Consider the following 72,089-nt stretch of genomic DNA (forward strand, 5'->3'; position numbering starts at 1 on the left):
GAATCACCAACCAGACATGACAGAACTCCCTTCTGGACTGGCTGGAACCACCTGACTGACACCCTGGAACCACCGGAACCACCTTCTGGACATGCAGGAAGCACCCCCGGATATGCTGCAACCAACCACCAGAAACGACTGATCCACCTGCTGGACAGCACAGATCCACCTGACAAACACAGCTGAACCATCAGCTAGACACACCAGAACCACCAGCCTGATACCACGGAACCTCCTGACAGACACGCTGTAACCACCTGTCGGATACGGCGGAACCATTTGCCGGACATTGTGTAATCCCCTGATGGATACGCCAGAACCAAGTGCCGGACATGCCAGAATCACCTGGTGGACAAGCCAGAAACACCTGTCAGACATGCTGGAACAACCTGCCGGACATGCCAAAATCACCTGCCATATACACCGGAACCAGGTCCTGAATATGCCAGAACCAACTTCTGGACAGGCTTGAAAAACCTGCCATACAGGCTGAAATCACCTGCCGGACGTGCCGGAACAACCACCCAGAAATGCTGAAACCGCCGCCCGACAAGACAGAATCAGGTCCCAGACATGCCGTAGCCACTTGCCAGACATGTGGGAACAACCTGCTGGACACACCAAAATGACCTGTTGGATACGCCAGAATGAGGTCCTGGATATGCCAGAACCAACTGCCAGACAGACCGGAAAAACCTACCAGACATGCTGGAAACACCTCTCGGACACACAGAAACCACCAGCCCAACATGATGGAATCAGGTCTGGGACAGGACCAAATCATCCTCTGGACATGCAGGAACCAACTGTCGGACACCCCGGAAGCACCCACGACAGGTCGGAACCATATTCCAGACATACCGGAAACTCATGCCAGACACATAGGAAACCCCTGCCAGACACACTGGAACCACCTGAATGACACACTGGTACCACTGGCAGGACATGCCAGAACCACCTGCCAGACAAAGCTGAACCACCTGCCAGACAAGACTTAACCACCTGCTGGGTACACCTGAACCACTTGACGGGCAATCTGGAACCACATGCCAGGCACGACGGAACATGTCAGATATGCCAGAATGAAGTGCCCGACGCTCTGAAACCTCCTTCAAGAAAGGCCTGAACCGCCTCCTGGACATACCTGAACAACCTGCCAGACACTCCGCAACCACCTGCTTGACTCGCCAGAACCACCTGCCAGACACGCCAAAATCACCTGCCAGATATGCTAGAATCAGGCCCCTTATATGCCACAACAGCCCAACAGACATGCTGGAAGCACCTGCTGGACACACTGGAACCACCACTCAGACATGCCAGAACCACCCGCCAAACACGCCAGAGCCAACTGCCAGACACTCTGGAAACACCTCCCAAAGTGGCAGAATCACATGCCAGACACGCCTGAACCACCTACCAGACGCACTGGAACCACCTTTTGGATATGCCAAACCAGGTGCCACATACACTGAAAAAACCTGCCGAATACACCAGTACCAGGTGCTGGACATGGCAGAAACACCTGCTGGACACATCCAAGTCACCTGTTGGATATGCAAAAACCATGCGCCAGACACACCAGAACCAACTGCTGGATACGCCAGAAACAAGTCCAGCACAGGCCAGAATCAGGTGGCAGACAAGCCTGCAGCTGCTACAGGACTAGCCTGAACCATCGGCTTGATGAGCCTGAACCACTTTATGAACATTCTGGAACCACCGGCTGGACATGCCTGAACCACCTGCCAGACTTGCATGAACCAACTGCTGGATACGCAGGAACCACCTGCCAGATACACGAGAAAAATGTGTCACACACGCCGGAACCAGGTGTTGGACACAACTGAACCAACTGACAGACAAGCCTGAACCACTTGGTGGACACAACTGAACTACTTACAGGAAATGCCAGAACCACCTTCAGGACGTGCCAGAACCATCTGGGGGACATGCCTGAACCACCAGCAGAACATGCCAGAGCCATGTGCTGGACACACCGGAATTGACTGCTGGACATCCTGGGACCAAAGTCCAGACAATCTGTAAGGAGAAGCCGGAGAAGCCAAACATGCTGGAACCACTTACCGGACACAATCGGACCACCTGTAAGACACCCCCAAAGCAACTCCCGGAGAGGCCTGAATCAGATGCCGTACACATCCAAACCACCTTTGGAGACTTCAGAATCACGTTTCAGAAGTGCCTGGACCACAGGACGGCCATGCCAAGGTCATGTCCTGGATGCAAATGGACCAGCTGACAGACATGCCTGAACAACCTACCAGAAACACCGGAACTAACTGCTGGACCTACTGGAACCATCCACCGCAAAGGCCTGAACGAACTGCCTGATAGGCTGGAACCAACTGCTGGGCATGTCGGAACAACCGCCCGGACACTCTGGAACCACACACTGGAGATGCAAAAATCAGGTCCCGGACAAGCCAGAATCACCTGCCACACACACTGGGACCACCTTCCGGACATGCCAGAACCACCTGCCAGACACAACAGAACGACCTTCTGGACACGCTGGAACCAACCCCAGATATGCTGCAACCAACTGCCACACATCACTGATCCAGCTGCTGGACAGCACTGATTCACCTGACAAACATGGCTGAACCACTGGCCAGACACTGGAACCACCTGCCGGACACCCCAGAAACACTTGCCAGACATGCTGGGACCACCTGTTGGATACGGTGGAACCAGGTGCTGGACACCATGAAACCACCTGCCAGATATGCCAGAACCAGGTGCCAGACATGCCAAAACCACCTGCTGGACAAGCCAGAACCATCTGCAAGACAGGTCAGAACAACCTGCCATAAAGGCCGAAATCACCTGCCAGATATGCCAGAACCAGGTCCTGAATATGCCAGAAACAACTTTTGGAGAGCCTGGAACAAACTGCCATACACGTCAAAATCACCTGCCGGACATGCTAGGACCACCACCCAGACATGCCGAAACCACCACCCAACATGACTGAATCACGTCCCGGACACACTGTAACCACCTGCTGGACATGCCAGAATCACCCGCAGGACATGCAGAAACCAACTGCTGGACATCCCGGAAGCACCCACTGGACACTTTGGAACCACCTTCCAGACATACTGGAAACTCATGCCAGACACAGAGCAACCCCCTGCCTGACACGCTGGAACCACCTGAATGACACGCCGGTACGACTGGCAAGACATGCCGGAACCAGCTGCCAGACAAAGCTGAACCATCTGTTAGACAAGACTGAACCACCTGCCAGCTATGCCAGAACCACTTGACGGACAATCTGGACACCATGCTGGGTACGCCAGAAGCACATGTCAGAAATACCAGAACCAGGTGCCGGATGCGCCAAAACCACATTCCAGACAGTTCTGAACCTCCTGCTGGACATGCCTGAATCACCTGCCAGGCACACCCAAATCACCTGCCAGATACACCACAACCAGGCCACTTATACACTGGAACAACACAACAGACATGCTGGAAACCCCCACATGACACACTGGAAACACCACTCAGACATGCCAGAACCACCCAGCAGACATGCCAGAACGAACTGCCAGACATGCCAGAAGCACCCACCGGACACGCCTGAACCACATTCCGAACATACAAGAATCACATGCCAGACACACCTGAACCACCTGCCAGACACACCAGAATCACCTGTTGGATATGCCAGAACCAGGTGCCAGATACACTGAAACAAGCTGCTGAATAAGCCAGAACCAGGTGCCGGACATGGCAGAAACACGTGCTGGACACGTCCAAATCACCTGTCAGATACGCCAAAACCATGTGCCAGACACACCAGAACCATCTGCCGGATATGCCAGAAACAGGTCCAGCACAGGCTGGAACTAGGTGCCGGACGAGCCTGCAGTTGCTGCAGAACTAACCTGAACCAAATGCCGGACCAGCCTGAACCACTTTACGAACATTCCGGAACCACATGCCAGGCATGCCGGAACCAGGAGCCTGACAAGCCGGAACCACTAGCTGCACATGCCTGAACCACCTGCCAGAGTTGCTTGAACCAACTTTTGGACACGCTGGAACCACCTGCCAGATATGCCCAAAACAGGTGTTGCACACACTGAAGCCATGTGCTGGACACGACTGAACCAGCTGCCGGACAAGCTTGAACAACCTGCTGAACAAGAGTGAACTACCTACTGGACAAGCTAGGACCTCCGGCCGAACACGCCGGAGCCAGGTGCCAGACAATCTGGAACCTCCTGCTGGAAATCCTGGAACCAAAGTCCAGGCATTCTGGAAGGAGATGCCAGACATGCTGGAACAACTTGCCCGACACACCCGAACCACCTTCCAGACACCCCCAAAGCATCTTGCAGAGAGGCCTGAATCAGATGCCGGACACGTCCAAACCACCTTTTGGACATGTCAGAAACACGTTTCAGAAATGCCTGGACCTCGGGACATCCATGTCTGGACCATGTGCCGGATGCAACTGAACTAGCTGATAGACATACCTGAACAACATGCCACACACACCAGAAAAACCCGCTGGACATACTGGAACCATCCACCGGCAACACCTGAACCACCTACCTGACACGCTGTAACCAACTGCCAGACATGTTGGAACCACCACCTGGACATTCTGGAACCATGCACTGGAGACACCAGAATTAGGTCCTGGAGATGCTGGAAGCATCTGCCAGATACATAGGAATCACCTGCAGGAACCAATGAAATCAACCACTGGACATGATGGAGCCACCTTCTGTACATGCTGGAACCACCTTCTGACATGCCAGAACCAGCTGCCAGACACAAAAGAACCACCAGGCCAGAACCACCCCCAGATATGCTGCAAGCAACAGCCGGACGTGTCTGATCCACCTGCTGCACAGTACTCATCCACCTGAAAAACACGGCTGAACCACCGGCCAGACACACTGGAACTACAGGCCTGAGAGCCCAGAAACACCTGCCAGATATGCCAGAACTAGGTGCCAGACACCATGAAACCACCTACCAGATACACCAGAACCAGGTCATGAATACTCCAGAACCATCTTCCACACAGGCCAGAAAAATGTGCTGTACATGCTGAAATCACCTGCGGGACATGCCAGAACAACCACCCAGACATGCCGAAACCACCACCCAACATGATGGAATCAGGTCCCGGACACACCGTAGCCACCTGCTGGGCATGCTGGAATCACTCGCTGGACATGCGTGAACCAACTGCCGGACACACCGTAACACCCACCTGACACGTCTGAACCACCACACAGACACGCTGGAACCACCAGCCATATATGCCGGAACCAGCTGCCGGACACGACGGAAGCACCCACCGGACATGCCAGAACCACCTTCCAAACGTAACAGAACCACATGCCAGACCCACCTGAACAACCTGCCAGACACACCGGAACCACCTCTTGGATCTGCCAGAACCAGGTGCCGGATAAACCTAGACCAGCTGCCAAATATCCCAGAACCTGGTGCTGGAAATGGCAGAACCTGGTGCCCGAAGTCCAGAACCACCTGCTAGACATGCCTGAATCACCTGCCAGACTTGCATGAACCACCTGATGGACACACTGGAATCACCTGCCGGATATGCTAGAAAAAGGTGTCGCACACTCCAACACTAGGAGCAGGACACGACTGAACCACCTGCCAGACACGCTGGAGTCACCTGCTGGATACGCCTGAAACAGGTGTGGCACACTCCAGAACCAGGTGCTGGACATGACTAAACCAAGTGATGAACAAGCATGAACCACGTGCTGGACACGTAACCACCTTCAGGATGCACCAGAACCATCTGATGGACATGCCGGAACCATCTGCCAAACATGCCGGAACCAGGTCCTGGACACGCTAGAACCGCCTGCTGAACAGGCCAGAACCCCAGGCCAGTCATACTCAAAGGACATGCTGGACATGCTGAACCACTTGCCAGAAACAACTGGACCACCTGCCAGACATCCCCAAAGCACCTCCCAGAGAGTACTGAATCAGATTCTGGACACTCCCAAACCATCTTTCAGACACATCAGAACCATGTTTCAGAAATGTTGGACCACAGGACATACATGTCTAGACCATGTGCCGAATGCACCTGGACCAGCTGACAGGCCTGAACAACCTGCTGGAAATGCTGGAAGTACCTGCTGGACATACCGGAACCATCCACTGGAAATGCCTGAACCACCTGCCTGACATGCTGGAACCAACTACAGGGCACATTGGAACCACCACCCGGAAACTCTGGAGCCACCCTCAGAGAAGGCAGAATCGGGTCACGGACATGCCGGAAGCAACTGCCGGACACGCTGGAACCACCTGAGGGAACCGCCGGAATCACTCACTGGACACAATGGAACCACCTGCTGGACATGCCAGACCCACCCCCAGACATGCTGCAACAAACTGCCAGAAAAGACTGATCCACCTGCTGGACAACACTGATCCTCCCAACAAACACGGCTGAACAACCAGACAGACACACTGGAAACACATGCCTGACAGCCAGGACCACCTGCCTAACAAGCTGGAACCACAAGATGGATACAGTGGAACCAGGTGCCAGACAACATGAAACCACCTGCCGGATATGCCAGAACCAGGTGCAGGACATGCCAGAACCACCTGCCGGACAAGCTGGAACAAACTTCCAGACATGCCAGAACAACCTGCTGGACACACTGAAATCACCTGCCGGATACACCAGTATCAGGTCACACATACACCAGAAACTACTTCCGGTCTGGCCAGAAAACCCTGCCGGACACATCAGAACCACCACCCAGACACGCAGAAACAACCAACCCAACACGACGGAATCAGGTCCCAGACACACCGGAATCACCCTCCAGACATGCAGGAACCAACTTCCGGACATCTCAGAAGCACCCACCAGACACACCGGAACCACCTTCTGGACATACTGAAAACTCGTGCCAGACACACAGGAACACCATGCCTGACATGCTGGAACCACCTGAACGACACGCCAGTACCACTGGTGAGACATGCTGGAATCACCTGGCAGACAAAGCTGAACCACCAGCCAGACAAGACTGAACAACCTGCCGGAAATGCCTGAACCACATAATGGACAAGCTGGAACCACATGCCGGGCACACCAGAAGCACATGTCAGATATGCCAAAACCAGGTGCTGGATGTGCCGAAACCACCTTACGAACAGGCCTGAACCACCTGCCGGACATGCTGCAACCACCTGCTTCACTTGCCAGAACCACCTTCCAGATATGCCGAAATCACCAGCTGGATACGCTGGAACCAGGCTACTTATACACCAGAACAACCTGACAGACATGCCGGAACCACCCACCAGACACACAGGAACCACCATTCAGACACTCCAGAACCACCCACCAGTCATGGCAGAACCAACAGCCAGACATGCCGGAAGCACCCACTGGACACGCCAGAACCACCTTCCGAATGTACCAAAATCACATGCCAGACACACCTGAACCACCTGCCAGACACGCCGGAACCACCTATTGGATATGCCGGAACCAAATGCCAAATACACTGAAATCACCTGCCAAATATGCCAGAATGAGGTGCCAGCCTTGACAGAAACACCTGCCAGACACATCCAAATCACCTGTCAGATACACCAAAACCATGTGCCGGACATGCCAGAACCATCTGCCAGATATGCCAGAAACAGGTCCAGCACAGTGCAGAACCAGATGCTGGACCAGCCTGCAGCTGCTGCCACACTAGGCTAAACCACCTGCTGGATCAGCCTGAACCACTTTACAGACATCCTAGAACAGCATGCTGGGCACGCTGGAACTAGGTGCCAAATGCACCAGAACCACCATCTGGACATGCCAGAACCACCTGTCAGATACGCCAGAAACAGCTGTCGCACGTCAGAACCAGGTGCTGGACATGACTGAACCAACTGCCGGACAAGCCTGAGCCACCTGCTGGACATGACTGAACTATGTACCGGACACGCTGGAACCACATTCTGGACACTCTGGAAAAATGTGGCGGACATGCCTGAACCACCTGCCAAACACACCAGACCCAGGTGCTGGACACACTGGAACCCCCTGCTGGACATCCCAGAACCAAAGTCCAGAAATTCTGGAAGGACATGCCAGATGTGCTGGAACCACTTGCTGGAAACACCAGGACAACCTGCAAGACACCTCCAAAGCACCTCACAGAGTGGCATGAATAAGATGCCGGACATGCCCAAGCCACTTTTCAGACACATCAGAACCACGTTTCAGAAATGCCTGGACCATGGGATGACCATGCAAGGACCATGTGCCAGATGCAAATGGACCAGCTGGCAGACATGCTGCACAACCTGCTGGACACACCAGAACTACCCACCGGACATACCGGAACAAACCACCAGAAATGCCTGAACCACCGGTCTTACACGCTGAAACCAACTGCCAGACGTGTCAGAACCACCACCCGGACACTTGGGAACCACGCACTGGTTTTGCCAGAATCAGGTCCCAGACATGTTGGAAGCACCTGCTGGATACGCTGGAACCACCTGCAGGAACCTGTGGAATCACCTGCCGAACACCACGTATCCACTCTCCAGACATGCCAGAACCACCCAACTGACAAGCTGGAACCACCTGCCAGACATGATGGAACCACCTTCTGGACACGCCATAACCACCACTGGATATGATGCAACCAACCACCAAACGTGACTGATCCACCCGATGGACAGTACTGATCCATCTGCCAAACCTGGGTGAACCACCAGCTGGACACACTGGAACCACCTGCTAGACATGCCAGAACCAGCTGTCACATATGGCAGAACCAGGTGCCGGAGACCATGAAACCACCTGCCAGATACGCCAGTGCTAGTTGCAGGACACGCCAGAACACCTGCTGGACAAGCCAGAACCACCTGCCAGACACACAGGGACAACCTGCCATACACTCCAAAATCACTTGCCAAACATGATGGAACATGGTACTGAATTCACCAGAATCAACTTCGGCATAGGCCAGAAAAACCTGACGTACACACCAAAATAACCTGCCGGATATGCTGAAACCACTACCCAGACATGCCAAAACCACCACCAGACATGACAGATTTAGGTCCCACACAGGCTGTAGCCACCTGCCAGACATGCCAGAATCACCTGCCGGGCATGTAGGAACCAACTTCTGGACACCCCGGAAGCACCGGACATGTCAGAACCACCACACAAACATGCCAGAACCACCAGTCACACACGCCAGAAGCACCCACCAGACACGCCAAAAACACTTTCCTAATGTAACAGAACCACATGCCACACACACCTGAAACTCCCTTCAGACACGCTGAAACCACCTGCCGAATATGCCAGAACCAGGTGCCAGACACAGCAGAACCGGGTGCCCTAACGCCAGAACCACCTGCTGGACATGGCTGAACCTCTGCCAGACTTGCGTGAACCACTTGCCAGACATGCCAGAATTGCCTGCCAGATACACTAGAAAAAGGTGTCACATATGCAGAAACCAGGTGTGGGACACGACTGAATCACCTTCTGGACACGCTGGAGCCACCTGCCGGATACTCCAGAAACAGGTGTCACACATGCCTGAACCAGGTGCTGCACACGACTGAATGAAGTGATGGACAAGCCTGAACCAACTTCTGGACACGCCATAACCACCTTCAGGACATGCTGGAACCATCCGGTGGACATGCTGGAACCATCTGCCGAACATGCTGGAGCCAGGTGCCACACATGCTGGAACTGCCTGCTGGACATGCCGGAACCCCAGGCCAGACATACTCGAAGGAAACACCGGACATGCCAAACCACTTGTCAGAAACACCAGGACCACCTGCCAGACACCCCCAAAGCACCTCCTGGAGTGGACTGAATGACATGCCAGACATGCACTAACAACCTTTCAGACACGTCAGAACCATGTTTCAGAAATGACTGGACCACAGGACGGTCATGCCTGGACCATGTGCTGGATGCAACTGGTCCAGCTGACACACATGCCTGATCAACCTGCTGGACACAATGGAACTACCCGCTGGAGATACCGGTACCATCCATCAGAAACGCCTGAAACATCTGCCTGACACGCTGTAACCAACTGCCAGACACATTGGAACCACCACCCGGACACTCTGGAACCATGCACTGGAGATGCCAGAATCAGATCCCGGACATGCTGGAAGCACCTGCAGGACACGCTGGAACCCCCTGCGGGAACCAGCTGAACCACCTTCTGGAAACGCTGAAACCACCCCCAGATATTCTGCAACCAACCCCCGGACACGACTGATCCACCTGCTGGACAGCACTGATCCACTCACCAAACACAGCTTAACCACCAGCCGGAAACACTGGAACCACCTGCCTGACACCACGGAAACACATGCCAGACACACTGGAACCACATGTCAGATATGGCGGAACCAGCTGCTGGACACCTTGAAACCACCTGCCAGATACGCCAGAACCAGGTGCCAAACACGCCAGAACAACCTACCAAACAAGCCAGAAATTCCTGCCATACATGCCAGAACCACCACCAGGACATGCAGAAACCACCAACCCGAAATGACGGAATCAGGTCCCGGACAAGCCAGAATCACCCTCCAGACATGTGGGAACAAATGGCCAGACACCCCAGAAACACCCAACAGACATGTCGCAACCACCTTCCTCACATACCAGAAACTCATGCCAGACACACAGGAAGCCCCTGCCTGACACACTGGAACCACCTGAGTGACACGCTGGTATCACTGGCAGGACATGCCCGAACCACCTGCCAGGCAAAGCTGAAACACCTGCAAGACAAGACTGATCCAACCCCTGGATACACCTCAACCACTTGACAGACAATCAGGAACCACATGCCAGGCACGCCAGACCACATGTCAGATATTCCAGAACCAGTTGCCGGACGTGCGAAAACCACCTTCCGGACAGGCCTGAACCACCTGCTGGACACGGCTGAACCACCTGCCGGACACGCCACAACCACCAGCTTGACTCACCGGAATCACCTGGACACGCCAAAATCACATGCCAGATACACCAGAACCAGGCCCCTTATATGCCGGAACAACCCAACAGACATGCTGGAAACGTCTGCCGGACACACTGGAACGACCAATCAGACAAGCCAGAACCACCCACCAGACATGCCGCAACCAACTGCCGGAAATGCCGGCAGCACCCACTGAACACGCCAGAACCACCTTCTGAATGCACCAGAATCACATGCCAGACACAACTGAACCACCTGCCAGACACACCAGAACCACCTTTTGGATGTGCCAGAACCAGGTGCCAAATACACTGAAACCACCTGCCAAATACACCAGAACCAGGTGCAGGACATGGCAGAAACACCTGCCAGACACATCCAAATCACCTGTCAGATACGCTGAAACCATGTGCCCGACACGCCAGAACCAACAGCCAGATATGCCAGAAACCAGTCCAGCACAGTCCGGAACCAGCTGCCGGACAAGCCTGCAGCTGCTGCAGGACTAGGCTGAACCATGTGCTGGACCAGCCTGAACCACTTTACAGACATTACAGAAACATGCCGGGCACGCTGGAACCAGGTGCCCGACATGCCAGAAACACTGACTAGACACTCCTGAACCCCCTTCCAGACTTTCATGAACCAACTGCTTGACACACCGGAATCACCTGCCAGATATGCCAGAAACAGGTGTCGCACATGCCAGAATCAGGTGCTGGACACAACTGAACCAACTGCCGGACAAGCCTGAACCACCTGCTGGACACAGCTGAACTACCTACCAGACACTCCATAACCACCTTCAGGACACGCCAGAACCATCTGGTGGACATGCCAGAACCACCTGCCGAACATGCTGGAGCCAGGTGCCTGACACACTGGAAATGCCTGCTAGACATGCTGGAACCCCAGCCCAGACATACTTGAAGGACACGCCAGACATGCCAAATCACTTGCCAGGAAACACCCTGACCACCTGCCAGACACTCACAAATCACCTCCCAGAGAGGACTGAATGACGTGCTTGACATGCCCAAACCACCTTTCAGAGACGTCAGAACCGCTTTTAAGAAATGACTGGACCACAGGATGACCATGCCTGGACCATGTGCTGGATGCAACTGAACCAGCTGACAACATGCCTGCACAACCTGCTGGACACACTGGAACTACCCGCTGGAAATACCAGAACGATCGACCAGAAATGCCTGAACCACCTTTCTGACATGCTGGAACCAACTGCTGGACATGTCAGAACCACCACACAGACACTCTGGAACCATGCAATGGAGACACCAGAATCAGGTCCCAGACATGCCAGAAGCACCAACTCGGCACACCAGAATCACCTTCCAGACACGCCGAAATCACCAGCCAGATACACCAGAACCAGGTCCCTTATACGCCGGAACAACATGCCAGACATTCTGGAACCACCAACCGGACACACTGGAACCAACTGCCAGACACGCTGGAAGCACCCACCCAACACACTGGAAGCACCTTCCGAACATAGCAGAATTACATGCCAGAGAAGTCAGAATGACCTGTTGGATATGCTGGAACCAGGTGCCGGGTACACTGAAACCAGCTGCCCAATACGACAGAACCAGTTGCCGGACACAGCGGAAACCCCGGCAGGACACTTCCAAATCACCTGCTGGATATGCCGAAACCATCTGCTGGACACAGTGGAACCACCTCTTGGACACGCCAGAACCATCTGCTCAATACACCAGAAACAGGTCCAGCACAGGCCTGAAGCAGTTGCCGAATAATCCTGAAGCAGCTGCCAGACAAGCCGGAACCACCTGCTGGACCAGCCTGAATCACTTTATGGACATTCTGGAACGACATGCCAGGCAGGGAGGAACCAGGTGCCCGACACGCCAGAACCACCTGCTGGACATGCCTGAACCACAGGCCAGACATAATGGAAGGACACGCCAGACATGCTGGAACCACTTGCCTGACACACCCGGACCACCTGCTGGACACCCCTAAAGCCCGGAGAGGCCTGAATCAGATGCCGGACATGCCAAAATCAACTTTCAGACACATCAAAAAATGTTTCAGAAATGCCTAGACCATGCGACGACCATGCCAGGACCATGTGCCGGATGCACCTGGATCAGACGACAGACACGCCTAAACAACCTGCCAGACACGCTGTAAATATCCACCAGACATACTGGAACCATGCACCGCAAACGCCTGTACCACCTGCCAGACATGTCAGAACCACCACCCAGACACTCTGGAACTACCTGCCAGATACGCAAGAAACAGGTGTTGCACATGCCAGAAACATGTGCTGCACACTACTGAAGCACCTGCCGGACACGCTGGAGACACCTGCCGGATATGCCAGAAACAGGTGTCCTACATGCCGAACAAGGGGCTGGGCACGACTGGACCACCTGCCAGACAAGCCTCAACCACCTGCCGAACACACTGGAACCACCTGCCAGTCATGCCAGAACCACCTGTCAGATACTGCAGAGCCAGGTGCTGGACACCATGAAACCACCTGCCACATATGCCAGAACCAGTTGCCAGACATGCCAGAAACACCTGCCGGGCACACCAGAACCACATGCCAGACACGCCAAAATCACCTGATGGATATGCCAGAACCAGGTCCTGGATATGCCAGAATCAACTTCTGGACAGGCCAGAAAAAGCTGCCGGACACGCCAGAACCACCAATCGGACATGCCGAACCTACCAACCCAACATGATGGAATCAGGTCCCTGACATGCCGTAGCCTCCTGCCGGACATGCCAGAGTCACCCACTGGACATGTGGGAACCAACAGCCAGACGCCCTGTAAGCACCCACCGGACAAGTTGGAACAACCTTCCAGACATACCGGAAACTCATGCCAGACTTTCAGGAACCGCCTGCCTGACATGCTGGAACCACCTGATTGACAGGCCAGGACCACTGGCCAGACATGCTGGAACCACCTGCTAGACAAAAATGAACCAGCTGCCAGATAAGACTGAAGCACCTACTGGATAAGCCTGAACCACTTGATGGACACTCCAGAACCACATGCCGGGCACGCCGGAACCACCTGTCAAATATTCCAGAACCAGATGCAGGACACACAAGAAACAGGTCCAGCACAGGCCATAACAAGGTGCCAGACAAGTCAGAAGCAGCTAGTGGACTAGCCAGAAAAACCTGCTCTACAAGCATGAACCACGTTACGGATTTTCCAGAACTACATCATGGTCACACCAGAACCAGGTGCCGGACACGCCAGAACCACATTACAGACTGTCCTGACCACCTGCAGGACACGCCAAAAGCACCTGCCAGACATGCCAGATTCACCTACCGTATATGCTGGAATCAGGCCCCTTATATTCCGGGACAACCTGCCAGACATTCCAGAACCACCCACCGGACACACTGGAACCACCAGACACGAAATACCCACCCACAAGACATGCCAGAACCAACTGCCAGACACGCCGGATGCACCCACCTGACACGCCCAACCACCTTCCAAACGTACCAGAACCACATGCCAGACACTCCAGAACTACCTGTTGGATATGCCAGAACCAGATGCCGGGTACACTGAAACTACCTGCAGAATATGCCAGAACCAGTTGCCGGACATGGTGGAAACACCTGCCGGCCACGTCCAAATCCCCTGCTCGATACGCTGAAACCATCTACTGGACACACCAGAACCACCTCTTGGACCCGCCGGAACCATCTGCTGGATACGCCAGTAACAGGTCCAGGACAGGCCAGACCAGGTGCCAGACAAGCCTGAAGCAGCTCCCGTACTAGCCTGAACCACCTGCTGGACCAGCCAGGACCACTTGATGGACATTCTGGAACCACATGCTGGACACGCCTAAAACACCAGCCAGACTTGCATGAAACACTTGCCAGACACACCAGAACCACCTGCTGGATATGCCAGAAACGGGTTTTGCACACGCCGAAACCCCGTGCTGCACACAACTGAACCACTTTCCGGACACACCAGAAACAGGTGTTGCACGTGCCAGAAGCAGGCGCTGGACATGATTGAACCACCTGCTGGATATGCTATAGCCACCTTCATGACGCACCAGAACCATCTGGTGGATATTCCAGAACGACATGCCGAACACTCTGGAGCCAGGTGCCAGACATGCTGGAACCGCCTGCTGGACATGCCAGAAGCACAGGCCAGACATACTGGAAGATCACACCGGACATGCAGGAACCACTTGCTGGGCACACCCAGACCACCCACCTGACAACCCCAAAGCACCTCCCAGAAATGCCTGAACCACCTGACTGACACGGTGGAACCAACTGCCGGACACGTTGGAACACCCACAAGGACACTCTGGAACCACCAACCGGAGACAGGAGAATCAGTTCCCAGCATGCTGGAAGCACCTGCCGGACACACTGTAACCACCTGCGGGAACCACCACAATCAGGTTGGTGGTTTCGGCATGTCCAGGTGGTGGTTCCAGTGTGTCCGGCAGGTTTTTCCGGGACCTGCTTCCAGAGTATGTGGCAGGTGATTTTGGCGAGTCCAGCAGGTTGTTCCAGTGTGTCAGGGAGGTGGTTCTGGCTTGTCTGGCAGGTGATTCTGTCATGTCCGGCACCTGGTTCTGGCATATCCGACAGGTGGTTTCACACTGTCTGGCACCTGGTTCTGCCAAATCTGACAGGTGGTTCCAGTGTGTCCACAAGGTGGTTCCATCGTATCCAGCACATGATTCTGGTGGTTCCTGAAGGTGGTCCCAGCATGTCCGGCATGTGGTTCTGGAGTGTCCGTCAATTGGTTCAGGCCTGTCTGGCAGATGGTTCATGCAAGTCTGGCAGATTGTTCAGGCATGTCCAGCAGGTGGTCCTGGCATGTCCACCACCTGGGTGCAGCATATCCAACAGGTGGTTCTGACGTGGTCTGGCTGGTGGTACCAGCGTGTCCGTCAGGTGGCTATGGCGTGTCCAGGACCTGATTCCATCATGTTGGGCTGGTGGTTTAGGCATGTCAGGGTGGTGGTTCTGGCGTGTCTGGCAGGTTTTTCCAGTCTGTCTGGAAGTTGGTTCTGGCGTATCCAGGACCTGATTCCGGCATATCTGGTAGGTGATTTCAGTGTGTCTGGCAGGTTGTTCCAGTGTGTCTGGCAAGTGTTTCTGTCTTTTCCAGCAGGTCGTTCTGGTGTGTCTGGAACCTGGTTCTGCATATCCAGCAGGTGGTTTCATGATATCTAGCACCTGGTTCCCCTGTATCTGACAGGTGGTTCCGGTGTGTCTGCAGGTGATTCCAGGGTGTCAGGCAGGTGGTTTCGGTGTGTCCGGCTGGTAGTTCAGCTGTGTTTGGCAGGTGAATCATTGCAGTCCAGCAGGTGGATCAGTCATCTCCAGTAGTTGGTTGCAGCACATCTGGGGGTGGTTCCAGCCTGTCGTGAAGGTGGTACCGTCATATCTGGCAGTTGGTTCTGGCGTGTCTGTCACATGGTTCTGGCGTGTCTAGAAGGTGGTTCCATCGTGTCTGTAAAGTGGTTCATGCTTGTCCAGAAAGTTGTTCCGGCTTCTCTGGAACCTGGTTCTTGCATGTCTGGCACCTGGTTCTGGCGTATCTGCCTCGTGGTTTCACGGTCCAGGTACCTGTTTCAGCCGTATTCAACAGGTGGTTCTGGCATTTCTGGCAGGTGGATCTGGGGTGTCAGGCAGGTGGTTCCGGCATGTCCAGCTGGTAGTTCAGCCGTGTTTGGTGGGTGGATCAGTGCTGTTCAGCAGGTGTATCAGTCGTGTCCGGTGGTTGGTTGCAGCATATCTGTGGGTGGTTCTGGCTTATCAAGAAGGTGGCTCCATCGTGTCCAGCAGGTGTTTCTGGCATGTCAGTCAGGTGGTTCTGGCGTGTCCAGAAGTTGGTCCCATCATGTCCAGTGGGTGGTTCCAGTGAGTCCGGTACCTGGTTCTGGCATATCTGACAGGTGGATCCTGCGGGCCAGGCAGGTGGTTCTGGATTGTCATCCAGTGGTTAAGGCGATCCGGCAGGAGGTTCCATATTGTATGGCAGGTGGTTCCAGCATGTCCTGCAAGTTGTTGGGGTGAGACCGGAAGGTGGTTCTGTCATGTCTGCTAGGTGGTTCTGGCGTTTCCAGTGGATCATTTTGTTACACCCAGCGGATAATTCTGGTGTGTCCAGCAGGTTGTTGAGGCATGTCCGTCAGGTAGGCCAGGTGCACCTGGCACATGTTCCAGGCATGGCCAACCCGTGGTCCAGGCGTTTCTGAAACGTGGTTCTGACATGTGCAAAAGGTGGTTTGGGTGTGTCTGGCAGGTGGTTCAGGAGTGTCCAGCACCTTGTTCCAGCATCTCCTACAGGTGGTTCTGTCGTCCAGCACCTGGTTCTGGCCTATCCAGCACGTGGTTTCAGAGTATCGGGCACCAGGTTCTGGCGTATCTGGCAGGTGGTTCTGGCATTTGCGACAGGTGATTCCAGCTTATTTGGCACATGGTTCGGGCCTATCTGGCAGATAATTTTGAAGTGTCCGCCAGGTGATTCCAGTGTTTCCGGCACCTGGTTCCGGTGTTTCCAGCATGTAGTTTCAGTGAATCAGGCACCTGGTTCCAGCATATCTGACAGGTGGTTCCAACATGACTGGAATGTGGTTCCAGCGTGTCCGGTAGGTAGTTCTGGTGTGTCATTCAGGTGGTTCTGGCATGTTTGGCAGGTGGTTCTGGTGGGTGCTGCAGGTGGTTATGGCATGTCTAGCGGGTGGATGAAGCCTGTCTGCCTGGTGATTCAGGTGTGTCCAGCGGGTGGTTCAGGCTCGTCTGGCAGCTTTTTCAGGCTTGTGCAGAAGCTGGTTCCAGCATTCCTGCCACTTGATTCTGGTGTAACTGGCAGGTGGTGTCAGCGTGTCCCACAGGTGGTTCTGGCGTGTCCAGTGTGTGATTCCTGCGTGTCATTCAGGTGGTTCTGGCGTGTCATTCAGGTGGTTCCGGAGTGTCTGGAAGGTGCTTCTGTCGTGTCCGGTGGGTGGTTCCGGCATGTCTGAGGAGTGGTTCCGGTGTGTACAGAATGTGGTTCCATCATGTCCGGCAGGTGATTCCAGCATGTCAGTCATGTGGTTCCAGTGAGTCCAGAGGGTGATTCTCCCATGTCTGGCCTGTGGTTCTGGCATGTTTGTTGGGTGGATCAGGGTTATCTGGCGGCTTTTTCTTTCCTGTTCTGCAGGTGGTTCCGGTGTGCCCGGCTTCTGGTTCCGGTGTGTCTGGCAGGTGGTTCCAGTATGTCCACCACATTGTTCCACTACATTTGGATGGTGGCTGTGGGGTGTCTGGCAGGTGGTTCAGGCCTCTTCAGCAGGTGGTTCAGCTTGTCTGGCAGGTGGTTGAGTCGTGTCTGGCACCTGGTGCTGGCTTATCTGGCAGGTGGTGCTGGAGTCCAGGGCAGGTGGTTCCAGACAGTCTGCCTACTGATTCAGTCATATCAGGAAGGTGGTTCAGTCTTCTCTGGCAGGTGGTTCAGGCGTGTCAAGCAAGTGGTTCAGGCCAGTCTGGAAGGTGGTTTCGGCGTGCCCGTCACCTGGTTCTGGCATATCTGACAGTTGGTTCTGGTGTTCCCCGCACATGGTTCCAGAGTGTCTGTCAAGTGGTGCAGGCATATCTGGCAGGTGGTTCTGTCTTGTCTGGCAGGTGGTTCAGTTTTGTCTGGCAGGTTGTTCTGGCATGTCCGGCCACTGGTACTGGTGTGTCATTCAGGTGGTTCCAGCATGTCAGGTAGGGTTTCCTGTGTGTTTGGCATGAGTTTCCAGTATGTCCAGCAGTTGGTTCCCACATGTCTGGTGGGTGGCTACGGCATGTCTGGGGCCTGATTTCATCATGTCAGCTTGATGGTTTCGGCGTGTCCAGCTTGTGGTTCCGGCATGTCTGGCAGGAACTTCCGGCCTGTCCGGAATTTGGTTCTGGTGTATCTGAGACCTGGTTCCAGCATATCTGACAGGTGATTTCAGCCTGTCCAGCAGGTAGTACTGACATGTCTGGCAGGTGGTTCCATTTTGTCTGGCAGGTGTTTCTGGCGTGTCTGCCACCTGGTTCTGGCATATCTGGTAGGTGGTTTCACTGTGTCCTGCACCTGGTTCCACCAGATCTGACAAGGTGCTTCTGATACTTCTGGGACCTGGTCCTGGCATCTCCAGCATGTGGTTCCAGAATGTCTGGGTGGTGGTTCTGAAGTGTCCAGCAGTTGGTTCCAGCGTGTCAGGCAGGTGGTTCAGGCATTTCCAATGGATGGGTCCAGTATGTCTGGTGGGTAGTTTCGGCAAGTCCTGCAGGTTGTTCAGGCGTGCCTGTCAGCTGGTCCAGGTGCATCCGGCACATGGTCCAGGCATGGCCATCCCATGGTCCAGGTATTTATAACTGTGGTTCTGACGTGTCCGAAATGTGGTTTGGGCATGTCCAGCATCTGATTCAGGCCTCTCCAGGAGGTGATTTGGGGGTGTCCAGCAGGTTGTCTGGGTGTGTCCGGCAAGTGGTTCCAGTGTGTCTGGCGTGTTCTTCCAGTATTTCTGGCCTGTGGTTCTGGTGTGTCCAGAAGGCGGTTCTGACATGTCCAACACCTGGCTCCAGTGTGTTTGGCTGGTGCTTCCAGCATGTCCAATAAATGGTTCTGGTGTGTCCTAAAGGTGGCGACAGCATGTCTGGAAGGGGGTTCAGGCTTTTGCGGCAGGTGGTTCAGTCATTTCCAGCATGTGCAACACATGTTTTTGGTATATCTGACAGGTGGCTCCAGCATGTCCAGCAGGTGGTTCATTGTTGTCCAGCACCTGGTTTTGGCATGTGTAGCATCTGTCTCTGGCGTATCCAGAATGTGGTTCTGGCATTCCTGGTAGGTGGTTCACACAAGTCTGGCGGGTGGTTCAGACGTGTTCAGCTGGTGCTTCTGGCATATCAGTCTCCCGGTTCTGGCATGCTGGGCATGTGGTTCCAGAATGTCCGTAAAGTGGTTCAGGGTGGTCCATCAGGTAGTACAGGCCAGTCTGGAAGAGGCTTCATGCTTGCCCAGCACCTGGTTCCGGCCTGTGTTGTTCCTGTTTCTGGAGTATCTGGCAGATGGTTCTGGCGTGTCCAGGAGGTGGTTCTGGATGTCCGGCACATGGTTTCAACATATCCGACAGGTGAATTCAATGTGTCTGGCAGGTGTTTCCACAGTGTCCGGGACCTGGTTCTGGCATATACGGCAGGTGGTTTCAGTGTATCTGCCAGATGGTTCTGGCATATCCAACAGATGGTTCTGGCGTGTTTGGCAGGTGGTTCCTGTGTGTCTGGCATGTGGTTCTGGTATGTTTGGAAGGTGGTTCCGGTGAGTCCGGTGTGTGCTTCCGGGCAGTCCGGCATTTGCTTCCTGCATGTCTGGTGGGTGATTCTGGCATGTCCTGCAGGTGGCTCCAATGTGTCTGGGACCTGATTCTGTCATTTCGTGTTGCTGGATTTGGCATGTCTGGGTGATGGTTCCGGCGTGTCTGCAGGTGTTTCCTGCTTGTCCGGAAGCTCATTCTGGCATGTCTGGCAGGTGGTTTCATGGTGTCCAGGAGGTTGTTCCTGCGTGTCTGGCATGTGGTTCCAGCTTGTCCAACAGGTGGTTCTGGCATGTCCAGCACCTGGTTCTGGCATATCCGACAGGTGATTTGGATGTGTCCAGCGGGTATTTCCAGCATGTCCAGCACCTGGCTCTGGCATTTTCAGCAGGTGGTTTCAGTGTACCTGGTACCTGGTTCCAGAGTATCCAACATCTGGTTCTGGCATGTCTGGCAGGTCATTCCTATTGCCTGGCATGTGGTTCAGGTAAGTTCAGAAGGTGGTTCCGGTGTGTGCAGTGGGTGCTTCCAGCATGTGGGGCAGTTGGTTCGGGCTTGTCTGGTGGTTGATTCCAGTGTGGCCGGCATGTGGTCCTGGAGCATCTGGCAGGTGGTTGGGCCATGTCCCAGACCTGATCCAGCATTTGTGGAGCGTGGTTATGACGTGTCTGAGTAGTGGTTCCAGGGTGTCCGACAGGTGGTTCTGGCATGTCTGGTGGGTGGTTCCAAAGTATAAGGAACCTAGTTCCAGCATATCTGGCAGGCTATTTTGGCATGTCTGGCAAGTGGTTCCAGCGAGTCAAGCAGGTGGTTCCAGCATGTCCAGCAGGTGTTTCAGGCCTGTCCAGAAGGTGGTTGTGGTGTGTCCAGCAGTTGGTTCCAGCGTGTCAGTCAGGTTGTTCAGGTGTTTCCAGTGGATGGTTCTGGTACCAGCAGGTAGTCCCAGCATGTCCGGCAGGTTGTTCAGATGTGTCTGTCAGCTGGACCAGTAGCATCCAGCACATGGTTCTGGCATGGCTGTCCTGTGGTCCAGACATTTCTGAAACGTGGTTCAGGAGTGTCCAAAAGGTGGTTTCAGAGTATCTAGCACCTGATTAATACCTCTCTGGGAGGTGCATTGGGGGTGTCAGCAGGTGGTCCGAGTGTTTTTGGCAATAGGTTCTGGTGTGTCTGGTTTGTCCTGCCAGTATGTCTGGCCTGTGGTTCTGGTATGTCTAGTAGGTGGTTCTGGGTGTCTGGCACCTGGCTCCAGCATGTTTGGTAGGTCGTTGTGGTATATCCAAGAGAGGGTTCCAGCGAGTCCTGAATGTGGTTACAGTGTGTCCAGCTGGTGGTGTAGTCATGTCCAGCTGGTGGTTCAGGCTTGTCCGGCAGGTGTTTCAGTCATGCTCAGCACCTGGTTCCGGCATGTGCAACACCTCTTTATGGTGTATCAGGCAGGTGGCTCCATAGTGTCCAGCAGGTCTTCAGTCATCTCCGGCAACTGGTTTTGGGGTGTGCGACAACTGTTTCTGGCATATCTGGCAGGTGGGTCCAGCTTGTCTGGCAGGTGGTTCACACAAGTCTGAAAGGTGGTTCAGGCGTGTCCAACAAGGGGCACTGGTAAATTGGACACCTGGTTCCAGTGTGCCCAGCATGTGGCTCCAGAATTTTGGACTACATGCCAGACATGCCAGAACCACCTTCTGGAAATGCCTGAACCACCTGCCAGACATGCCACAGCCACATGCTTGACTGGCCAGTTCCCCCTGGCAGAAACACAGGAACCACCTGTCGGATACAGTGGAACCAGCTACCAGACACCGTGAAACCACCCACCAAATATGCAAGAACCAGGCGCCAGACATGCCAGAACCACATGCTGGAAAAGCTGTAACCACCTGCCTGACACACCAGAACAACCTGCCGGACTCACCAAAACCACCTCCTGGATATGCCGGAACCAGGTCCTGAATACACCAGTACCAACTTCCTCACAGGCCAGAAAAACCTGCCATACATGCCAAAATCACCTGCTGGACATGCTGGAGCCACCACCCAGACATGCTGAAACCAGCACCCAGCATGATGGAATCAGGTCCAGGATATGCCATAGCCACATGTTGCACACACCAGAATCACCTGCTGGACATGTGGGAACCAACTGCCAGACACCCCAGAAGCACCCACTGGACAGGTCAGAACCACCACACAGACACACCAGAACCACCAGCCACACACACCAGAACCAGCTGCCAGACATGCCGGAACCACCTTCTGAACATAACAGAACCACATGACAGACACCTGAAATGCCTGCCAGAAATGCCGGAACCACCTGTTGGATATGCTGGGAACAAGTACCAGATACACTGAAACCACCTGCCGAACATTCCAGAACCAGGTGCCGGAAATGGCAGAACCTGGTGTCCTAAGGCCAGAACCACCTGATGGACACATCTGAACCAACTTCAGGATGTGCTGGAACCATCTGGTGGACATGCTGGAATCACCTGCCATACACGCCAGAGCCAGGTACCGGACACACTGGAACTGCCTGCTGGACATGCCGGAACCCCAGGCCAGACGTACTCCAGGACACTCCAGACATGCCAAACCACTTGCCAGAAACACCTGGGCCACCTGCCAGACACCCCCAAAGCACAGCCTGGAGAGGACTGAATTACATGCTGGACACACCCAAACCATCTCTCAGACATGTCAGAACCACATTTCAGAAATGCCTGGACCACGGGACGGCCATGCCTGGACCATGTGCTGGATGCACATGAAACAGCTGACAGACATGCCTGAACAACCTCCCAGACACACTGGAACTACCCACCAGACATACCAGAACCATCCACCAGAGATGCCTGAACCACTTGCCTGACATGCTGAAACCAGCTGCTGGACACATCAGAACCACCACCCCAAAACTCTGGAACCACCACTGGAGACAACAGAATCGGGTCCCGGACACACTGGAAGCATCTGCTGGACACACTGGGACCACATGCAGGAAAGGCAGGAACCAGCAGAATCACTTGCTGGACACAATGGAACCACCTTCCAGAAAAGCCAGAACCACCTGACTGACATGCTGGAACCACCTACTGGGCACGATGGAATCACCTTCTGGACACCCCATAACCACCCCTGGACAGGCTGCAACCAACTCCCAGACACGAATGATCCACCTGCTGGACAGCACTGATCCACCACCAAACAAGGCAGAACAATGAGCCAGACACCCCAGAACCACCTGCCTGACACCCCAAAACCACATGCCAGAGATGCCGGAACCATCTTCCAGATACAGCCGAGCCAGGTGCCAGACACAGGAAAACCACTTGCTGGATATGGCAGAACCAGGTGCTGGACACGCCAGAAACACCCAACAGACAAGCTGGAACCACCTGCCAGACACACAGGAACAACTTGCTGGACACATCAAAATCACCTGCCGGATATGCCAGAACCAGGTCCCAGATAGGTCAGAAGCAACTTCTGGACAGGCCGCAATAACCTGCTGGACACGCTGGAACCACCACCCAGACATGCAGAAAGCAGCCAACTCAACACGACAGAATCAGGCCCTGGACTCCCCAGAAGCACCCACTGGACATGTTGGAAACACCTTCTGGACATACCAGAAACTCATGCCAGACACAGAGGAACCCCCTGCCTGACATGCTGGAACCACCTGAATGACACACTGGTACCACTGGCAGGACATGCTGGAACCACCTGCCAGACAAAGCTGAACCACCTGCTGGATATGCCTGAAACACTTGACAGAAAACCTTGAACCACATGCCAGGCACGCTGGAACCACATGTCAGATATGCCAGAACCAGGGGCCTGACGTGCTGAAACCACATTCCGGACAGGCCTGAACCACCTGCCAGACACGCCAAAACCACCTGCTTGACTCACAAGAACCACCTGCTGGACATGCAGGAATCACCTGTCAGACACACCGGAACTAGGCCATTTATACACCAGAACAACCCAACAGACATGCCGGAAGAACTCGCTGGACACAGTGGAACCACCACTCAGACACACCAGAACCACCCTCCAGACACATTGGAACCACCACCTGGAAACTCTGGGATCACCCCTGGAGATGCCAGAATCGGGTCCCAGTTATGCCAGAAGCACCTGCCAGACACGGTGGGACCACCAACAGGAACCACCAGAATCACCCACTGGACACACCAGAACCACTTGCTGGACATCATGGAACCGAAGTCCAGACATTCTGGAAGGACATGCCAGACATGCCGGAACCACTCACCAAACACACTAGGACCACTAGCCAGACACCCCCAAAGCACCTCCCGGATTGCCTGAATAAGATGCTGGTCAAACCCAAACCGCATTTCAGACACGTCAGAACAATGTTTCAGAAATACCTGGACCATGGGACAGCCATGCCAGGACCATGTTCCAAATGCAACTGGACCAGATGACAGACATGCCTGAACAACCTGCAGGACACACCAGAACTACCTGAAGTACATACCAGAACCATCCACCAGAAACGCCTGAAACACCTATGTGACATGCTGGAACCAACTGCCAGACACGTCGGAATCACAACCCAGACATTCTGGAACCACTCATTGGAGATGCCAGAATCAAGCCTTGGACAGGCTGGAAGCACCTGCCAGACACACTGGAACCACCCGCAGGAACTGGTGGAATCAACCACTGGACACGAGAGAATCACCTTTCAGACACGCCGGAACCACCTGACTGACATGCCGGAACCACCTGCTGGATGAGTTGGAACCACATTTTAGACACACCAGAACCACACCCGGATATACTGCCTCCAACCGCTGGACATGACTGATCCACCTGCTGGACAGCACTGATCCACCTGCCAAACATGGCTGAACCACTAGCCGGACACACCAGAAGCAGCTGCCTGACACTCCAGAAACACCTGCCAGACATACCAGAACCACCTGTTGGATACGATGGAACCAGAGGCTGCACACCGTGAAACCACTTCCTGGATAGTTCAGAACCAGGTGCCAGACATGCCAGAACCACCTGCCAGTCATGCAGGAATAACCTGCCAGACACACTGAAATCACCTGCTGGGTACACCAGAACCAGGTCCTGAATACGCCAGAACCAACTTCTGCACAGGCCAGTAAAACCTTCCGTACACACCAAAATCACCTGCTGGACACACCAGAGCCACTCCCAGACATGCTGAAACCACCACCTGACATGAGGGAATCAGGTCCCAGACATGCCTTAGCCACCTGCCAGACATGCCAGAATCAGCCGATGGACATGTGGGAACCAAATGTCGGACACCCCGGAAGCACCCGCCGTATGCATTGGAACCACATTCCGGTCATATTGGCAACTCATGCCAGACACACAGAAACCCCTTTCTGTCACATCAGAACCACCTGAATGACACGCCAGTACCATTGGCTGGATATGCTGTAACCACCTGCCAGAGAAAACTGAACCACCTGCCAGACAAGACTGAACCACCTACTGGAGATGCCTGAAATACTTGACAGACAATCTGGAACCACATTCTGGGCACGCCGGAACCACATATCAGAGATGCCAGAACCAGGTGCTGGACTCACAGAAACCACCCTGTGGACAGGCCTGAACCACTGGCTGGACATGCCTGAACCACCTGACGTGCACGCCGAAAACACCTGCTTGACTCGCTGGAACCACCTACCAGACATGCCAAAATCACCTGCAGGATATGCTGGAACCAGGCCTCGTATATGCCAGAGCAACCTGCCAGAAATACCAGAACCACCCACCAGACATGCCAGAACCAACTGCTGGACACGCCAGAAGCACCAACTGGACATATCAGAAGCACCTTCTTGACACACCAAAAATACCCCCGGATATACTGCAACCAACCGAAGGACATGAATGATCCACCTACTGGGCAGCAGTTATCCACGTGACAAACATGGCAGAACCTCCAGCCAGACAAGCCAGAACCACCTGCCTGACACCCCAGAACCACCTGCCACACGTGCTGGAACCACCTGTCACATATGCCAGAACCAGGTGCCGGACATGCTGGAACCACCTGCCAGACACGCAGGAACAACCTGCCGGACATGCTGAAATCACCTGCTGGATACACAAGAACCTGACTTCCGGACAGGCCAGAAATCCTGCTGGACATGCTGGAACCACCACCCAGGAACGGTGAAACCACCAACATGACATGACGGAATCAGGTCCCGGACACTCCATAACCACTAGCTGGACAACCTGGAACCACCTGCCAGACACGCCAGAACAACCTTCCGGACACCCCAAAATCACCTGCCGGATAGGCTGGAACCAGGTCCTGAATATGCCAGAAACAACTTCCGCACAAGCCTGAAAAACCTTCTGTACTCGCCAAAATCACCTGCTGGACCCACCAGAACCACCACCCAGACATGCTGAAACTATCACCCAACATGACAGAACCATCTGCCGGATATGCCAGAAACAGGACCAGGACAGGCCAGAACCAGGTGCCGGACAAGACTGAAGCAGCTGCCGTACTAGCCTGAAACACCTGCTGGAACAGCCAGGACCACTTTACAGCAATTCTGGAACAACATGCCAGGTAAGCTGGGACCAGGTGCCTGACATGCCAGAAACACCTGATGGAAATGACCAAACCACCAGCCAGACTTGGGTGAAACACCTGCCGGACACGCTGGAACCACCTGCTGGATACGCCAGAAACAGGTGTCACACATGCTGGAAGCAGGTGCTGGACACGACTGAACCACCTGCCAAACAAGGCTGAACTACCTGCTGGACATGATTGAACCACCTGCTGGACATGCTGTAACCACCTTCAGGACACGCCAGAACCATCTGGTGGACATGCCGGAACCACCTGCTGAACACCCCACAGCCAGGTGCCGGACACGCCAGAACTGCCTCCTGGATACGCTGGAACCACAGGCCAGACACTCTGGAAGGACACACCGGACATACTGGAACCACTTCCTGGACACACCCAGACCACACTCCGGACACCCCCAAATCACCTGCCAGAAACGCCTGAACCACGTACATGACACGCTGGAAACAACTGCCGGACACGTCAGAACCACCACAAGGACACTCTGGAACCACCCACCGGAGATGGCAGAATCATATCTCTGCATGCCAGAAGCACTTGCCAGACACACTGGAACCCACTGCGGGAACTGCCAGAATCGGGTTGGTGGTTTTGGCATGTCCGGGTGGTGGTTCCAGCGTGTCTGGCAGGTTTTTCCAGGACCTGGTTCTGGCGTATGGAGCAGGTGATTTTGGCGTGTCCAGCAGGTTGTTCCAGCGTGTCAGGCAGGTGATTTCGGCTTGTCTGGCAGGTAGTTCTGTCATGTCCGGCACCTGGTTCTGGTGTATCCGACAGGTGGTTTCATGGTGTCCGGCACCTGGTTCCACCGAATCTGACAGGTGGTTCCAGAGTGTCCAGAAGCTGGTTCCATCATATCCAGCATATTCCAGTGGTTCCCAAAGGTGGCTCCAGAGTGTCTGGCGGGTGCTTCTGGCGTGTCCAGGACCTGATTCTGGTGTCTGCTGCGGGTGCTTCCAGATTGTCAGGGTGGTGGTTCTGACGTTTCCAGCAGATGGTTCCAGTGTGTCAGGCAGTTGGTTCAGGAGTTTCTGGCGGATGGTTCTGCTATATCCGGAGGGTAGTTCCTGCGTGTCGGGCTTGCTGTTCAGGCGTGTCTGTCAGCTGGTCCAGGTGCATCCAGCACATGGTCCAGGCATGGCTGTCCCGTGGTACAGTCATTTCTGAAACATGGTGCTGAAGTGTCCGAATGGGGCTTTGGATGTGTACAGCAGCTGATTCAGCCCTCTCTGGGAGGTGCTTTGGTGTTGTTCGGCAGGTGGTCTGGGTGTGTCCCGCAATTGGTTCCGGTGTGTCCGGTATTTCCTTCTAGTATGTCTGGCCTGTGCTTCCGGGGTTTCCAGCAGGTGGTCCCAGCATGTCCAGCAGGTGGTTCAGGTCTGTCCGGGAGGTTGCTCCGGGGCCTCCTGCACCTGGTTCTGGCATATCTGTGGTTCCGGCATGACTAAGGTGTGGTTCTGGAGTGTCCATCAAGTGGTTCTGGAATGTCAGGCAGGTGGTTCTGTACTGTCTGGCAGGAGGTTCAGTTTTGTCTGGCAGCTGATTCCGGCATGTCCGGCCAGTGGTACTGGAGTGTCATTCAGGTGGTCCCAGCGTGTCAGGCAGGGGGTTCCTGTGTGTCTGGCATGAGTTTCCTGTATGTCTGGAAGGTGGTTCTGACGTGTCTGGTGGGTGCTTCTTGGGTGTCCAGCAGTGAGTTCCCGCATGTCCAGGGGTGATTCAGGTGTGTCCAGCTGGTGGCTATGACATGTCCAAGACCTGATCCTGTCATGTTGGGTTGGTGGTTTCAGCTTGTCTGAGTGGTGGTCGTTCCGGCATGTCCAGAAGGTTTTTCAAGCCTGTCCGGAAGTTGGTTCTGGCGTATCCAGGATCTGGTTCTGGCATATCCGGCAGGTGATTTTGGGGTTTGCTGCAGGCAGTTCTGGCGTGTTCAGCACCTGGCTCTGGCATGTTCGCCTGGTTCTTCCGGCATGCCCACCAGATGGTTCCGGCATGTCCTGAAGGTGGTGAGGGCTTGTCTGGCAAGTGGTTCAGTAGTGTCCAGCAGGTGGTTGAGGCTTGTCCAGAAGGTGGTTCAGTCCTATCGAGCTCCTGGTTCCAGCGTGTGCAACACCTGTTTTTGGTGTATCCAGCAGATGGCTCCAGCATGTCCGGCAGGTGGTTCAGTCATGTCCGGCATGTGGTTTTGGCATGTGCAGCACCGGTTTCCATCATATCCCGCAGTTGGTTCTGGCATGTCCACCTGATGGTTCCAGCGCATTCTGAAGGTGGTTAGGGCATGTCCAGCAGGTGGTTCAGGTTTGTCCACCAGGTAGTTCAGTCATGTCTGGTACCTGGTTTCGGCGTGTGCAACACCTGTTTCTGGTGTATCTGGCAGGTGGTTCCAGCATGTCCAGCAGGTGGTTCACGTAAGGCTGGCAGGTGGTTCAGGCATGTTCAGCAGCTGGTTCAGCCGTGTCAGGCACCTGGTCCAGCGTGCCAGGCATGTGGATCTGGAATGTTTGTAAAGTGGTTCAGGCTGGTCCAGCAAGTGGTTCAGGTTAGTCAGTCAGCTGCTTCAGGCTTGTCCGGCACCTGGTTCTGGCCTAGCTGGACCTGTTTCTGGCATATCTGGCAGATGGCTCCAGCATGTCCAGGAGGTGCTTCCTGTGTGTCCAACACATGGTTTTGGTGTATCCAACAGGGGATTTGGACGTGTCTGGCAGTTGGTTCTGCCATGTCCAGCACCTGTTTCTGGGGTATTTGGCAGGTGGTTTCAGGGTATGTGGCACCTGGTTCCAGCATATCCAACAGGTGGTTCCGGCGTGTCTGGCAGGAGGTTCCCGTGTCTCTGGCATTTGGTTCTGGCATGTTCAGAAGGTGGGTCAGGCATTTCCGGTGGCTGCTTCCAGCGTGTCCAGCAGTTGGTTCCAGTATGTCTGTCAGATGCTTCCAGGGTGTCTGAGTGGTGCTTCCAGTGTGTCCGAGGGGTGGTTCCAGAATTTCTGTTGGATTGTTCTGTCCTATAAGGTGCCTGGTTCTGGTGTAACCATCAGGTGATTTCTGCATGTCCAGCAGGTTGTTCTGGCAAGTCAAGCAGGTGGTTCCAGCGTTTCAGGCAGGGGGTTCCTGTGTTTCTGGCATGAGTATGTCCAGAAGGTGGTTCCGACATGTCCAGTGCATACTTCTGGGGTGTCTGGCAGTTGGTTCCCGCGTGTCCATGTGTGATTCCAGCATGTCCGACAGGTGGCTACTGTGTGTCCGGGACCTGATTCGGTTGTGTAGGGCTGGTGGTTTTGGCGTGTCTGAGTGGTGGTTCCGGCGTGTCTGGCAGGTTTTCCAGTCTGTTCAGAAGTTGGTTCTGGTGTATCCGGGACCTGGTTCTGGTGCATCGGGCAGGTGATTTTGGCATGTCAATCAGGTGGTTCTGGCATGTCCTGCACGTGCTTCTGGCATGTTTGGACTTGATTCTCGTGTCTCAGGTGGGTGTTTCCAGAGTTTCCAGATGGTGGTTCTGAGGTGTCCGGCAGTTGGTTCCAGCATGTCAGACAGGTGGGTCACACATGTCCAGCAGGTGGTTCCAGCGTGAGCCACAGATGGTTCCGGCACATCTGGGAGGTGGTTTCAGCAAGTCCGGCAGATGGTTCAGTCTTGTCCGGCAGGTGAATCAGTCATGTGGGGCACCTGGTTCTGGTGTGTGCTGCGCCTATTTCTGGCATATCCGGCAGGTGGCTCTGGCGAGTCCAGCAGGGGGTTCCATTATATCTGACACATGGTTACTGGGTATCATGCAGGTTATGTCCTGCGGGTTGTCCAGGCATGTCCGGCACCTGGTTCTGGCGTGTCTGGCAGGTAGTTTCAGTGAATCAGGCACCTGGCTCCAGCATATCCAACAGGTGGTCCCAGCATGTCTGGTAGGCTATTCCAGCATGTGCCACACATGGTTCCAGTGTATCCAGCAGGTGATTTTGACATGTCTGGCAGGTGGTTCCAGCATGTCCAGCACCTGGTTCTGGCGTGTCTTGCAGGTGGTTCAGTCATGTCCGGCACCTGGTTTTGGCATGTGCTACACCTGTTTCTGGTGTATGTGGCAGGTGGTTCCAACGCATCCGGCAGGTGCTTCTCAAAAGAATGGCAGGTGGTTCAGGCATGTCCAGAGGGGGTTCTGGCATGTCAGGCACCTGGTTCTGATGTACCTGGCATGTGGTTCAGGTGTGTCCATAAGTGGTTCAGGCTGGTCCAGCTGGTGGTTCAGGTGGGTCTGGCAGCTGTTTCAGGTGTGTCCAGCACCTGTTTGTGGCCTGTTCTGGAGCTGTTTCTGGTGTATCCGTCACATGGTTCCGGCGTGTCTGGCACATGATTCTGGTGTATTCAGCAGGTGGCTTCAGCATACCGGGCGCCTGGTTTGGGCATATCTGACCATTGGTTCCATGGTTTCTGGCAGGTGGTTGCTGTGTATCTGGCATGTGGTTCTGGTACATTCTTACGGTGGTTCCGGTGTGTCCAGCAGGTGGCTACCGCATGTCCGGGACCTGATTCTGTCATGTCCAGTTGGTGCTTTCAGAGTGTCCAGTTTTGTTTCCAACATGTGTGGCAGCTGGTTCCCGCATGTCCAGTGGGTGATTCCGGCGTGTCTGGTGGGTTGTTCTGGTGTGTCCGGCATCTGGTTCTGGCATGTCTGGCAGGTAGTTTCTGCGAATCAGACCCCTGGTTCCAGCGTATCCAACAGGTGGTTCAGACATGTCTGGTAGACGGTTCCAACATGTCCGGCACATGGTTCCGGCGTATCTGGGAGATGATTTCCACATGTCTGTCAGGTGGTCTCAGCATGTCTGGCCCCTGGTTCTGGTGTATTTGACAGTTAGTTCTGGAGTGTCCGGCATGTGGTTCTGGCGTGTCTGGCAGGTGGTTCCAGTGTGTCAGGCACCTGGTTCTGGCATGTCTTGCAGGTTGTTCTGTTGTGTCCAGCACCTGGTTTTGGCATGTGCAACACCTGTTTCTGGAGTATCTGTCAGGTGGTGCCAGCATGCCTCGCAGGTGGTTCTTGCAAGTCTGGCAGTTGATTCAGGCATGTCCAGTAGGTGGTTCTGGTGTGTAGGGCACCTGGTTCTGGCCTGTCTGGCAGGTGGTTCTGGGCCATCCAGCAGGAGGTTGCACCATGTCCCCTACCTGATTGTGGTGTGTGTGGCGGGTGGTTCTGGTATGTCTTAGTGGTGGTTCCAGTGTGCCCTGTGGGTGGTTCCAGCATGTGTGGTGGGTGGTTCTGGCATATAAGGAGCTTGGTTCCAGTGATAAGTTGAGTCCAGTTCTTTGTTGAAGCATATCCAGGGGTGGTTCTGGCATGTCCAGAAGGTGTTAGCAGTGTGTCCAGTGGGTGGTTACAGCATGTCTGCTGGGTGGTTCCGGCATATAAGGAGCCTGGTTCTGTTGTATCTTGCAGGCGATCGCAGAGTGTCTAGCAGGTTGTTCCAGCAAGTCAAACATGTGCTTCTGGCTTGTCAGGCAGGTGATTCGTGTGTGTCCAGCAGGTGTTTCAGACCTGTCCAGAAGGGGGTTCTCACTTGTCCAGCAGTTTGTTCCAGTGTGTCAAGCAGGTGGTTCAGGTGTTTCCACTGGATGGTTCCGGTATGTCTGGCAGGGAGTTCCAGCATGTCCAGCAGGTTGTTCAGGCATGTCTGTCAGCTAATCCAGTTGCATCCAGCACAGGGTCCTGACATGGCTGTCCCATGGTCCAGGCATTTGTGAAACACGGTTCTGACGTGTCCAAAATGTGGTTTCAGTGTGTCAGGCTCCTGACTCAGGCCTCACCAGGAGATGCTTTGGGGGTGTCTGGCAGGTGGCCTGGGTGTGTCCGGCCATAGGTTCTCACGTGTCCGGCATGTCCTGCCAGTATGTCTGTCCTGTGGTTCTGGTGTGGCCCTCTGGCGATTCCGGCACATCTGACACCTGGCTCTGGCATGTTTAGTCTGTCATGCTGGCATGTCCAAGAGTGGGTTGCAGCATGTATAAAAGGTGGTTATAGCGTGTCAGGCAGGTGGTGAGGTCATGTCCAGCAGGTGGTTTAGGCTTGTCTAGCAGGTGTTTCAGTCATGTCCAGCACCTGGTTCTGGTGTGCATGACACCTGTTTCTGGTGTATCAGGCTGGTGGCTCAGCTGTGTCTGGCAGGTCTTCAGTCATGTCTGGCAGCTGGGCTCAGCATGTGCAACAACTGTTTCTGGTATATCTGGCATGTGACTCCAGCATGTCCAGCACGTGGTTCACACTAGGCTGGTAGGTGTTTCAGGCGTGTCCAGCAGGTGGTACTTGCCTGTCAGGCATCTGGTTCCAGCGTGCCTGGAATGTGGATCTGGAATGTCAGAACCACCACACAGACATGCCAGAACCACCTGTCACATTCACTGGAACCAACTGCTGGGCATGCCAGAGGCACCCACAGGAAATGATGGAACCACCTTCTGAACGTACCAGAATCACATGCCAGACACACCTGAACCACCTGCCAGACATGCCGGAACCACCTGTTGGATATGCCAGAACCAGGTGCTGGATACACTGAATCCACCTGCAGAATATGCCAGAACCATGTGCTGGCCATGACAGGACCTGGTGCCTTGAGACCAGAAACACCTGCTGGACACAGCTGAACCACCTGCCAGACTTGTGTGAACCACCTGAAATACATGCGGGAATCATCTGCTGTGTATGCTAGAAAAAGGTGGCACACACGCCAAAACCAGGTGCTGGACATGACTGAACAACCTGTTGGACACGCGGGGGCAACCTGCCAGATATGCCAGAAATAGGTGTTGCACATGGCGGAACCAGGTGCTGGACATGACTGAACCAAGTGACAGACAATGCTGAACCACATGCTGGACATGCCGTAACCACCTTCAGGATGCGCCAGAACCATCTGGTGGACATGCCGGAACCACTAGCCAAACACACTGGAGCCAGGTGCCGGACTTGTTGAAACCACTTGCTGGACACGCCAGAACACTAGGCCAGAAATACTCAAATGATACACTGGATTTGCTGAACCTCTTGCCAGAAATACCCAGACCACCTGCCGGACACCCCCAAAGCTCTTCCCAGAGAGGAGTGAGTCAGATGCCGGCATGCCCAAACCATATTTTGGTCACCTCAGAACCACGTTTCAGAAATACCTGGACGACAGGATGGCCATGCCTGGACCATGTGCTGGATGAACCTGACAGACATGCCTGAACATCTTACTGGACATGCCGGAACTACATGCTGGACATACCAGAATCATCCACTTTAAACTCCTGAAATACCTGCCTGACATGCTGAATCCAACTGCTGGACATGTAGGAGCTATCACCCAGAAACTCTGGAACCACCCCCAGAGATGCCAGAAAGGGTCCCGAACATGCCAGAAGCACCTGCTGGACATGCTGGGACCACCTGCACGAACTGCCAGAATCAACCACCAGACACAGTGGAACCACCTTCCTGACAAGCCAGAACCACCTGTCTGAAACGCTGGAACCACCTGCTGGGCACAATGGAACCACATTTTGGACATGCCAGAACCACCCTCAGACATGCTGCAACACACCACCAGACACGACTGATCCACCTGCTGGACAGAGCTTATCCACCCACCAAACGTGGCTGAACCACCGGCCAGAGACACCAGAACCACCTGCCTGACAACCCAGAACCACCTTCCTGACACACTGGAACCACGGGTCAGATACAGCAGAACCAGGTGCCAGACAACCTGAAAGCACCTGCCAGGTATTCCAGAACCAGGAGCTGGACACACCAGAAGCACGTGCCAAACAAGCTGGAACCACCTGCAAGACATGCCAGAACAATCTGCGGTACATGCCAAAATTACCTGCCAGACATGCTGGAACTACAATCCAAACATGCCAAAACCACCATCCGACATGATGGAATCAGGTCCTGGACATGCCATAGCCACCTTCGAGGCACACCGGAATAACATGCCAGACATGCGGGCACCAACTACCGGACACCCCAGAAGCACCTACCAGACATGTCGGAACCACATTCCAGATATACAAGAAACTCATGCCAGACACTCAGGAACCGCCTGCCTGACACGCTGGAACCACCTGATTGACACGCTGGTACCACTGACAGGGCATGATGGAACCACCTGCCAGACAAAGCTGAACTACCTGCCAGACAAGACTGAACCACCTGCCGGGTATGCCTGAATCACTTGATGGATAATCTGGAGCCGCATGCCGGGCATGCAAGAACCACATGTCAGATATCCCAGTACCAGGTGCCAGACGTGCCAAAACCACCTTCAGGACAGGCCTGAACCACCTTCTGGACAGGCCTGAGCCACCTGCAGGACATGCTGCAACCATCTGCTTGACTTGTAGGAAAAACCTGCTGGACACACCAAAATCACCTGTCGGATATGCTGGAACCAGGCCCTTATATGCTGGAACAACCCGACAGACATCACAGAACCAACTGCCAGGCATGCCAGAAGCACCCACTGGACACGCTGGAGCCACCTTCTGAACATACCAGAATCAAATGCCAGACACCTTCCAGACACACCAGAACAACCTGTTCTATATGGTGGAACCAGGTGGCAAATACACTGAAACCACCTGCCGAATACACGAGAACCAGGTGCTGGACATGGCAGAAACACCTGCTGGAAACGTACAACTCAACTGTCAGTTACACCAAAACCGTGTGCAGGACATGCCGAGAACATCTGCCAGATACGTCAGAAACAGGTTCAGCACAGGCCAGAACCAGGTACTGGACAAGCCTGCAGCTGCTGCAGGACTAGCCTGAACCATCAGCTAGACCACCCTGAACCACTTTAAGGACATTCCAGAGCCACACGCCGGGCACCCCGGAATCAGGTGCCTGACACACCAGAACAAACCTCTGCACAGGCTGGAAAAACCTGTGATACATGTCTAAATCACCAGCCAGACATGCAAGAACCACCTCCCAGACGTGCTGCAACTACCACCCGATATGACGGAAGCAAGTCCTGATCACGCCATAGTCACCTGACTGACACCCTGGAAATACTTGCCAGACACGCTGGAACAATCTGTCAGATATGAGAGAACCAGGTAAGGACAACCTGAAGCCACTTGCTGGATATGCCAGAACCAGGTGCCGGACATGCCAGATCCACCTGCCGGACAAGCCAGAACCACCTGCCAGATAGACTGGAACAACCTGGCGGACATGCCAAAATCACCTGCTGGATACGCCGGAATCAGGTCCTGAATACACCAGAAGCAACTTCCGCACAGGCTGGAAAAACCTGCATACATGCTGAAATCACCTGCCGGACAGGCCAGAACAACCACCTAGACATGCCAAAACCACCAGCCAACATGATGGAATCAGGTCCCAGACACACCGGAATCAAGCTCTGGACATGTGCGAACCAACAGCTGGACACCCTGGAAGCACCCACCAGACATGTCGGAACCACCTTCCAGACATACTGGAAACTCATGCCAGACACACAGGAACGCCCAGCCTGACACACTGGAACCACCTGAATGACATGCTGGTACCACTGGCAGGATATGCCAGAACCACCTGCCAGACAAAGCTGAACCACCTGCCAGATATGCCTGAACCACTTGACAGACAATGTGGAACCACATGCCAAGCATGCAGAAATCACATGTCAGATATGCCAGAACCAGGTGCTGGATGTGCCCTAACCACCGTCTTGACAGACCTGAACCACCTGCTGGACATGCCTGAATGACCTGCCAGGCACACCGGGACCACCTGCTTGGCTCACCGGAACCAGCAGCCAGATATGCCAAAATTACCTGCCAGATATGTCAGAACCAGGCCCCTAGATGCTGGAAAAACACAACAGACATGCCAGAACCACCTGCCGGACACACTGGTACCACCACTCAGACATGTCAGAAGCTCCTGCAGGACATGCCAAAGCTAACTGCCGGACACACTGGAAGCACCCACTGGACACTCCAGAACCACCTTCCAAACATACCAGAGTCACATGTCAGACACACTTGAACCATCTGCCAGATATACTGGAACCACCTGTTGGATATGCCAGAACCAGGTGCCAAATACACTGAAAGCACCTGCCGAATGCGCCAGAGCCAAGTGCTGGACATGGCAGAAACACCTGCCGGACACATCCAAATCACCTCTAGGATATGCCGAACCTGTGTCCCAGATGAGCCAGAAACACGTCCAGTGCAGGCCAGAACCAGGTGCGGGACAAGCCTGTAGATCCTGCATGACTAGCCTGAACCATCTGCTGGACCAGCCTGAACCACTTTACGGACATTCTGGAACCACATGCCAGGCATGCCGGAACCAGGTGCCTGACATGCCAGAACCAATGGCTGGACACAACTGAACCACCTGCCACATATGCCAGAAACAGGTGTTGCACACTCCAGAACCAAGAGCAGGACACAACTGAACCAACTGCCGGAAAAGCTTAAACAACCTGCTGGACATGACTGAACTACCTACTGGACAAACCAGAACCACCCTCAGGATGCGCCGGAACCATGTGGTGAACATGCCGGAACCACCTGCCTAAAACGCCAGAGCCATTTGCCAGACACACCAGAACTACCTGCTGGACATCCCAGAAACGAAGTCCAAGCATTATGGAAGGACACGCCAGACATGCCTGAACCACTTGCCGGACATACCTGGACCACCTGCCAGACACCCCCAAAGTACCTCCCTCTGTGTCCTGAATCAGGTGCTGGACACGCCCAAACCACCATTCAGACATGTCAGAACCACGTTTGACAAATGCCTGGACCACGGGATGGCCATGACAGGACCATGTTCCGGATGCAACTGGACCAGCTGACAGACACGCCTGAACAACCTGCCGGACACATGAGAACTACCCACTGGACATCCTGGAACCCTCCACCAGGAAACGCATGAACCACCTGCATGACATATTGGAACCAACAGCCAGACACATCCGAACCACCACCCAGACACTCTGGAACCAAGAACTGGAGACGCCAGAATCAGGTTCTGGACACGCCAGAATCACAACCCATACATGCTGAAACCACCACCCGACCTGATGGAATAAGGTTCTGGACACACCGTAACCACCTGCCAAACATGCCAGAACAACCTGATGGACATGCGGGAACCAACTGCTGGACACCCCAGAAGCACCCACCAGACATGTTGGAACCACCACACAGACATGCCAGAAACCTCAGCCACACACGCTGGAACCAACTGCGGGACATGCCGGAAGCAGCCACCAGTCACGCTGGAACCACATTCTGAACATAACAGAACCACATGCCGAACACACCTGAGCCTCCTGCCAGACACGCCACAACCACCTGTTGGATATGCTGTAACCAGTTGCCAGATATACTGAAACCACCTGACGAATAGGCCAGAACCAGGTGTCAGAGACGGCAGAACCTTGTGCCCTAAGGCCAGAGCCACCTGCTGGACACGTCTGAACTGCCTGCCAAACTTGTATGAACCACCAGCCCGACGTGCTGGAATCACCTGCCAGGTATGCCAGAAAAAGTCGCACACCCCGAAACCAAGTACGGACATGATTGAACCACCCGCCGGACACCCTGGAGACACCTGCCGGGTATGCCAGAAACAGGTGTCTCACATGCCGGAACCAGGTGCTGGACACGACTGAACCAAGTGACAGACAAGCCTGAACCGCCTGCTGGACTTGCCACAACCACCTTCAAGACGTGCAAGAACCATCTGGTGGACATCCTGGAACCACTGGCCAAACGCACCAGAGCCAGGTGCCGGACACGCTGGTACCGCCTGCTCGACACGCCGGAACCCCAGGCCAAAATACTCGAAGGACATGCCAGACATGCTGAACCACTTCCTGGAAACACCCGGACCACCTGCCAGACACCCTCAAAGCACCTCCCGGAGAGGACTGAATCAGATGCCAGACACGCCCAAACAATCATTCGGACATGTCAGAACCACGTTTCAGAAAGGCCTGGGTCACGGGACGCCCATGCCTGGACCATGTGCCGGATGCACCTTGACCCGTTGACAGACATGCCTGAGCCACCTGCAGTACACGGTGGAACCACCTGCTTGACTTGCCAGAACCACCTGCTAGACATGATGGAACCACCTTCTGGAAACACTGCAACCACCTCCGGATATGCTGCAACCCACCAGCAGACATGACTGATCCACCTGCTGGACAGCACTGATCCACTCGCAAAACACAGTGGAATCACTGGCCTGACACCCCTGAAGCACCTGCCAGACATGCCGGAACCGCCTGTCACATATGGCAGAACCAGGTGCCAGATACCCTGAAAGCACTTGCTGAATACGCCAGAACCAGTTGGCAGACATGGCAGAAACACCTGCTGGCCACGTCCAAGTCACTTGCTGAATACGCCGAAACCATCTGCCAGAGACACTGGAATCACCTCTTGGACACGCCGGAACCTTCTGTCAGATAAGCCAGAAACATGTCCAGGGCAGGCCGGAACCAGGTGCCGGACAAGCCATAAACAGCTGCCATACTAGCCTGGACCACCTGCTGGACCAGCCAGGACCACTTTACCAACATTCTGGAACCACATGCTAGACATGCTGGAACCAGGTGCCCAACACACGCAAACCACCTGCTGGACACGCCTGAACCACCAGCCAGGCTTGAGTGAAAGACCTACAGGACACGCTGGAACCACCTGCCGGATATGCCAGAAACAGGTGTGGCACACACAGTAACAAGGTGCCAGACATGACTGAAACACCTGTGGGACATGCTGGAGCCACCTGCCGGATATGGCAGAAACAATGTTGCACGTGCCTGAAAGCAGGTGCTGGACACGACTGAACCACCTGCCGAACAAGACTGAACCACCTGCTGGAGATGATTGAACCACCTGCTGGTTATGCTGTAATCACCTTCAGGACACTCCAGAACCATCTGGTGGACATGCCAGAACCACCTGCTGAACACCCTGGAGCCAGGTGCCAGACACACTGGAACCACCTGCTGGACACGCCAGAACCACAGGCCAGACATAAGGGAAGGACATGCCAGACACGCTGGAACCACTTGCCAGACACACTCAAAGCACCTCCCAGAAACTCCTGAACCACCTTCCTGACACGCTGGAACCAACTGCTGGACACGACAGAACCACCACAAGGACACTCTGGAACCACCCACCAGAGATGGCAGAATTAGGTCCCAGAATGCTGTAAGCACCTGCCGGAAATGCTGGAACCACCTGCAGGAACCACCAGATTCGGGTTGGTGGTTTCAGCGTGTCTGGCTGGTGGTTCCAGCGTGTCCAGTAGGTGGGTCACATATGTCCAGTGGGTGGTTCCAGCGTGTGCAAAAGATGGTTCCAGGTCACCCAGAAGCTGGTTTCGGCATGGCCGGCAGGTGGTTCAGGACTCTGTGCTATATGGTTCAGTCTTGTCTGGCAGGTGGATCAGTCCTATGGGGCACCTGGTCCCAGCATGTGCTGCACCTGTTTCTGGCATATCCGCAAGTAGGCTCTGGCATGTCCGGCAGGTGGTTCTGTTATGTCTGGCACATGGTTACAGGGTATCATGCAGGTGATTTCGACATGTCCTATGGGTTGTCCAGGCATGTCTGACACCTGGTTCTGGCATGTCTGGCAGGTAGTTTCAGCGAATCAGGCAACTGGTTCCAGCATATCCAACAGGTGGTCCTGGCATGTCTGGTAGGTGATTCCAGCGTGTGTGGCACGTGGTTCCGGCATATCCAGCAGGTGATTTCAACGTGTCCAGCAGGTGGTTCCAGCGTGTCCAGCACCTGGTTCTGGAATGTCTTGCAGGTGGTTCAGTCTTGTCCGGCACCTGGTTTTGGTGTGTGCGACACCTGTGTCTGGTATATCCGGCAGGTGGTTCTCACAAGAGTGGCAGGTGGTTCAGGCGTGTCAAGCAGGTGGTTCTGGAATGTTGGGCACCTGGTTCCGGTGTGCCCAGCATATGGTTCCAGATTGTCTATAAAGTGGTTCCGGCTGGTCTACCAGGTGGTTCATGTGCGTCTGGCAGCTGTTTCATGCGTGTCCGGCACCTCATTCCGGCCTGTGCCAGACCTGTTTCTGGTGTCTCCATCACATCGTTTTGGCATGCCCGGCACATGGTTCTGGCGTCTTCAGCAGGTGGCTTCAGCGTACCGGGTGCCTGGTTCCAGTGTATATGACAGTTGGTTCCACGGTGTCTGGCAGGTGGTTCCTGTGTGTCTGGCATGTGGTTCCGGTATGTTCTTAAGGTGGTTCCAGTGTGTCCGGCAGGTGGCTACTGCGTGTCTGGGACCTGATTCCATTGTGTCCAGTTGGTGCTTTCAGAGTGTCCAGGCATCGTTTCCGGCGTGTGTGGCAGTATGTTCCCACATGTCCAGTGGGTGATTCTGGTGTGTCCAGCAGGTTGTTCTGGCCTTTTATGGAAATTGGTTCTCGCATATCCAGCACCTGGTTCCTGGGTATCCATCAGGTGATTTGGCGTGTCTGTCAGGTTGTTCCGGCGTGTTAGGTTGGTGGTTCCGGCTTGTCTGGCAGGTGTTTCTGGCGTGTCTGGCAGCTGCTTCTGGCATATCCAACAGGTGGTTCCGAAGTGTCGGGCAGGTGGTTCCTGCGTGTCTGGTATGTGGTTCTGGTACGTTCGGATGATGGTTCCGGTGTGTCTGTTGGGTGCTTCTGGCACGTCTGGGAGTGTTTCTGGTGTGTCAGAGTCATGGTTCCAGTGTGTCCGGTGGGTGGTTCCAGGTGGTTCAAGCATGTCAGGTGGCTGCCTCCAGCGTTTCTGGTGGGTCATTCTGGCATGTCTGTGTGGTGGTTCCACAGTGTCCGATGGCATGTCTTTCGGGTCTTTCCGATGTATATGGAGCCTGGTTCCAGTGGATCCGGCACGTGATTTTGGTTGGTATGGCAGGTGGTTCCAGCGAGTCAAGCAGGTGGTTCCAGCATGTCCAGCAGTTGGTTCTGTCATGTCCAGCGGTTGGTTGAGGCTGCTCTGACAGGTTGTTCAGGCTTGTCTGGCTGCTGGTTCTTGCGTTCCTGCCATCTGGTTCTGGCGTAACCACGAGTGTGTTGCCACGTGTCCCACAGGTGTTTCCGGCATGACCAGCAGGTGATTCTGGTGTTTCAGTCAGGTTGTTCCATCGTGTCATTCAGGTGCTTCCGGCATGTCCAGAATCTGGTTCCCTCATGTCCAGTGGGTTGTTCCGGCGTGTCCAATGAGTGGTTCCAGCATGTCCGGAAGGTGGTTCTGTCATGTCTGGCTGGTGATTCTGGTGTTTCTAGTGGGTGGTTTGGATGTGTTCGGTGGGTGGATCCATTGTGTCTAGCTGGTGGATCAATATGTCCTGCGTCTCATTACTGTGTGTGCAGGGCATGGTTCTTGTTTGTCAGAAAGGTGGTTCCGTCGTCTCAGGGAAGTGGTTTCGGTATGTCCATCATGTGGTTCCAGCATGTCTGGCAGATTGTTCAGGCATGCCTGTCAGGTGGTGCAGGTGCTTCTGGCACCAGGTACAGGCATGGGCGTCCCGTGGGCCAGGCATTTCTGAAATGTGTTTCTGATGTGTCAGAATGGTGATTTGGGTTTGTCTGGAGGCAGTTTGTGCATGTCTGGCAGGTCCTTTGGGCGTGTATGGGCGGTGGCCCAGATGCTTCTTGTGGGTGGCTCTGGTGTGTCTGGGGCAACCTTCTTGTATATCTGGTCTATGGTTCCAGTGTGTCTGGCTGGTGGTTAAGGGTTGTCCAGCAGGTAGTTCCTGTGTGTCCGGCTGATGGTTCCATCACGTTAAGGGGGTGGTTCCAGCGAGTTCAGTACATTGTTTTGGCATATCTGGCAGGTGGATCCTCCATGCCAGGCAGGTGGTTATGGATTGTCCCTCTAGTGGTTAAGGCGTATCTGGCAGGAGATTCCATCTTGTCCGGCAGGTGGTTCCAGCACATCCAGCACATGGCTGGGGCAAGACCAGAAGGTGGTTCTGTCATGTCCGCTGGGCGGTTCTGGTGTTTCCAGGGGATTGTTTCGTTATGTCCAGTGGATAGTTCTGGCGTGTCCAGCAGGCTGCTGAGGCGTGGCCGGCAGGTTGGCCAGGTGCACCTGGCACTTATTCCAGGCATGGCCATCCTGTGGTCCAGGTGTTTCTGAAATGTGGCTCTGATGTGTCCAAAAGGTGTTTTGGGTATGTCTGGAAGGTGGTTCAGGAGTGTCCAGCACCTGGTTCTGGCATATTCAGAAGGTGGTTTTAGCATATTCAGCACCTGGTTCTGGCATGTCCAGCACCAGGTTCTGGCATATCCAGCATGTAATTTCAGTGAACCAGGCACCTGATTCTGGCGTATCCAACAGGTGGTTCTAGCCTGACTGAAACTTGGTTCTGGCGTGTCTGGCAGGTAGTTCCAGTGTGTCATTCACATGGTTCTGGCATGTTTGGCAGGTGGTTGCGGCAGGTCCTGCAGGTGGTTCCGGCATGTCTAGCGGGTGGATGAAGCGTGTATGCCTGGTGATTGAGGCATGTCTGGCGGTGGTTCAGGCAGGTCTGGCAGGTTTTTCAGGCTTGTGCAGCAGCTGGTTCCAGTGTTCCTGCCACCTTGTTCTAGTGTAACCGGCAGGTGGTGCCAGCATATCTTGCAGGTAGTTCCAGCATGTCTGGTGGGTGATGCCTGTGTGTCAGTCAAGAAGTACCGGTGTGTCCGGAAGGTGGTTCCGTCATGTCCAGTGGGTGGTTCCAGCATGTCTGAGGAGAGGTTCCATTGTGTCCAGAATGTGGTTCTGTCATGTCCAGCAGGTGGTTCTGGAGTGTCAGTCACGTGGTTCCGGCATGTCTGGAAGGTGATTCTGTTGTATCTGATCTGTGGTTCCGGCATGTCCATTGGGTGGATCGGTGTTGTCTGTGTGTTTTTTCCTTCCTGTTCAGCAAGTGTTTGCGGCATGCCTGGGAACTGGTTCTGGCGTGTCTGGCTGGTGGTTGTAGTATGTCCACCGCATTGTTCCAGCATGTTTGAATGGTGGTTGTGGGGTGTCCAGCAGGTGTTTCAGGCTGTCTGGCAGGTGGTTGAGTCATGTCCAGCACCTGGTGCCAGCTTATCTTGCAGATGGTGCTGGCGTGTCTGGCAGTTGGCTGGGAATCTCCACCAAGTGATTCAGGCTTATCAGGCAGGTGCTTCAGTCTTCTCTGTCACATGGTTCAGGCGTGTCCAGCAGGTGTTTCAAGCAAGTCCAGAAGGTGGTTCTGGTGTGTCCAGCACCTGGTTCTGGCATATCTGACTGGTGGTTCTGGCATGCCCGGCATGTAGCTCCAGAGTGTCCATCAAGTAGTTCAGGTGTATCTGGCATGTGGTTCTGTCTTGTCTGGCAGGTGGTTCAGTTTTGTCTGGCAGGTTGTTCTGGCATGTCCGACCAGTGGTACCAGTGTGTCATTCAGGTGGTTCCAGTGTGTCAGGCAGGGTTTCCTGTATGTCTGGCATGAGTTTCCAGTATGTCCGGAATGTGGTTCCAGTGTGTCCGGTGTGTGCTTCTGGGATGTCTGGCAGTTGGTTCCTGCATGTATGGCGGGTGGCTACGGCATGTCTGGAGGCTGATTCTCTTCTGTCGGGTTGGTGATTTTGGCATGTCCAAGTGGTGTTTCCAGCGTGTCCAGCAGGATTTTCTGGCCTGTCTGGGATTTCTTTCAGTTGTATCCGGGACCTGGTTCCAGTGTTTCCAACTGGTGATTTTGGCCATTTTGGCAGGTAGTTCTGGTTTGTCTGGCAAGTGGTTCCATCTTGTATAGCAGGTGGTTCTAGCATGTCCTGCACCTGGTTCTGGAATATCCGGCAGGTGGTTTCAGGGTGTCTGGCACTTGGTGCGCTGCATCTGACAGGTGTTTCTGGCATGTCCAGGACCTGCTCCTGGCATCTCCAGCACATGGTTCCAGAGTGTCCGGGTGGTGGCTCTGACATTTCCAGCAGTTGGTTCCAGCGTGTAAGGCAGGTGGTTCAGGCATTTCCAGTGGATGGTTCCAGTATGTCTGGTGGTAGTTCTGGCATGTCCAGCAGGTTTTTCAGATGTGTCTTCAGCTGGTCCAGGTGCATCTGGCACATGGTCCAACCATGGCTGTCCCGTGGTCCAGGCATTTCTGATGGTGGTTCGGAAGTGTCCAAAATGTGGTTTGGGTGTGTCCAGCATCTGATTCAGACCTCCTTGGGAGGTGCTTTGGGGGGTGTCTGGAAGGTTGTCTGGATGTGTCTGGCAAGTGGTTCTGGCATGTCTGGCATGTATTTCTAGTATGTCTGGCCTGTGGTTCTGGCATGTCCCGAAGGCAGTTCTGGCATATCTGACACCTGGCTCCAGCATGTTTGGGAGGTGCTTCCTGCATGTCCAATTAATGGTTCCGGTGCATCCTGAAGGTGCTGACAGTGTGTCCGGAAGGGGGTTAAGGCTTGTCCGGCAGGTGGTTCAGTCATTTCCAGCACCTGTTTCCAGCATGTGTGACACCTTTTTGTGGCGTATCTGGCAGATGGCTCCAGCGTGTCTAGCAGGTGGTTCATTGGTGTCCAGCACCTGGTTTTGGCATGTGCGATACCTGTTTGTGGTATATCTGGCATGTGGCTCCAGCAGGTCTGGCAGGTGGTTCACACAAGCCTGGCAGGTGGTTCAGATGTATCAGGCAGGTGGTACTGTTGTGTCAGGCATCTGGTTCCAGCATGCCCAGAACGTGGATCTGGAATGTCAGACTACCTACCAGACACACCCAAACAACCTTTTGGACACGTCAGAGCCACTTTAAAAAATTCCTGGACCATGGGATGGCCATGCTTGTATCATGTGACAGATGCACCTGGACCAGCTGATAGACACACCTGAATAACTTGCTGGGCATGCCAGAACTACCCACAGGAGATAAGAGAACCATCCACCAAAAGCACCTGAATCACCTGCATGACAGACTGGAACCAAAAGCCAGGCGCGTCGGTACCACCACCCAGACACTCTGCAACCACTGGCCAGATATGCCAGAATCAGGTCCTGGACATGCCAGAAGCAACTGCCTGACATGCAGGAACCAGCTGCCAGAAACCCCAGAAGCACCCACTGGACATGGGGGAACCACCACACAGTCATGCTGGAACCACCAGCCACACACGCTGGAACCAACTTCTGGACATGCTGGAAGCACCCACTGGCCCTGCTGGAACGTCCTTCTGAACATAACAGAACCACATGCCAGACACACCTGAACCACTTGCCACACGTGCCAGAACCACCTATTGGATATGCCAGAACCAACTGCCAAACATGCCAAAGCCAGATGCCGGACACACTGGAACCACAGGCCAGACACTAGAAGGACATGCCAGACATACCAGAACCACTTGCAGGACACACCTGGACCACCTTCAAGACACCCCAAAAGCACATCTCAGAGAGACTTGAATCTGATGCTGGACACACCCAAACCAATGTTTGGACATGTGAGAACCACGTTTCAGAAATGCCTAGACCATGGGATGACCATGCCAGGACCATGTGCCGGATGCACCTGGACCAGCCAACAGACACACCTGAACAACCTGCTGGGCATGCTGTAACTACCCGCTGGACATTCTGGAACCATGCACCACAAATGCCTGAACCACCTGCCTGACCCACTGGAACCAACTGCCGGACACATTGGAACCACCACCCGGACACTATGTAAACACTCACCACAGATGCCAGAATCAGGTCCTTGACACACCAGAAGCACCTCCCAGACACACTGGAATGACCTATGGGAACTGCCAGAATCTCCCACTGGACACAATGGAACCACCTTCCAGACACACTGGAACCACCTGACTGACACTCCAGAACCACCTGCTGGACACACTGGACCCACCTCCCAGACTTGCCAGAACCATATGCTGGATATCCCAGAAAGAGTTCCAGCACAGGCCAGAACCAGGAGCTGGAAAAGCCTGAAGCAGCTGCAGGACAAGCCTGAACAACCTGCTGGACCAGCCTGAACCACTTTCTGGACATTCCAGAACCACATGCCAGGCAGGGCAGAACCAGGTCCCAAAACCCAAGAATCACCTGCTGGACACGCCTGAATCACCTGCCCAAATTGTGTGAACCGACTTGCGGACACACCAGAACCACCTGCCAGATATGCAAGGAACAGGTATCGCACATGCTGAAACCATGTGCCACACACAACTGAACCACCTGCCAGACTTGCTGGAGCCACCTGCCAGATACGCCAGAAACAGGTGTCCCACATGCCTAACCAGATGCTGGACACAACCCAACCACCTGCTGGACAAGCCTCAACCACCTGCAGGACATGACTGAACCACCTGCCGGATATGCCAGAACCAGGTGCCAGACACCCCAGAACCACCTGCTAGACAAGCCAGAACCACCTGACAGACAGCCTGGAACAAAATGCCAGACACGCTAAAATCACCTGCCGGATACACTGGAACCAGGTCCCAGATATGCTCAGAACCAACCTCCAGACAGGTCATAAAAACCTACCGGACACCCTGGAATCATCAAGACATGCCAAACCCAGCAACCCGACATGACAGAATCAGGTACTGGACACACCGTAGCCTCCTGCCACACATGCCGGAGTCACCCAGTGGACATGAGGGAACCAACAGCGAGACACACTGGAAGCACCCACTGGACACATTGGAACCACCTTCCGGACATACCAGAAACTCATGCCAGACTCTCAGGAAGCCCCTGCCTGACATGTTGGAACCACCTGAATGACATGCCGGTAGCACTGGCCGGACATGTCAGAACCACCTGCCAGACAAAACTGAACCACTTGCCAGATAAGACTGAAGCACCTGCTGGATATGCCTGAACCACTTGATGGAAACTCCGGATCCACATGCCTGGCATGCCAGAAACACCTGTCAGATATGCCAGAACCAGATGCCGGACATGCAAGAAACAGGTCCAGAACAGACCATAACCAGGTACTGGAAAAGACTTAAGCAGCTGCCAGATTAGCCTGAAACACCTGCTGTACAATCGTGAACCACTTTACAGACATTATGGAAATACATGCTGGGCATGCCAGAACCAGGTGCCCGACATGCCAGAATCACCTGCTGGGCACACCTGAATCACCTGTCAGACTTGCATGAACCACCTGCCGAACAAGACTGAACCACCTGCTGGACATGCCCTAACCACATTCAGGACGTGCCAGAACCATCTGGTGGACATGCGGGAAGCACCTGCCAAACATGCCCGAGCCAAGTGCTGGACATGCTGGAACCGTCTGCTGGACATGCCAGAACCACAAGCCAGACATACTGGAAGAACATGCCGGACATGCCAGAACCACTTGCCGGACACAGTCGGACCAGCAGCCGGACACCCCCAAAGCACCTCCCGGAAAAGCCTGAACCACCGGCCTGACATGCTGGAACCAACTGCCGGACACATCAGAACCACCAGAAGGACACTCTGGAACCACCCACCAGACATGGCAGAATCAGGTCCCGGCACGCTGGAAGCATCTGCCAGACACTCTGGAACCACCTGCAGGAACCGCCAGAATCAGGTTGGTGGTTTCGGCGTGTCCAGGAGGTGCTTCCAGTGTCTCAGGCAGGTTTTCCAGGACCTGGTTTTGACATATGCGGCTGGTGATTTCAGCGTGTCCAGCAGTTTGTTCCAGTGTGTCAGACAGGTGGTTCCTGCTTGTCTGGCAGGTGGTTCTGTCATGTCCAGCACCTAGTTCTGGCGTATCTGACAGGTGGTTTCATGCTGTCCAGCACCTGGTTCTGCCGAACCTGACAGGTAGTTCCGGCGTGTCCAGAAGTTGGTTCATCGTATCCAGCAGGTGATTCTGGTGGTTCCCAAAGGTGATTCCAGTGTGCCTGGCAGGTGCTTCTGGCGTGTCTGGGGCCTGATTTTGGTGTCTCTGGCAGGTGGTTCCAGAGTGTCCAGGTGGTGGTTACAAAGTTTCTGACAGTTCCAGCATGTCAGGCAGGTAGTTCAGGCGTTTCCAATGGATGGTTCCAGTAAGGCCAGCGGGTAGTTCCGGTGTGTCTGGCAGGTTGTTCAGGTGTGTCTGTCAGCTGGTCCAGGATCATCTGGTACATGGTCCAGGCATGGCCGTCCCGTCGTACAGGCATTTCTGAAACATGGTCCTGAGGTGTACAAATGGTGATTTGTGCGTGTCCAGCAGCTGATTCAGTCCTCTCTGGGAGATGCTTTTGTGGTGTCTGGCAGGTGGTCCGGGTGTGTCCCTCAAGTGGTTCTGGCATGTCCGGCGTGTCCTTCCAGTATGTCTGGCCTGTGGTTTCAGCATGCCCAGCAGCTTGTTCTGGTGTGTCTGGCAGCTGTTGACGGAGTGTTTGGAAGGTGGCTCTGGCATGTCCACCAGATGCTTCCGGTGCATCCAGAAGGTGGTTGTGGCGTGTCTACCAGGTGGTTCGGCCTGTCCAGCATTGGTTCGAGTGTGTCAGGCAGGTGGCTCAGGCGTTTCTGGTGGATCATTCCAGTATGTCCGGTGTGTATTTCCAGTGTGTCAGGTAGGTTGTTCAGGCATGTCTGTCAGCTGGTCCAGTTGCATCCGGCACATAGTCCTGGCATGGCCATCCCGAGGTCCAGGCATTTCTGAAACGTGGTTCTGACATCTCTGAAAGGTGGTTTGGGCATGTCTGGCATCTTATTCAGGCCTCTCCAGGAGGTGCTTTGGGGGTGTCTGGCAGGTGGTCCAGCGTGTCCAGCATGTGGTTCCAGCATGTCCGGCATGTCCTTCCAGAATGTCTGGACATTGGTTCCAGGATGTCCAGCAGGCAGTTCCGGTGTGTCCGGCACCTGGTTCCAGCATGTTCAGTACGTGGTTCCGGCATGTCCAGTAGATGGTTCTGGCACATCCGGAAGGTGGTTGCTGCATGTCCACCAGGTGGTTCAGGTGTGTCCAGAAGGTGGTTCCAGCGTATCCGGCATGTGGTCCCAGAGTGTCCTTCAAGGGGTTCAGGTGTGTCAGGCAGTTGGTTCAGTCTTGTCTGGCAGGTGGTTCAGTTTTCTCTGGCAGGTGGTTATGGCATGTCCAGCTGGTGGTAGCGGCCTGTCATTCAGGTGGTTCCAGTGTGAGGGGGGGTTCCTATGTGTCTGGCATGAGTTTCTGGTGTGTCCAGAAGGTGGTTCTGACGTGTCCGGTGGGTAATTCTGGTGGCTCTGGCAGTTGATTCCCGCATGTCCAGCGGGTGATCCTGGCGTGTCCGGCAGGTGGCTATGGCATGTCTGGGACCTAATTCCGTCATGTCTAGTTGGTGCTTTCAGCATCTCCAGGTGGTGGTTGCGGCGTGTCTTGCATTTGGTTCCCACATATCCGGTGGGTGATTCCAGCACATCTGGCAGGATGTTCCAGGCTCTCCAGACATTGGTTCTGGTGTATCCAGGACCTGGTTCTGGCATATCCGGCAGGTGATTTTGGCTTGTATGGCAGGTTGTTCCTGCATGTTTGGCAGGTGGTTCCAGCTTGTCTGGCAGGTGTTTATGGCGTGCCGGCACCTCGTTCTGTCATATTTGGCTGGTGTTTTCAGTGTATCCAGCACCTGGTTCTGGCATATCCAACAGGTGGTCCCGGCGTGAGTGGCAGGTGGTTCCTGTGTGTTGCATGTGGTTCTGGTACGTTCGGGGGATGGTTCCATCGTGTCTGGCAGGTGGTTCCGGCATGTCTGAGTGGTGGTTCCAGTGTGTCTGTTGGGTGCTGCCAGCGTGTCTGGCACTTGGTTCTGGCGTGTCTGTGTGGTGGTTCCAGTGTGTCCAGTGGGTGACTCCAGCATGTCTGGCAGGTTGTTCCGGCATATAAGGGTTCCAACATATCCAACTGGTGATTTTGGCATGTCCTGCAGGTGGTTCTGGTGAGTCAAGCAGGTGGTTCCTGCGTGTTTGGTAGGTGGTTCCGGCTTGTCTGGCAGGTGTTTATGGCATGTCTAGCATATCGTTCTGGCGTATTTGGCAGGTGGTTTCAGTGTATGCAGCACCTGGCTCCGGCATATCCAACAGGTCGTTCCAGTGTGTCTGACAGGAAGTTCCTGTGTGTCTTGCATGTGGTTCTGGTACATTCATAAAGTGGGTCCACAGTGTCCAGTGGTTGCTTCCGGCATGTCTAGCAGTTGCTTCTGGCATGTCTGGTGGGTGGTTCTGGAGTGTCTGAGTGTTGGTTCCAGTGTCTCTGGGGGATGGTTCTGGCATGTATGTCGGGTTGTTCTGTCGTAAAAGGGGCCTGGTTCTGGAGTATCCATCAGGTGTTTTCTGCGTGTCCGGCAGGTGGTTCTGGCAAGTCAAGCAGGTGGTTCCGGCATGTCTGGCAGGTGGTTCAGGCATGTCCAGCAGGTGGCTCAGGCCTGTCTGGAAGGCTGTTCCCACATGTCTGGCATCTGGTCCTGGCATATATGACAGGTGGTCCCAGCATGCCCAGACTGTGGTTCTGGTCTGTCAAATGGTTCAGGCATATCCAGCAGGTGGTTCAGTCTTGTTTGGCAGGTGGCTCAGTTTTGTCTGGCAGATGGTTCTGATATGTCTGGCCAGTGGTACCAGTGTGTCATTCAGGTGGTTCCAGCATTTCAGGCAGGGGGTTCCTGTGTGTCTGGCATGAGTTTCTGGTATGTCCCGAAGGTGAATCTGACGTGTCCAGTGGGTGCTTCCAGAATGTACAGTACCTGGTTCTGGCATGTCCGGCAGGTACTTTCAGCAAATCAGGCACCTGGTTCCAGCACACCCAACAGGTGGTCCAAGCATGTCTGCTAGGCGATTCCGGTGTGTCCGGCACATGGTTCTGGCGTATCTGGCATGTGACTTTGTCACGTCTGGTAGGTTGTTCCAGCGTATGCAGCACCTGGTTCTGGCATGTCTTGCAGGGGGTTCAGTTGTATCTGGCACCTGGTTTTGGCATGTGCGACACCTGTTTCTGGCATATCCAGCAGGTGGTTCTCACAAGTCTGGCAGGTGGTTCTGCCGTGTCCAGCAGGTAGTTCTGGCGCGTCGGGCACCTGGTTCCGTTCTACTCGCGATGTGTTTCCAGATTGGTCATAAAGTGGGTCAGGCTGCTCCAGCAGGTTGTTCAGGTGTGTCCAGCAGTTGTTTCAGGCATGTCCGTCACCTGGTTCTGGCCTGTGCTCTACCTGTTTCTGGTGTATCTGGCACATGGTTCTGGAGTATCCGTCAGGTGATTTTGGCATGTCCAGTAAGCTGTTCCAGTGATTCAAGCATGTGGTTCTGGTGTGTCCAGCAGGTGGTTCAGTTGTGTCTGGCTGGTGGTTCAGGCTGCTCCAGCAGGTCTTTCAGGCTTATCCGGCAGCCGGTTCTGGTGTTCCTGCCATCTGGTTCCAGCGTAACTGGCAGGGCATTGCTGAGTGTCTCACAGGTGGTTCTGGCATGACCAGTGGGTGATTCTGGTGTTCCAGTGAAGTGGTCCGGCATGTCAGTCAAGTGGTTCTGGCGTGTCTGGAAGTTGGTTCCCTTGTGTCCAGCAGGTGGTTCGGGCATGTCCAATGAGTGATTCCAGCATGTCCAGAAGGTGGTTCTGTCATATCTGGTAGGTGATTCTGGTGTGTCCAGCAGATGATTCAGCTGTGTTCGGCTGGTGGATCAGTGGTATCCAGCTGGTGGATCAATCTGTCCTGCATGTGGTTATTGTGTGTCCAGGGCATGGTTCCTGCATGTCAGAAAGATGGTTCCATTGTCTCAGGGAAGTGGTTCTGGTATGTCCATCAAGTAGTTCCAGCATGTCTGGCAGGTTATTCAGGCGTGCCTGTCAGGTGGTGCAGGTGCTTCTGGCACCTGGTACAGGCATGGCCGTCCCGTGGTCCAGGCATTTCTGAAACGTATTTCTGACGTGTCAGAATGGTGGTTTGGGTGTCCAGTGGGGGTTTGGGTGTGTCTGGCAGGTTCTTCGGGCATGCGTGGCAGGTGGTCTGGGTGTGTCTGGTGGGTGGCTCTGGTGTGTCTGGCGTGACCTTCCTGCATATCTGGTCTGTGGTTCTGACTTGTCTGGCTGGTGGTTAAGGGTTGTCCTGCTGGTGGTTCTGGCATGTCTGGGTGGTGGTTCCATCGTGTCCAGCGGGTGGTTCCGGTGAGTCTGGCACCTTGTTCTGGCATATCTGGCAGGTGGATCCTGTGTGCCAGGCAGGTGGTTCAGGATTGTCCCTCCAGTGGTTAAGGTGTATCCTGCAGGAGATTCCGTCTTGTCCGGCAGGTGGTTCCAGCGTGTCCAACATGTGGCTGGGGCAAGACCGGAAGGTGGTTCTGTCATGTCCACTGTGTGGTTCTGGCATTTCCAGTGGATCATTTTATGTCCAGCAGATTGTTTTCGTGTGTCCAGCAGGTTGTTGAGGCATGTCCATCAGGTAGGCCAGGTGCACCTGGCACATGTTCCAGGCATGGCCGTCCTGTGGTCCAGGAGTTTCTGAAATGTGGTTCTGACGTGAGTTAAAGGTGGTCTGGGTGTGTCTGGCAGGTGGTTCGGGATGTCCGGCACCTGGTTCTGGCATACTCGGCAGGTGGTTTCAGTGTATCCAACACCTGGTTCTGGTGTATCTGACAGGTGGTTCTGGCATCTGGCACCTGGTTCCAGCCTATCCAGCATGTAGTTTCAGAGTATCAGGCACCAGGTTCCGGTGTGCGGTGCAACTGTTTCTGGCATATCTGCCAGGTGGTTCCAGGATGTGTGGCAGGTGATTCCAGCATGTCTGGCACATGGTTTGGGTGTATCCGGCAGCTAATTTCGAAGTGTCCACCAGGTGGCTCCAGGATGTCTGACACCTGGTTCCAATGTACCCAGCATGTAGTTTCAGTGAATCAGGCAACTGGTTCTGGCGTATCTGACAGGTGCTTCCAGCATGCCTGGAATGTGGTTCTGGCATGTCTGGCAGGTAGTTCCATTGTGTCATTCAGGTGGTTCTGGCATGTTCAGCAGGTGGTTCTGACGGGTCCTGCAGGTGGTTCCCGTGTGTCTAGAGGGTGGATGAAGCGTGTCTGCCTGGTGATTGAGGCCTGTCCAGTGGGTACTTCAGGCTAGTCTGGCAGGTTTTTCAGGCTTGTCCAGCAGCTGGCTCTGGTGTTCCCACCACCTGGTTCTGGTGTAACTGGCAAGTGGTGCCAGCATGTCCCGCAGGTTGCTCCAGCATGTCCTGTGGGTGATTCCTGCATGTCACTCAGCTGGTTGCAGCATGTCAGTCAGGTGGTTCCGGCGTGTCCAGAAAGTGGTACCAACATTTCCAGTGGGTGGTTCCTGCGTGTCTGAGGAATGGTTCTGGCGTGTCCAGAATGTGGTTCTTGTGTGTCCGGAAGGTGGTTCAGGAGTGTCCAGCAGGTGGTTCAGGTCTGTCCAGAATATGGGCCCAGTGCGTCCAGCACCTGGTTCTCGCATATCTGACAGGTGGTTCTGATGTGCCCAGCATGTGTTTCCCGAGTGTCTGTCAAGTGGTTCAGGCATATCTGGCAGGTGATTCAGTCTTGTCTGGCAGGTGATTGAGTTTTGTCTGGCTGGTGGTTCCTGCATGTCTGGCCAGTGGTACCGGTGTGTCATTCAGGTGGTTCCAGCATGACAGGCAGGAGCTTTCTGTGTCTCTGGCATGAGTTTCCGGTATGTCCAGAAGGTGGTCCTGATGTGTCTGGTGGGTGCTTCTGGGGTGTCTGGCAGTTGGTTCCGCATGTCCTGCAGGTGATTCGGCATGTCTGGGACCTGGTTCCGTCATGTTGGGGTGGTGGTTTGGGTGAATCTGTGTGTTGGTTCCAGTGTGTTCAGCGGGGTTTTCCGGCCTGTCCAGAAGATGGTTCTTGCATATTCTGGACCTGCTTCCAGCATGTCTGGCAGGTGCTTCACACAAGTCTGGCAGGTTGTTCATGCGTTTCCAGCAGGTGGTTCTGGTGTGCCTGGGACCTGGGTCCAGCATATCCAACATGTGCTTCCGACGTGTCTGGTGGGTGCTTCTGGGGTGTCTGGCAGTTGGTTCCCGCATGTCCAGTGGTTGATTCTGGTGTGTCCGGCAGGTGGCTACAGAGTGTCCAGGACCTGATTCCATCGTGTCAGGTTGATTGTTTTGGCATATCAGTGTGGTGGTTCCGGCGTGTCTGGCAGGTTTTTCTGGTTTGTCCGGAATTTGGTTCTGGTGTATCTGGGACCTGATCCTGGCGTATCTGGCAGGTGACTTTGGTGTGTCCGGCAGGTTGTTCCAGTGTGTCTGTCAGGTGGTTCCAGCTTTTCTGGCAGGTGGTTCTGGCATGTCTGGCACCTGGTTCTGGAATATCCGGCAGGTTGTTTCATGGTATCTGGCACCTGGTTCCCCTATATATGACAGGTGGTTCCAGCATGTCTGGCAGGAGCTTCTGGTGTGTCGGGCCTGTGGTTCAGCCATGCTTGGCAGGTAGATCAGTGCAGTCCAGAAGGTAGAACAGTCGTGTTAAGCAGTTGGTTTCAGCATATCTGGGGGTGGCTCTGGCCTGTCCAGAAGGCGGTTCCATTGTTTCTGGCAGGAGGTTCCGGCATGTCCATCATATGATTCCAGTTTGTCCAGAAGGTTGTTTCATCATGTCCGTAAAGTGGTTCAGGCTGGCCCAGAAGGTGATTCCAGTTTCTCTGGCAGGTGGTTCTGGGGTGGCCGCTACCTGGTTCTGGCGTATCCGCCAGGTGGTTTCACTGTGTCCGGCAACTGTTTCAGCTGTATCCAACATGTGGTTCTGGCATTTCTGGCTGTTGGATCCGGGGTGTCAGGCAGGTGGTTCTGGTGTGTCAGGCTGGTGGTTCAGCCATATTTGGTGGGTGGATCTGTGCTGTCCAGCAGGTGGAACAGTCCTGTCCTGCAGTTGGTTTCAGCATATGTGAGGGTGGTTCTGGCATGTCCAGAAAGTGGTTCCCTTGTGTCTGGCAGGTGGTTCAGGCGTGTCAGTCAGGTGGTTCCAGCGTGTCTGGAAGGTGGTTCCATCGTGTCCAGCTGGTGATTCTGCTGGTTCCCAAGTGGGTTCCAGCATGTCCAGCAACTGCTTCCTGAGTTTGTGGGACCTAATACTGGCATCTCTGGTGGCTTGTTCCACAGTGTCTGCATGGTGGTTCCGAAGTGTCCGGCAGTTGATTCCAGCACGTCAGACAGGTGGTTCAGGCGTTTCTGGTGGATGGTTCCGGTGTGTCTGGTGGTTAGTTCTGGCCTGTCCAGTAAATTGTTCAGGCATGTCTGTCAGCTGGTCCAGGTGCATCTGGCACATGGTCCAGGCATGGCCGTCCCGTGGTACAGGCATTTCTGAAATGTGATTCTGACATGTCCAAAAGGTGGTTGTGGCATATCTCGCAGGTGATTCAGGCATCTCTGAGAGGTGCTTTGGGGGTGTCTGGCAGGTCGGCCAGGTGTGTCTGGCAATAGTTTCTGGTGTGTCTGGTGTGTCCTGCCAGGATATCTGAACTGTGGTTCTGGCGTGTCCATCCGGCAGTACCAACGTGTCTGACACCTGGCTCTGGCATGTTCAGTAGGCCATTCTGGCGTGTCCACCAGAGGGTTCCAGCCTCTCCCGAAGGTGGATATGGTGTGACTGGCAGGTGTTTCAGTCATGTCCAGCACCTGGTTCCGGGATGTGCAAAACCTGTTTCTCGCATTTTTGGCAGATGGTTTCAGTGTATCTGGCATCTGGTTCTGGCGTATCCAACATGTGGTTCTGGTGTGTCTGGCAGGTCATTCCTCTGTGTCTGGCATGTGGTTCAGATACATTCAGAAGATTGTGCAGTGTGTGCTTCTGGCTTGTCAAGCCATTGGGTTGGGCATGTCTGGTAGGTGATTCTGGCATGTCTGGCAGGTGGTCCCAGAGTATCCAGCAAGTGGTTGCACCCTGTCCCAGACCTGATTCTGGCATGTGTGGAGTGTGGTTCCAGGGTGTCCGCTGGGTGGTTCTGGCATGTCTGGTGGGTGGTTTCAGTGTATAAGGAGCCTGGTTCTGGCGTATACAGCAGGCAATTTTGGCATGTCTGACAGGTGGTTCTGGCGAGTCATACAGGTGGTTCTGGCAGGTCAAACAGGTGCTTGCAGCATGTCAGGCAGGTGGTTCAGGTGTGTCCAGCAGCTGTTTCAGGCCTATCCATAAGGGGGGATCCAGCATGTCCAGCACTTGGTTCCAGCATGTCAGGCAGGTGGTTCAGTTGTTTCCAGCGAATGGTTCTGGTATGTCCAGTGGGTAGTTCCAGCATGTCCGGCAGGTTGTTCAGGAGTGTCTGACAGTTGGTGGAGTTGCATCTGGCACATGATCCAGGCATGGCCATCCTGTGGTTCAGGTATTTCTGAAATGTGGTTCTCTTGTGTCCAAAAGTTGGTTTTGGTATGTCCGGCACCTGATTCAGGCCTCTCTGGGAGGTGCTTTTGGGGTGTGCAGGAGGTGGTCTGGGTGTGTCCAGAAATAGGTTCCAGCATGTCCGGTGTGTCCTGCCAGTGCATCTGGCCTGTGGTTCCAATGTGTCCAGCAGGTGGTTCCAGTGTGTCCAACACCTGGCTCTGGCATGGTCAGTAGGTTGTTCTGGCATGTCCACCAGAGGGTTCCAACGTGTCCTGAAGGTGGTTATGGTGTGTCTGACAGGTGGTTCAGTCATGTCCAGCAGGTGATTCAGGCATGTCTAGCAGGTGTTTCAGTCATGTCCAGTGCCTGCTTCTGGTGTGTGCAACACCTGTTTCTGGTGTATCAGGCAGGTGGCTCCACATGTCTGGCAGGTCTTCAGTCATGTCCAGCACCTGGTATCAGCATATGCAACAAGTGTTTCTGGCATATCTGGCAGGTGTATCCAGCATGTTTGAAGGTGATTCACACAATTCTGGCAGGTTGTTCAGGCATGTCCAGCAGGTAGTATGGACGTGTCATTCCCATCCAGAATGTCAGAGTACCTGCCAGACACTCCAGAACCACCTTCCAGACATGTCTGAACCACCAGCTGGACAGCTGGAAACACATGCCAGACACTCCTGAACAATGCCAGACATGCCAAAATCACCTGCCTGATACGCCAGAACCAGGTCTTGGATATGCCACAACAAACTTCCAGATATGCTGGGAAAACCTGCCGGATACACCGGAACCACCACCTGACATGCAGAAACCACCAACCCGACAGGACAAAAGCAGGTCCCAGACATGCCAGAATCACCATCTGGACATGTTCGAACCACCTTCCACACATACCAGAAACTCATGTCAGACACACAGGAACCCCCTGCCTGACATGCTGGAACCACCTGAATGACACATCGGTAACACTGGCAGGACATACTGGAACCACCTGCCAGACAAAGCTGAACCACCTGCCAGACAAGACTGAACCACCTGCCAGATATGCCTGAACCACTTGACGGACAATCTAGAACCACATGCTGGGAATGCCAGAACCACATGACAGATATGCCAGAACCAGGTGCTGGACACACCAAAACCACCTTCCAGACAGGCATGAAACACCTGTTGGAAAATCCTGAACCACCTGCCAGACACTCCACAAGCACCTGCTGGATATGCCAGAACCAGGCCGTTATATGCCGGAACAACCTGCCAGACATGCAGGAACCACCTGCTGGACACACTTGAACCACTACTCAGAAATGCCAGGACCACCTGCCAGACACACCAGAACCAACTGCCAGACACACCAGAAGCACCCACCAGATATTCCGGAACTACTTTCCGAATGTAACAAATTCACATGCCAGATACACCTGAACCACCTGTCACACATGCCAAAACTATGTGCTGGACACACCGGAACCATCTACTGGATATGCCAGAAACAGGTCCAGCATGGGCCAGAACCAGGTGCTGGATAAGCCTGCAGCTGCTGCATGATTAGGCTGAACCACCACCTGGACCAGCCTGAACCACTTTATAGACATTCTGGAACGACAGGCCAGGAATGCCAGAACCAGGTGCCCGACTAACCAGAACCACTGGCTGGACACACTTGAACCACATGCCAGACCTGTGTGAACCAACTGCTGGACATGCCAGAGCCACCTACCAGATAGGCCAGAAGCAGGTGTCACACATGCCAGAACCAGGTTCTGGACACGACGAACCACCTGCCGGACAAGCCCAAACCACCTGCTGAACACGCCAGAGCCAGGAGCCAGACACACAGGAACAGTCTGCTGGACATCCCGAACCAAAGTCCGGACATTCTGGAAAGACATACTGTACATGCCAGAACCACTCACTGGACACACTCGGACCACCTACCGGAAACCCCCAAAGCACCTCCCAGAGAGGCCTGAATCAGAATCCACACACGTCCAAACCAACTTTTGGACATGTCAGAACCACGTTTCACAAATGTCTGGACCACAAGATGGCCATGCCTGGACCATGTGCCAGATGAAACTGGAGCAGCTGACAGACATGCTTGAACAACCTGTTGGACGCACTGCCGAGCAAACCAGAAACATCCACCAGAAACACCTGAACCACCTGCCTGACAAGCTGGAACTGACTGCCAGACACCTCAGAGTCACCACGCAGACACTTTGGAGCCATGTACTGGAGACGCCAGAATCAGGTCCCACACACACCGGAAGCACCTGCCAGACATGCTGGAACCACCTATGGAAACCGGCAGAATCACACACCAGACACAAGGTAACCACCTTCTGGACAAGCTGGAACCACCTGACTGACACGCTGGGACCACATGACAGACACAACAGAACCACCTTCAGGACATGCCGGAACCACCCCCAGGTATGCTGTAGCCAACCACCAGACACGACTGATTCACCTGCTGGACAGCACTGATCCACCTGCCAAACATGGCTGAAACACTGGCAGGACACACCAGAACCATCTGCTGACACCCTGGAAACACCTGCTAGACACGCTGGAACCATCTGTTTGATATGGCAGAACCAGGTGCCGGACACCATGAAACCACCTGCTGGATACACCAGACCAAGTCCTGGACATGCTGTAGCCACTTCCTGGACACACCAGATTCACCTGCTGGACATGCAGGAATGAAATGCTGGACACAATGGAAGAACCTACCAGACACATGGGAAACACCAAACAGAAACCTGGGAACCACTAGCCACACACACTGAAACCAAATGCTGGACACGCTGGAAGCACCCGCCAGAAATCCCAGAACCACCATCCAGAAGTAACAGAAGCACATGCCAGACACACAGGAAACAGCTGCCAGACACGCCGGAACCACCTGTTGGATATGCCAGAACCAGGTCCCGGATACACTGAAACCACCTGCCGAATATGCCAGAACCAGGTGGCAGACACAGCGGAACCTGGTGTTCCAAGGCCAGAACCACCTGTTGGACATGCCTGAAGCAGCTGCCAGACTTCCGTGAATCACCCGCTGGATATGCTAGGAAAAGGTGTTACACACTCCGAAACCAGGTGCCAGACATGACTGAAGCAGCTGCTGGACATGCTGGAGCTACCGGCTGGATATGCCAGAAACAGGTGTCGCTCACACCTGAACCAGGTGCTGGACATGACTGAACCAAGAAACGGACAAGCCTGACCCACCTGCTAGACACACCTGAACCTCCTGCTGGACATGGGGTGACCACCTTCTGGTGTCAAAACCATTTGGTGGACATGCCAGAACCACCTGCCAAACACACCTGAGCAGGGTGCCAGACATGCTGGAATAACCTGCCGGACACACCAGAACCCCAGGCCAGACATATTTGAAGGACATGCCAGACATGCCATACCACTTGCCAGAAACACCTGGGCCACCTGCAGGACATCCCCAAAGCATCTCCTGGAGAGGCCTGAATCAGATGCCAGACACACCCAAACCATCTTTCGGACACGTCAGAACCACGTTTCAGAAATGCCTGGACCACGGGACCTCCACGCCTGGACCATGTGCCAGACACACCTGGAGCAGATGACAGACATACCTGAACAACCTGCCGGACACACCAGAAGTACCTATGGGATATACCAGAACCCTCCACTGGAAACGACTGGACCACTTGCCTGACATGCTGGAATCAACTGCCAGACACATCAGAACCACAACCCAGAAACTCTGGAATCACCCCCAGGAGATGCCAGAATCGGGTCCCGAACACACCAGAAGCACCTGCCAGACATGCTGGGACCACCTGCAGGAATCACAGGAATCACCCACCGGACACGATGTAACCACCTTCCGGGCATGCAGGAACCACCTGCTGGACCCGATGGAACCACCTTCTGGACACGCTGGAACCACCCCCAGACATGCTGCAACCAACTGGGGGACAGGACTGATCCACCAGCTGAACAGCACTGATCCACCAGCCAAACAGGCCTGAACCCCTGGCCTGATACACTGGAACCACCTGCCTGACACCCCAGAACCACCTACTACACAGGCTGGAACCACCTTTTGGATACAGTGGGACCAGGTGCCAGACAAGGTAAAACCACTTGCTGGATATGCCAGAACCAGGTACTGGACATGCCAGAAACACCTGCCAGACACATCCAAATCACCTGTCGGATATGCCGAACCCATGTACCAGATATGCTAGAAACAGGTCCAGCACAGGCTGGAACCAGCAGCAAGACAAGCCTGCAGATACTGCCAGACTAGCCTGAACAATCTGCTGGACCAGCCTGCACCACTTTACAGACATTCTGGAACCACATGCCAGGCACACCAGATGCAGGTGCCTGACATGCCAGAACCAACCACTGGACACAACTGAACCAACTTCCAGACAAGCCTGACACACCTTCTGGACATGACCAAACTACCTACCAGACACATGGGAACCAAATTCAGGACATGCTGTAACCATGTGGTGGACATGCCGGAACCACCTGTCAAAGACACCAGAACCATGAGCCAGACATATCAGAACAGCCTGGTGCACATCCCGGAACCAAAGTCCAGACATTCTGGAAGGACAGGCTGGACATTCCTGAACCACTTGCTGGACACACCCGGATCACCTGCCAGACACACCCAAAGCACCTCCCAGAGAGGCCTGAATCAGATGCGGGACATGCCCAAACCACCAGCAGACACGTGAGAACCACATTTCAGAAATTCGTGGACCACAGGATGGCCATACCTGGACCACGTGCCGGATGCACCTGCACCAGCTGATGGTCACGTCTGAACACCCTGCCTGACACAACGGAAATAACCACTGGACATACTGGGACCATCCACTGGACACACCTGAACCACCTACCTAGCACGCTGGAACTACATGCCTGACACGCAGGAACCAACTGCTGGACACTATGAAACCACCATGCAGACACTCTGGAACCATGCACTTGAGATGCCAGAATCAGGTCCAGGACATGCTGGAAGCACCTGCCGGACAGGCTGGAACCACCTGCAGGAACCAGTGGAATCAATAGCCGGACAGGCTGGAACCACCTTCTGGACACACCACAACCACATGACTGACACGCCGGACCCACCTGCCAGACATGATGGAACCACCTTCTGGACACGCCAGAAAAACATGCCGGAAAAGCCGGAACCACCTGCCAGACATGCCAGAACAACCTGCCAGATGCGCCAAAATGACCTGCTGGATAAGCCGGAACCAGGTCCTGAATATGCCATAACCAACTTCCGCACAGGCTGAAAAATCTGCCGGACATGCGATAGCCACAACCCAGACATGCCAAAACCACCACCCGACATGATGGAATCAGGTCCTGGACATGCTGTAGCCACCTGCTGGACACGCCAGAATCACCCGCTGGACATTCAGGCACCAACTGCCGACAACCAGGAAGCACCCACTGTACAGGTCGGAACCACCACACAGACATGTCAGAAACAACAAACACATACTCCAGAACCAACTGCCAGACATGCTGGAAGCACCCACCAGACATGCCAGAACCACGTTCTGAACATAGAACCACAAGTTCGACACACCTGAACCACCTGCAAGACACGCCGGAACCACCTGTTGGATATGCCTGAACGAGGTGCCAGACAAGAATGAAGCAGCTGCCCTACTAGCCTGGACCACCTGATGGACCAGCAAGACCACTTTATGGACATTCCAGAACCATATGCCAGGCACGCTGGAACCAGGTGCCTGACACGCCAGAACCACCTGCTGGACACACCGGAACCACCTGATGGATATGCCAGAAACAGGTGTTGCACACACAGAAACAAGGTGCCAGACACAACTGAAGCACCTGCTGGACACCCAGGAGCCACCTGCCAGATATGCCAGAAACAGGTGTTGCACATGCCGGAAGCAGGTGCTGGACACGACTGAACCACCTATCGAACAAGGCTGAACCAGCTGCTGGACATGACTGAACCACCTGCTGCATACTCTGTAACCACCTTCAGGATGCGCCAGAACCATCAGATGGACATGCCAGAACCACCTGCTGAACATGCCAGAGCCAGGTGCCGGACATGCTGGAACCACCTACTGGGCATGCAAGAACCACAGGCCAGACATATGGGAAGGACATGCCAGACATGCTGGAACCACTTGCTGGACACACCCTGACCACCTGCCGGACACCCCCAAAGCACCTCCCAGAAACGCCTGAACCACCTGCTGACATGCTGGAACCAACTGCCAGACACATCAGAACCACCAGAAGGACACTCTGGAACCACCCACCCGGGACGGCAGAATCAGCTCCCAGCACGCTGGAAGCACCTGCCAGACATGCTGGAAGCACCTACAGGAACTGCGAGAATTGGGTTGCTGGTATCGGCGTGTCCAGCAGGTTTTTCCAGGACCTGGTTCTGGCGTATGCACCAGGTCATTTTGGCATGTCCAGCAGGTTGTTCTAGCGTGTCCAGCCGGTGGTTCTGTCTTGTCCAGCAGGTGGTTCTGACGTGTCCGGCACCAGGTTCTGGCATATCCAACGAGTGGTTTCATGGTGTCTGACACCTGGTTCCGCTGAATCTGCCAGGTGGTTCCAGCATGTCCGGAAGGTGGTTCCGTCATATCTGGTGGGTGATTCCGGCGGTTCCCAAGGTGGCTCCACAGTGTCTGGCATGTGCTTCCGGCGTGTCCAGGACCTGATTTTGGTGTCTCCGGCAGGTGTTTGCAGATTGTCCGGGTAGTGGTTCTGATATTTCCAGCAGTTGGCTCCAGCGTGTCAAACAGATGGTTCAGGCATTTCCAGTGGATCATTCTGGTATGTTAAGCGGGGAGTTATGGCGTGTCTGGCAGGTTGTTCAGGCGTGTCTGTCAGCTAATCCAGTTGCATCCAGCACATGGTCCTGTCATGGCCATCCCATGGTCCCGACATTTCGGAAATGTGGTTCTGACATGTCCAAAAGGTCATTTCAGCATGTCAGGCACCTGATTCAGGCCTCACCATGAGATGCTTTGGGGGTGTCTGGCAGGTGGTCCGGGTGCGTCTGGCAATAGGTTCCGGCACATCCAGCATGTGCTGCCAGTATGTCTGGAATGTGGTTACGTTGTGTCCACCTGGCAATTCTGGCATGTCTGACACATGGCTCTGGCATGTTTAGTAGGTCGTGCAGGCATGTCCACCTGGACCAGCTGACAGACATGCCTGAACATCTTTCTGGACACACCGGAACTACCCGACGGCCATACCGGAACCATCTGCTGGAAATGCTTGAATCACCTCCCTGACATGCTAGAACCAACTGCTGGACACGTGGGAGCCACCACTTGGAAACTCTGGAACCATCCCCAGAGATGCCAGAATTGGGTCCCAAACACAATGGAAGCACCTGCGGGGCGTGTTGTGGCCACCTACCCAAATCGACAGAATCACCCACTGGACACACTGGAACCACCTTCCTGACATGCCAGAACCACCGGTTTGACATGCTTGAACCACCTGCCGGTCATAATCAAAGCACACTTTAGACACGCCGGAACCACCCTTGGACATGCTGCAACAAACTGTCAGGCACGACTGATCTACCTGATGGACAGAACTGATGCATCTGCCAAACATGGCTGAACCACTGGCCGGCCAGACACACCAGAACCACCTGCCTGGCACCCCAGAACCAGCTTCCTGACACACTGGAACCATGGGTCAGATACAGCAGAACTAGGTGCCGGACAACATGAAAGCACCTGCAGGATATGCCAGAACCAGGTGCTAGACATGCCAGAACCACATGCCGAACAATACAGAACTATTGTAACCTGCCAGACACACCAGAACAACCTGCAGTACATGCCGAAATCACCTGCCAGACATGCCAGAATCATCACCCAAACATGCTGAAACCACCATCCAAAATGATGGAATCAGGTCCTGGACATGCCATAGCCACTTTTGGGGCACATTGGAATCACATACTGGACATGCGGGCACCAACTGCTGGACACCCCAGAAGCACCCAACTGACACGTCAGAATCACCTTCCGGACATAGCAGAAACTCATGCCACACTCTCAGGAACCCGCTGCCTGACATGCTGAAACCACCTGAATGACACGCCGGTACCACTGGCAGGGTATGCTGGAACCATCTGCCGGACAAAGGTGAACCACCTGCCAGACAAGACTGAACCACCTGCCAGATATGCCTGAATCACTTGACAGACAATCTGGAATCACATGCTGAGCATGCAAGATCCACATGTCAGATATGCCAGTACCAGGTTCCAGACACACCAAAACCATCTTTAGGACAGGTCTGAACCACGTTCTGGACAGGTGCTTCTGGCATATCCAGCTGATGGTGTCGGACAAGCCTGCAGCTACTGCAGGACTAGCCTGAACCATCTGCTAGACCACCCTGAACCAATTTACTGACATTCCGGAACCACATGCTGGGCAGGCCAGAACAAGGTGCCCAACATGCCAGAACAAACTTTCGCACAGGCCAGAAAAACCTGAGGTACATGCCTACATCACCAGCCGGACATGCAAGAACCACCTCCCAGACATGCCAAAACCAGCACCAGACATGATGGAATGAGGTCCTGAACACGCTGTAGTCACATGCTTGACACCCAGGAAACACCTGCCAGACATGCCAGAACAACCTGTTGCATACGGCAGAACCAGGTCCGGACACACTGAAACCACTTGCTGGATATGCCAGAACCAGGTGCCAAACATGCCAGAACCACCTGCCCGACAAGCTGGAACCACCTGCCAGACAGGCCAGAACAACCGGCCAGACATGTCAAAATCACCTGCTGGATACACCAGAACCAGGTCCTGAATATGCCAGAACCAGCAACCGCACAGTCTGAAAAAACCTGCTGTACACGCTGAAATCACCTGCCAGACATGCTGGAACCACCACCTAGACATGCCAAAACCACAATCCAACATGACGGAATCAGGTCCTGGACATGCCGGTATCACCATCTGGACATGCAGGAACCAACAACCAGACACTGTGGAAGCACCCATTGGACACCTCGGAACCAGCTTCCAGACATACCAGAAACTCATGCCAGACACACAGGAACCCCCAGCCTGACACACTGGAACCACCTGAATGACACACCAGTACCACTGGCAGGACATGACGGAACAACCTGCCAAACAAAGCTGAACCACCTGCCAGAGATGCGTGAACCACTTGACTGACAGTGTGGAACCACATACCATGCACGCAGCAGCCACATGTCAGATATGCCGGAACCAGGTTCCAGACATGTTGAAACCACCTTCTGGACAGGCCTGAACCTGAACCACCTTCTGGATACACCGGAACCACCTGCCGTGCACACAGCAACCACCTGCTTGACTCACTGGTACCACCAGCCAGATATGCCAAAATCACCTGCCAGATATGCCAGAACCAGGCCCCTAGATGCTGGAACAACCCAACAGACATGCCAGAACAACTTGCGAGACACACTGATACCACCACTCAGACATGCCAGCACCACCCACCAGACATGCCAGAGCTAACTGCTGGACACACCAGAAGCACCCACTGGACACTCCAGAACCACCTTCTAAACATACCAGAATCACTTGCCAGACACACCTGAACCATCTGCCAGACACACCAGAACCACCTGTTGGATATGCCGGAACCAGGTGCCAAATACACTGAAACCACCTGCCAAATGCACCAGAACCAGGTGCAGGACATGTCCAAATCACCTGCTGGATACGCCTAAACCATGTGCTGGACATGCCGGAACCATCTGCTGGATATGCCAGAAACACATCCAGCACAGCCCAGAACCAGGTGCCACACAAGCCTGCAGCTGCTGCAGGACTAGCCTGAACCATCTACTGGACCAGCCTGAATCACTTTACGGACATTCTGGAACCACAAGCTGGGCACGCCAGAACCAGGTGCCCAACATGCCAGAACCACCAGCTGGAAACGCCTGAATCACCTGCCAGATTTGCATGAACAAACTGCTGGACACGTCGGAACCACCTGCCAGATACTTCAGGAAGAAGTGTAGCACCCACCAGAACCAGGTGCTGGACACGACTGAACTAACTGCCGGACAAGCCTGAACCACCTGCTGGACACAACTGAACTACCTACCAGACACATCAAACCAAATTCAGGATGCGCCAGCACTATGTGGTGGACATGCTGGAACCACCTGCTGAAGACCCCAGAACCATGTGCCAGACCTATTGGAACAGCCTGGTGCACATCCCGGAACCAAAGTCCAGATATTCTGGAAGGACAGGCCGGACATGCCTGAACCACTTGCTGGAGACACTAGGACCACCTGCCAAACACCCCCAAGCACCTCCCACAGAGGTCTGAATCAGATGCCAGACATACCCAAACCATGTATCAGACACCTGAGAACCATATTTCAGAAATTTGTGGACAAGAGGATGGCCATGCCTGGACCATGTGCCAGATGCACCTGGACCAGCTGACAGACATGCCTGAACAACCTGCCGGACATGCCAGAAATACTGGCTGGACAGACTGGGACCATCCACCAGAAACACCTGAACCACCTGCCTGATACGCTGGAACCACATGCCTGACACGCAGGAACCAAATGCCGGTCACTTCGGGACCACTACATGGACACTCTGGAACCACACCCGGATATGCCAGAATCGGGTCCCGAACACCCCGGAAGCACTGGCTGGACACGCTGGAAACACCTGCAGGAACCACCATAATCACCCACCGGACATGATGGAAACACCTTCCGGACACACTGGAACCACCTTTCAGACACACTGGAACCACCTGCCAGGCACAATGGAACCACCTTCTGGACACGCTGGAACCACCACAGGACATGGTGCAACCAACCGCTGGACACAACTGATCCACCTGATGGAAAGCACTGATCCACCTGCCAAACGTGGCTGAACTACTGGCCGGACATGCTGGAACCACCTGTTGGATATGGGGGAAACAGGTCCCGGACACCATGAAACCACCTGCTGGATATGCCAGAACCAGGTGCCGGACACAGCAGAACCATGTGCTGGACAAGCCGGAACCACCTGCCAAAAAAGTCAGAATAACCTGCTGGACATGCAGAAATCACCTGCTGGATACACTGGAACCAGGTGCCAACATGGCAGAAACACCTTCTGGATATGTCCAAATCACCTGTCGGATACGATGAAGCCTCCTTCCAGCCATGCCAGAATCATCTGCCAGATACACCAGAAACAGGTCCAGCACAGGCTGGAACCAGGTGCTGCACAAGCCTGTAGCAGCTGCAGGACAAGCCTGAACCACCTGCAGGACCAGCCTGAACCACTTTACACACATTCCAGAACCACATGCTGGGCACACTGGAACCAGGTGCCCTACACTCCAGAACCACAGGATGGACACTCCTGAACCACCTGTCCAGACTTCCATGAACCAACTGCTGGACACACCGGAACCACCTGCCAGATGTGCCAGAAACAGGTGTTGCACACGCTGGAACCAGGTGCTGGACATGACTGAACCAACTGCTGGACAAGCCTGAACTACCTGCTGGACACGACTGAACTACCTACCGGACATGCCAGAACCACCGTCAGGACATGCTGGAACCATGTGGTGGACATGCTGGAACCATGTGGTGGACATACTGGAACCACCTGCCAAACACGCTGGAGCCAGGTGCTGCACATCCCAGAACCAAAGTCCAGACATTCTGCAAGGACACACCAGACATGCTGAAACAATGTGCTGGACACACCAAGACCACTGGCCAGACACACAAAAAGCACTTCCCAGATAGGCCTGAGTCAGATGCTGGACACATTCAAACCACCTTTCGAGAATGTAAGAACCACATTTCAGAAATGTGTGGAACACAGCACAGCCATGCCAGGACCATGTGCCAGATGCAACTGGACCAGCTGACAGAAATGCTTGAACAACCTGCCAGAGACACCTGAGGTACCCGCCGGGCATACTGGAACCATCCACTGGAAAAACCTGAACCAAGTGCCTGACATGCTGTAACCAACTGCTGGGCACATTGGAACCACCACCCCGACACTCTGGAACCACGCACTGGAGACGCCATAATCAGGTCCTGGACATGCTGAAAGCACCTACCAGACACTCTGGAACCACCTGTGGGAACCGGTGGAATCACCCGGTGGACATGGTGGAACCACCTTCTGGAATGCCAGAACCACCTACTGGACACTACAGAACCACCTTCTTGACACACTGTAACTACCCCTGGATATGCTGCAACAAACCACTGGACATGACTGATCCACCTGCTGGACAGCACTGATCCACCTGCCAAACACGGCTGAACCACTGGCCAGAAACACCGGAACCACCTGTGTGACACCCCTGAAAACCTGCCTGACATGCCAGAACCAAATGTCAGATATGGCAGAACCAGGTGCTGGACACCATAAAACCACCTGCTGGATATGGCAGAAGCAGATGCTGAACACTCCAGAACCACCTGCCGGACATGCCAGAACCACCTGCCAGACATGCCAGAACAACCTGTTGTACACGCCAAAATCATCTGCTGGATATGCCAGAACCAGGTCCTGAATATGCCAGAACCAACTTCTGCACAGGCTGGAAAAACCAGCCGTACATGTCAAAATCAACTGCCAGATATGCCAGAACCACCACCCGACATGATAGAATCAAGTCCCAGACATGCTGTGGCCACCTGCCAGACACGCTGGAATCACCCGCCAGACAAGCAGGAAACAACTGCTGGACACCCCGGAAGCACCCACCAGACATGTCGGAACCACCACACAGACAGGCCAGAATCACCAGCCACACCCGCCAGAACCAACTTCTAGACACGCCAGAAGCACCCACCAGAAACACCAGAGCCACCTTCCTAATATAACAGAACCACTTGCCAGACACACCTGAACCACCTGCCAGACACGCTGCAAACAACTTTTGGATATGCCAGAACCAGTTGCTGGACACAGCAGAACCTGGTGCCCTAAGGCCAGAACCACCTGCTGGACATGCCCAAATCACTTGCCAAACTTGCGTGTACCACCTGCCAGACATGCCGTAATCACCTGCCAGATACGCTAGAAAAAGGCAGCTCACATGCTGAAAACAAGTGCCAGACATGACTGAAGCACCTGCCAGACACCCTGGAGCCACCTACTGGATACGCCAGAAACAGGTGTTGCACATGCCCGAATCAGGTCCTGGACACGACTGAACAAAGTGACGGAAAAGCCTGAACCACCTGATGAACTCATCGTGACAACCTTTAGGATGCACCAGAACTATCTTGTGGACATGCCAGAACCACCTGCTGAACACACCAGATCCAGGTGCTGACATGCTGGAGCCGCCTGCTGGACACGCCAGAACCCCAGACCAGACATACTGGAAGGACATGCTGGCCATGCCAAACTGCTTCCTGGAAACACCTGGATGACCTGCCAGACACCCCCAAAGAACCTCCTGGAGAGGACTGAATAAGATGCTGGACATGCCCAAACCATCATTCAGACACATCAGAACCACGTTTCAGAAATGCCTGGGCCACGGAACGGCCATGCCTGGACCGTGTGCTGGATGCACCTCGACCAGCTGACAGACATGCCTGAACCACCTGCTGTACATGCCGGAACCACCTACTTGACTCGCCAGAACCACCTGCCAGACACAACAGAACCACCTTCTGGACACACCACAATTACCCCAGGATAGGCTACAACCCACCACCAGACATGACTGATCCACCTGCTGGACAGCACTGATCCACCCGTGAAACATGGCGGAATCACTGGCCTGACACCCTGGAACCAACTGCCAGACATGCCGGAATCACCTCTCACATATGGCAGAACCAGTTACCAGATACCCTGAAACCACCTGCCGAATATGCCAGAACCAGTTGCTAGACATCGTGGAAACACCTGCCAGCCATGTCCAAATGACCTGCTGAATACACCGAAACCATCTGCTGGACACACCGGAACCAACTCTTGGACATGCCAGAGCCATCTGTTGGTTATGCCAGAAACAGGTCCAGGGCAGGCCAGAACCAGGTGCCAGACAGGCCTGAAGCAGCTGCCGTACTAGCCTGGACCACCTGCTGGAGCAGCGAGGACCACTTTATGGACATTCCAGAACCACGTGCTGGGCACGCTGGAACCAGGTGCCTGACACGCCAGAACCACCTGCTGGACATGCCTGAACCACCAGCCAGGCTTGAGTGAAACACCTGGCGGACATGCCGGAACCTCCTGACGGATATTCCAGAAACAGCTGTTGCACACACAGAAACAGGTGCCGGACATGACTGATCCACCTGCAGGACATGCTGGAGCCACCTGCCGGATATGCCAGAAACAGGTGTTGCACATGCCCAAAGCAGGTACTAGACACGACTGAACCACCTGCCGAACAAGACTGAACCAGCTGCTGGACATGATTGAACCACCTGCCAGATATTCTGTAACCACCTTCAGGATGTGCCAGAACCATCTGGCGAACATGCCTGAACCACCTGCCAAACATGTCAGAACCAGGTGCCAGACACACCTGGACCACCTGCCGGACACCCCCAAAGCACCTCCTGGAAACGCCTGAACCACCCGCCTGACATGCTGGAACCAACTGCTGGACACATCAGAACCACTACAAGGACACACTGGAACCATCCAGCGGAGACGGCAGTATCAGGTCCGGGCACGCCTCAAGCACCTGCTGGACATGCAGGAAA

This window comes from Equus caballus, chromosome 7, assembly GCF_041296265.1.
Source record: "Equus caballus isolate H_3958 breed thoroughbred chromosome 7, TB-T2T, whole genome shotgun sequence".
NCBI lineage: Eukaryota > Metazoa > Chordata > Mammalia > Perissodactyla > Equidae > Equus > Equus caballus.